Genomic DNA, 72,089 nt, shown 5'->3' with positions numbered 1-72,089 from the left:
GACTCTTGAATCTGTGGTATGCAAATGACACAACCGTGCTCACTGAAAGTGGAAAGGACTTTTAAACAGTGCAGCTCTCAACATGGATCACACTTCAGCATCCAGATAGCAAAGTCCTCTGAAGGTGTTGATAATAAAAAGCTGCATAAGATAAAAAATGACTGTACCCTTCATATATAAAGTAGGTAGCTTCTAATTGCAATTAAAATTTTCTATCCAGACAGTTTTCAACTATGATAATTAAACCCCAAAATTAGAGTTTCAGTTTGATTATTTTCTCAATTAAAATTTGGTAACCATTTGTGCTTTCCATAAAAAAGATTTTGTATTTTTTTTCTTTTCAATCTGCATTTAATTCTTGATCAAATTATACAAAGCTTTGCATCATATAATTGTTTGCATCACATAGTTGTTGTGTGGCTAATGCTGGTAGTTCTGATTTTATATTGCACATCAATTAATATTTTAGGATAAACTGGGAATGTAAGAAAATAAATTTTTTAAAATCATCAAAATAGATAAGCAACCATTGCTCCCTGCTGTTCTTATAGCAACCCTGTAGGACAGGGTAGTACTAACACTGAGTCTTTCTGAGAAGTAACTCCTCAGGAGAGTAGAAAACCTTGTCTTTCTTCCTGGTAGCAACTGATGGTTTCAAACTGCTGACCTTGCAGTTAGTACCCCAATTAGTAATCACTACTTCACCAGGGCTTCTATAAGATCAAAAATAGATCTTAAAAAGTGGGAAATACAAGAATGATAGATATTGAGCAGCTTGAGAATACTGATGTCACACATGGTCCTGTGAAAAACCCAAAGTCAATGCACCCCCCACCCTCGATTATCTAATCTATTTAGAGGTAAATTATAATTTAGAAAATATTCAGAGTTTAAAGAGATAACTAAAAAATGAAAAACTACCTAATACTTTAAAATATTATCATTCACAACCCACTCTCCCTCTACCCTCCCAGTATTGCCCCTAACAGCCTGGTCCTGAAGCTATCATCCACCCTGGCTTCCCTGTGTCTCCAGGTCCTATCTGCACTAGTGTACATCCTCTGCTCTATCCAGACTTGCAAGGTAGAATTCAGGTCATGGTAGTTGGGGAAAGGAAGCATTTAAGAACTGGAGGAAAGCTGTATTCTTCATCGGTGCTACATCGTACCCTGACTGACTCATCTCCTCCCTTAGACCCCTCTGCGAGGGGATCTCCAGCCAGGCCCTATTCTTTCTGATAAGCAGGCCCCTCTGGTTTCCTACAGCACCCATATCTTCAACGACCACTTTATGAGGGAGAGTATCAAGCAGAGCCACATCGTAAGAATGACTTGTTCTCAGAGAGAGGCCTATGGTTACATATTCCAAATTTATATGTAAACCTAAGACTGACATTTATCCCTGGTTCACTTCAAAGGCAATGTTTCCAAATTCTTCAGAAATATTATAAGCAATCTAGATAATACATTTGATAATTCTAATAATAATATCATTAATCTAGTCAATTGTATGGAATTTTAAATATAGTGAGAAAGGAATATATATATTCCTTTATATAAATAATATATATGAGATCTTATAAATATATAAATATTTGCATAAATATATATGCGATTTTTAGACTTAAATACATAGACTGTTCAGTTATACACATTAGAAATTTAAGTGACTGAACACACTGTGTGAGGGATTTGTCCATCTCAGAGAAGGTGTTTGGGTAAGGTAGGAAAAGGCAGCCACCCTGGGGAAAATGCTTAACATTCCTCACATAGATGCCCAATGGGAGAATTCATTTTATATTAGAATGTTGATCATGCATTTGTGACAGAATTTATATTCTAATTTTGCAACAAAAGTCTCATATTATAGGCCACTTGGAGTTTGAGATTTTGGCTTTTCTAAGAGTATACCAGTTTTTCATAGGTCACACCAGAAGGATTCCATTTAGAAACCCCACTAAGTAAACCAGATGTTACCTTAAACATATGTATTCCAGATTAAAGGGATTGAAATACTGCTTTGGACTTAAAGCTGAAACAGCTGAGATTAAGAAGAAGCAGGTGACAGGTATCTCAAGGAAATGAATTCTGCAGTCATTTTATTTTGGTTCAACTCTTGTTTTTGAGGTTGCCCAATGTGTTAGTCTGGGTACTTTAGAGAAACAAATCCACAGAAACTCATATATATATATATATATATATATATATATATATATATATATATATATATATATATATATATATATATATATGAGAGAGAGTTTTTTATGAAGGTTATGTGCACATCAAGAAAACCTCCCCACCCAGTGCTGCCCAAGCCCACAAGTCCAACATTAACCCATATGTCCGACACCAATCCACAAAGTCCTCCTCCATCTCACAAAACACACACTATGATGTCGATTGCAGGAGGACAGCAGAATCAGTGAACTTATAAACATCTCAGCATTGGCAGGGGTCTCCACAGGACTGCTCCAGCACTCAGAGTTGCATCACGGTAGGTTCATGTGTCTTCTCCTTGGGGATGTCTTGCAGGAAGTGAGCCTTGCCAGCTGAAGCAGGGAATTGGCTCAGGCTACTGCACCCTGACAATCGGATTGTGTCCAACAATCACAAAGCAAGAGACCCGAGATCTAGAAAGGCAAGGCTCATGTAGCTATTTATCTCTCCACCCTTCAATTAACCCCACATGTGTTTATTGACTAGGTTGGCACAATAAACTACCTCACCCAATAATTGACAACTTTAAACCAACATGCATTTCCTATTTACTTTGTTTTTTGTTACATGGCTTCACTATACAGACCCAACTTTGCTGTAGTGAATGAGCACTTTTGAAATTGTTGCCATGTGGCAAACCTCATCATTTCCTTAAGGAAAACTTTTAATGAGATTATTGAAAAAAATAGCTGATCAATGGCCTCAGACATGAACAATCATGAACTGATGCTGAAGAAGCAATACTTTGAGGCTAGCTTAGTAGTGACTAACCAACTCCCAGACGCTAACTAACATAATTGTGGAAAACAAACATAATATCTGGGATCCCAAATTGGTACGTGCTGCCTTGATTCTAAGGTGTAGGAGACTGGTCAAAGTGTTTATTGGTGGGTGACTAATTAGTCGCATGTGCCTCTGTTTACCTTGCAGCTAAAAGCATTGTGAGATAACTCAGTGATTTATGACCTTGTTAAGATTCTCTGGAACCCTGCATGCCATTGTGCTTATCTTAGAGTATAGTGCTATTATTAATCAAGTGTTTAGACAGCGGGCCTAGTTAAGTAATGTTTGCATAGATAAGAGGTTCAGAATGTGTTGTAAAGTAAGTGCTTTAATGTTTGTTTTGTAACCATTCCCTTGTAAGAAGAGTATAAAAACCAACCTTTGAAAATACTCAGTACTTCAGTCCCTCAGACTGTTGTCCTCCCAATCCCATACTTCGTACATGTCTCTTTCTTTTCCTTTCATCAGCACGCCTCATTTCAGATGCAGCTTGATGCGGCATAGCTGGGCTCTCACCCGCACTGAGGAATGATCTATAGCAGTGACATGTGTACATCTTGAGCTTCTATTTGGATATGCATTACAGCTAGGTCACCTACAATTCTATTGAGATACAGAACATTTCCATTACTTCAGGAAGGTTTCCCTTTGGGTCTGTTTCCAGTCAATGCCTGCTACTTATCACTCTCTAATGGAAAACCCACATTTCCTTCACTATAGATGAGATTTTCCTGTTCTAAAACATCACATAAATGGAGTCATATGTATGAGGTGTTCAGATTGTTTCAGTCACCAAAATAATGTTTTATTTATTCTTGTTATTGGGAGTCTTAGTAATTTATCTTTTATAAAATGTCTGATCAATAATTTTTCTCATTTTCACTTGGTGGTTGGCATTTTAAGGTCACTAGCAAAGAAAATGATTTACACCCAGAATACAAACCATAACATCAGTAATTCAAACACACCTGTCACTCTATGGGAAAAAAATCTTCTGATGTGAACCTTTAAAAATTATAACACAGAAATCACTCACTTTTACATGAAATACATGAAGGTGCCTTGATGCAATAACAATGAGTTTCACTTTTAATTTTTATTTTATTATTGATTTTTAAAACATATACATATAATTTTATATATAGTAAAGGTGGATTATGATATAAAATATATAGATTATATACCTATGTAAATATCTATAGAACATGTAAATATAAAATGTGTAGGTGAATATCTACAATTACTGGTATATTAATATATACAAAGGAGTCTACTTGGGGCTGTGTGTGAAACCCAAAGCTTCTCTGTGGGGGAAAGATGAAGCTTTCTCTCCTAAAGAGTCACAGTCTCAGCAATCTCATCCAGGTGCTCTGAGGAGGGAGTGTGTCTACAGCAATGGGTGGTTGTGGGGCGACACTAGAGGATTCGCAAAGAGTCAAAATCTGTGGGGTGAAGTGTCTCAGACTGAAAGAAATTGAGAGGTGAGACTGAGATTCTTCTTGGACTGAGGATCTTAGGACTGAGTGACAAATGTCAAATAGGGAGGAAAATTGTGGAGACACACAAATATATATTTACAAGGTGGAGGAACACTTTATACAACCTTGGAAACAGATGAGTCTTGGCAAGTAGCCTGGGAATTTGCATCTTCTTTATACCGTAAAATCTAAAGCAGCAGTGCTGCCTACAACTCCACTATGATTCTCATAATAAACATTTTACAGGTTTTAAAGGTCAGGCAATGTGCACTGTGTGCAAAATTGAAGGTCTCTTCTCTTTTAACCGTCTATAATATTTATCACGCAGCCTCTGTCTCAGACACTCTGGTGACACAGAACTCTTGTTATTCTGTGAATTTCTGCCCCCTTACAGGCAGCTCCACATGTCAGACTGGAAACTCTACGTGGAATCCCAATGGCCTTCCTCTTTTTTCTCAAGAAAGTCTCGTGATAGTCATCAGTCATGGATTCTATTGGTTCATTATACAAGTCTTAAGCCGCACGGAGTTGAAATCCTGGAACTGCCATTGCCACGATTTGCATTCTCTTCAACAAGTTACAAAACTACAATGGGCATTAATTTCCTCATTTGTAAAATAAGACTAGAAGTACATAAGATAGAGATAAAGACATTACAGGATGATTTTTTTAAACCAAATGAAATAATTCATTTCAATAATAACCATGAGATGAATTAGTTGATTAATATATATCAGCTATTAATCCAAGGACATGTGTCTTCTTCTTTCTAAGATATAACCAGGTATGTGATGAGACACTTATCATTCCTTCTGAGCCATTTTAGCTAAAGCATGTGAAATTTCTGAGCCTGTTAAAAAGGATCTTTTCATTAATTTATCAACTAAGATATAATTTCTAGATGTCTTATTATTTTTCACCTTACCTTTAATATTTATCATCCAGGATTTTACTGCATGACATAGAATTATTCCGCAGGGGCATAAAATAATAGGAGACACAATCTTTCTTGAAGTTAAACACTCGGCTACTGTAGAATTCTGTTGTTTTCTGAAACCTGACTTCATATTGGCTTACATGGAATATGAATTATTGATGAAACCTACATGGTGCAAATTGTCAAATGTTCAAGTACTAGCTGACAGGTTTGGAGTTTAATAGGCTCAAGAAAGACAAGCTGAATTATCAATTATGGAAAGTTCAGAATCTTAAAACTTTTAACAAACATTTCTATTTTCCACACATGAGGACATCATGAGTTGGAATAGACAAAGGGCAACTAACCAAACTAACAGATTAAATCATATATTTTCCCATTTTAAGTGCAAAATCCTACCACAAAGACTTACCAGGGATTACCAATGGAAACACAGGTATTAGTATCAAGGTGGATTTTTCTTTCTTGGATGTTTCAGAGAAAAACGAGCATTTTGTAGTCTGTGATATTCTTTTGGGATTAATTTTCATCATTCCCTGATACTCTTTAGGTCCACCTGGTGTGAAGAAAACTAGAATTAAAAACCAGCTTCCTTTTAAAAATACCTCAGAGATTACAGTGTCCAAATATATCACAGAACAAATCTCTGACATTTATTTATTAAATAATAAGCTATTGGCCTTCATAAAGGCATATTGAGATATTCATACAGATCAGATACACAGATGCTGACAGAAAAACAAAATGAGCATGTATGTAACTTGATTTAAGAATAAGTATTTCTTATTTATCCACAAATGGGCTGACTGCATCCCAGGGTCTCAACTACTTGTCACTCCTAGCTTTTCTACATGATCTTTGGTGACACAAAACTTTCTTGTTTCTTAACAAGCTCTCCCCAAAGTGCCTCCGTCATATTCAGGTTTCTGTTATAGTGGTATGTATTTTCAAAAATTATAATAAATCAATCACAATGTCTATTTCAACTACCCCCATTCAGTGGGTAATTGACATTTTTGAATTAGATATAATTAGAAAATGTATTTAAAGTTTCATGTAAAAATAAAGTATATTAATCACCTATATTCAGCATAATACAAGAAATAAAGTTTGACCATGAACATAATATCTGAAAGAATGCACGATTTCAGTAGGAATCATACTCCTTTGTCCTGTGCCATTGGTTCTGCATTAAAGATTAGACTTTCAACATTTTTTTTCTAATTCTCCTTTAAAAGAATTTGTTTTACACCTATTATACCTCAGAATGTCATTTTACACAGACACAGGACTTCTTAAAATGACGAAGCAAAAGCAAAATAATTTATTTTAATAGAAAATCAAATCTTAGTGAATGATGTGGGGTGACGATTGGGGACCCAAGACCCATGTGTAGGCAACTGGATATCCCCTTACAGAAGGGTCGCTGAAAGTAGAAGAGCCAGTCAATGTGCAGTGTAGCAAAGATAAAACATACAACTTTCCTCTAGTTCCCAATGCTTCCTACTCCTGCCTGTCCCCCACCCACACCCACCTTATTGTGATACCAATTCTTCCTTACAAATCCGGCTAGACCAGAGGATATACACTGGCATAGATAGAAACTGGAAACACAGGGAATCCAGGACAGATGAAACCTCCAGGACCAGTGCTGAGAGTGGCGATACAGAGAGGGTAGAGGGTGGGTGGGGTAGAAAGGGGGAACTGATTACAATGATCAACATATAACCTCCTACCTAGGGGATGGGCAAAAGAAAAGTGGGTGAAGGGAGACATCGGACAGTGTAAGATATAACAACAAAGTAATTTATAAATTATCAAGGGTTCAGAGGGAGGCAGGAGTGGGGAGGGAGGGGGAAAATAAGGAGCTGATGCCAAGGACTTAAGAGAGCAAATATTTTGAGAAAAATGAGGGCAACAAATGTACACATGTGCTTTTCAAAATTGATATATATATGGGTTGTGATAAGAGTTGTATGAGCCCCAATGAAATGATTATAATAATAATAGAACTTCATTTCAATTTAAAAGATTTTTATAAACTTACATATAATCATATATGAATCATATAAGAAAAGCATAATAGCATATGAATGAAGAATATCAAGAGGAAGACTCTCAATGAGGTGGATGGAAACAGTGGCTGCAAAAGGCTCAAGAATAGCAACAGTTGTCTTGGAGGAATCCCAAAATTTGACTTCTGATTTTGGTGCAGTACTTTGTACCTCATCTGAACTGGTTGGATGACGTTCACAAAGTTCAGCAGTTGGACCTGGTACTATTTATATGTTTGTTTGTTATGTTTTTTTATGTCTCTCTATATAAGATTAACAGGATAAGCAATCCGAAGGAGAGAGCAATGGGAATAACGGAGCAAGGGAAATGGGAGAGGAGGAGATGAGGAAGGGGAATGGTGAACCAACATGCTAGGGACAGGGAAATAGCAAGGGATCTAAAATCAATGCCTAGGAGGGTGTAGGGTCCTGGGTAATTTTTGATGAATTGAGATGTACCCATGGGGAGCTGCTGAGAGGCTAAGAATGGGTGAACATGATATTGGCAATGGAGAAAAGAAAATCGAAATAAAGGAAACAAGGAAGTAAAAATTATATATATGGGTATAAATATATATTAAAATATCTGTATATGTGTGTATATATAAAGAAAACAGAAGGACTTCAGGCCTCTATTTATATCCTACCTAAGTACAAGAATGGTTATTGTAATAATGTGGCAATGTATTATACCCACCTTCCTGACAAGATTTCTGAAGATATAAGCATATGTGGTGAAGAAAGTTGATGGTGCCTGGATATCAAAAAATATAGCATCTGGGGTCTTAAAGGCTTGAAGCTAAACAAGTGGCCATCTAGTAGGGAAGCAACAAAGCCCACATGGAAGAAACCAGCGTGTGGGATTAATGAGGTGTTGATGGGAATAGATATAAGAAGTTCAAAAACAAGCAATATAATTGATGTGAAGGAGCAGAGGCAAAGTGGAGACCCAATGCCACCTGTAAGACAATTGGGCAGATCCTCACAGAAGGAGAACACAGAGGTACGATATATCCATGGTGCAGTACAGCACTGATAAAACACATAACTCTCCTCTAGCTCTTTAAAATTGCCTCCTCCTACAATTATGGCCTAAGCTTTACCTCACTAATCTTGCTAGATCTTTTTAAGTACATTGGAACAATTAAGGTCTTTTGGTGCATAAAATTTAAGATAGATAAACCCTTCAGAAACAGTAATGGGAGTAATGACTCCCAGAGGCTATGGGATGATGGAGGGGCTGGGAGCGGTGTTGGGGGAAGGTGGGATTTACAAAGGAGTTCAAGAAGAAGGAACATGTATTGAAAATGATTATGGCAGCAATTGTACAACTTTGCTTGGTCTATGGATTGTAATTGTATATATAAGAATTCCTAATAAAGTATTTTTTTAAAAAGGAAAATAGAAGAGTTATCCAATATATAAAAATATAATAACAATTGTGAGGATGGAGCAAGACTGACCAATACTTCATTTAATTATACATTAAATGGGACCTGCCTATGGGGGAGCTGACCAGATGAACTCTCACAACAACAACCTAGGATTGTATTCAATGATGTGCTTGTGTCAACTCATACTTTCTTAAAGAGCTGATTCTTTGTATCTCTTCTCAATTCTATTCAGTTGATAACTTAAAATCGGCCATTTTGTTCTTGTGTTCCCTCTAGTCAATTCAAACTCAGAGTTGTCCTGTGCCTAGAATTTCCCCAAGGAGGTTTCAAGACTGTAAATTATTATGGAAGCAAATTTCTCTGCCTTATTACCAAGAAAAATTTGTGGTGTTGAATCACTGACATTTTAATTAGCAGCCATGTGCTTTAAGCACTGAGTCACCATGCATCTTCAATTAGTCCTATTTGTAACATTTATTTGAGAAAAGTCTGTAAATGATTCAAAGTAGGGTACCCAGCCACTTAGGTAAAATCCAAAAAAGACAGCTCTTTGCATTTTAGTCGTCCATCTCATAGGGACCCTACATGTTGCAAAGTTGAACTGCATGAAAAATAGAACTGTTGTCTCTCATAATTATGGCCTTTCAGAAATAGATTACCAGGCTGTTGTTTTGAGACACCTTTGAGTGGATTTAAGCTGCCAACCTTTCAGCTGGTAGCTACAGAGGTGGACATAAAACAGGAATATAGGTTGACTACTGTGATAATTAGGTTTATTGTGTCAACCTGGCCTATAGGAACATGTGGGATTAGTCAGGTCACTGTTTGATTGGAAGTCAATGAGATAAATAGAACTATAAGGCCCAATCCTGTCTTTCTTGCTCTCTGGTGATCAGAACAGCATGCTAGTTCTTTGCCTCAACCTGTGTGCTACACTACCTATGGCCAAGCCAACCTGTGGATTGTGGATTGTGTTGCTAGAGTTTGAGATTCCTTTGAGATCTGCTTCCCCATGCTGCTGTGGCATACAAACAGTATATACATCACTTGAATTTTCAGGGTTTCTGGCTGGGGATCAGACAGACTGGTAAAGAGTCAGACCAGTGCCAATGAACCACACACCATCTGATCCTGGTAAGTACAGATTAGGTCACTTGGCTGGAGGACTCCTCATGACAGCTGGGATCAAATAGTCTGGAGAGGGAAGTCGGGGGTGCTGTCTGCTGAGTGGTTGCCATGTGGATATAGAGCGAGGAAGGTGGTCCTGACAGAAGGATGAGGCTTATTGATAGGAAGGGCTGCGCAGGAGAGGGGAGAGGGAACTGTCACATTTGGGGAATGTAAGTGCATGTCTGTTGTCTGTTGTGGGGAAGAAAGGGAGGGCTGTTCCCCAGGTGGGAGGAAAAGTGAGTGAGGTTCCTTTTGAAGACATTAGTGTTGAGTGTCTTTAGTGGTGTGCAGCAGCGGAGTAATATTGAACTAGGGCAACTGGGGATACCCCAGGAACCCAGGCTGGATGTTTTGGACTCCTGGGATACTGAATTCTGTATCTTTGGGTACCCAGCATGCTCCAGAAGCTGCATTGCTGAGACCTGTGCAGAAACTCCACTTGGGGAACTGGACTGTATATCAGACTCCTTTGGGACCTGAAGACTTAAGTCAGCAAATAGATGGTGTCTGAGGAAGCAGAAGACAGCCGTATCAAGATTCGTGTACTATTGGTTGGCAGAAAACAAGTCTTTTTTCAAGGCTACATCAATGCCCTGTACGTTATACTAAGATATGCATTATTCTGGAAATCCTGTGACAGACATTCAGTTGGGTTTTGCTTATGATTATTCGTATGAGGGTATAACTCTCTGATCACCATAGGAAGTCACCCCTTTGATGACGTGTTATCTGTTTTTCTGTTTGTTGGTAATTGAAACCCAAGGACGTTGAACCTATAGGTAAAGAAAATAGAACAAGGGTTTGGGGAAGGGGATATTTAGGGTCATGGGGATAATGTCAAGGAGTTCAGGAAGGAAAAGTATTTTTGGTGACTGATTATGGAAGCAATTGTACAATTCTGTTTGATGTGGTTTAATTATAGATGATATAGCACATGTGATTAAACTAAAATGAAAGAGAGAAAACAAAAGCAGAGATCCAGGAATGGGTTTGGGGCTTGCCCTAAATCTTAGCTTAAACTTAAGAACAATATCTATGAACATTCATATCCATCAGGAAACCTGGCGGTACAAATGTTGCCTGTTTTTCCTAACTCAAAATGGGCAGTTTGGATCCAGTATTACCTCCACCAGGAAAAAACCCTGAGTTTTACTGCCATGCAAATTGATAGCCAAGAAAACCTTAGAAAATAGTCGTATTATATCTCATGGAGTTGCTGTGAGTTGAAATTTACACAAAGCCATTCACCAACAATATTCTATAACACTGTGATTGTTTTGATATCAAACATTTGTTGCAGGTTTCCAAAAGTATGCTGGAATATAAAGAATATTGGATACATTTCAGGATTCTCTGATCTCATTTCAGCCTCTTACATATGCTATATTAAAAGTAGTTGTGTTAAGCATGGTTCTCTAGAGAAACAAAGCCAGGACACTTATGACTTTAGATAGATAGATAGATAGATAGATAGATAGATAGATAGATAGATAGATAGATAGATAGATAGATTTATACAACAAGAAGGAATATAAATGCCAATTAGAACAGCGGGTTCAGTTCAAATCACATTGCTTTTGTAGTACATGAGATCACTTACTATGAGTCTGGGCCCAAACGATAAGAACTGAAAAAACAACAGCTCTTGACTTATCAACTGTTTATTATCTGAAATTTCCTACTTATGACAAGAAAGAAAACCTTCTATCCCATTCTGTCACATTGCTTTCTGGGGGTTGTAAAAGCAAATTGTGTGGAGAGGCAACAACACTACCTATACTGATTAAGCTGACTTGTCATATGGGTTCCACCATAGTTCTCAGTTATACATGGATGTCATTGGATTGTTATAGATTGCACTTGACTTGAAGCCGGTTCATCAAGCAATGCTATGACTTGGACATTTTATAATACATTTTATGTTATTTAAATTAAATCTTACATTTTAAAAAAGAAAAAATTCAGGCATATGTCACAGAGCTATCAGCTATACCACCTGAGAAACTTAGGCTTTCCCTGATTATTATGCATTCCATAAATTTTACTATACACATCACATAAAGTTTACTATAGCAAAAACCAACAAACAACCCAAATTACCATCAGTAGAACAATGGATGTAAAAACTTCTGTTACATCCACACCATGGAATATTACGTATCCATAAAGAAATATATGAAACAATGTATGACGTGGAGGGACCTGGAAATCCTTATGCTGAGTGAAGTTATTCAATCATAAAAGGACAAATACTGCATGAGTATTTGCAGTATGGGATAAACATGAAAATAAAGGCTAGCTTCTGCTCCCAGACCATGTAATCTGGTCTACCAAGCAATGCTGTACAGAGATGCCAATGTCCAAAACCATATATCACTCCTTTTGTATGCTCATTTTAAAAACCACTTTGGCAGAGGACACCTCACTGCAGTTGGAGACAATTTATCAAGCTAAGAAGAGAGGGAGATGACCATTCGCTTGCTGGCAGAAAAAAGTGGTCACTCCAAAACAATAGACACTGCTACCAGATGAATAAGAGAACCCTTTTTCATGCCAAGATATGGGGAGAAGAGCATTCCTGTCTGAGAGTAGACATGTACATTTCTGTTAGTAGGAAAACAGTAAGGAGCAACCTCTCACTTGGAAAAAAATGTTTAACAAGTCTTAAAAAGAAGCTAAGGACCACTCGATCACACAGGCTGGTGTGTTCTTCCATGTGGACTTTGTTGTCCCGAAGGGATCAGTTACCAGGCATCAAAGAACAAAAAAATCATATCATTGACTGCACACCTCCATGATAGGATCGCTGAAGACAAATGGGTGCATAAGCAAATGTCGTGAAGAAAGCTGATGGTGCCCGGCTATCAAAAGAGATAGTGTCTGGGGTCTTAAAGGCTTGAAGGTGAACAAGTGGCCATCTAGCTCAGAAGCGAAAAAGCTCACATGGAAGAAGCACACCGGCCAGTGCGATCACGAGGTGCCAAGGGAATAGGTATAAGGCATCATGCAAAAAAAAAAAAAGATATATATGTGTGTGTGTATGCATGTGTATACGTGTGTGTACATATTAAATGAAGGGGGAAGTGCAGAGTGGAGACCCAAGGCCCAAGTGTCGGCCAATGGAGATCCCCTCTTAGAGGGGTTTAGGAGAGGAGATGGGTTAATAATTAGGGTGCGAGGTAGTACCGATGAAGAGTACAGCTTTCCCCAATATCCTGGATGCTTCCTCCCCCCAACTACCATGATCCGAATTCTACCTTGCAGGGCTGGATAGGGCAGAGGCTGTACACTGGTACATATGAGGGCTGGAGACACAGGGAATCCAGGGTGGATGATACCTTCAGGACCAAGGGTATGAGGGGCGATGCTGGGAGAGTGGAGGGTGAGTGGGTTGGAAAGGGGGAACTGATTACAAGGATCCACATGTGACCTCTTCCCTGGGAGAGGGACAGCAGAGAAGGGTGGGGAGGGGAGACTCCGGATAGGGCAAGATATGACAAAATAACGATGTATAAATTACCAAGGGCACATGAGGGAGGGGGGAGATGGGAGGGACGGGGAAAAAAAAGAGGACCTGATGCAAAGGGCTTAAGTGGACAGCAAATGTTTTGAGAATGATTGGGGCAGGGAAGGTATGCATGTGCTTTATACAATTGATGTATGTATATGTAAGGATTGTGATAAGAGTTGTATGAGTCCCTAATAAAATGTAAAAAAAGAAAAGAGGAGAAATAAATGATTAGGGCAAAGAATGTACACATGTGCTTTATACAATTGATGTATGTATATGTATGGATTGTGATAAGAGTTGTATGAGCCCCTAATAAATTGTTTAAAAAAAAAAAGAAGCTAAGGTGAGAATACATCTAGTACTATGTTCCTAATTGGTAACTTTTGTCTTATGTCTATCCAGCCCTTGGTGACTCAGGCCATGTGCTACTGACTTCTGGGGATTTAGACCATGTTTTTTCAAAGTGCACAACATCCTTCATAGATCAGACCAGAAGGACTTGATGTGGAAACACCACTAAATGAACTGGGCTCTTCTTGAAACTTACCTATAGCCCTTGGACTTACGGCTCCAACTCTTAGTGTAAGAGAAGCAGATAAGAGCTTCCCCAAGGGTGTAGAACTGGTGGCTGTTGGACTTTAGTTTATCTTGCCCTGAGGATGCCCAATTAAGGATGGCATGGGACTACCATTGACTTATTATTTTAATGCATTACTTGCTTTATTATTACATATATCAATCTGGTAGGCATACTTCTAACACTGTCAATGAATATTACTGAATGTTTTGCTCTATAACCAAAATTCATTTTTTTGTGCAAATAGTGTCCAGTCACTTAAGAGTTTAATCTATACAAGTTAACAATTTATGTGATGTGATTTTAAGCCAGTCTATACTTGTATATTTTCATTTTCTGAACTGTTTTCCAGTTCTATACCATTGACTAAATTAATGACACTATGAACAGAATTATCTTATACCCCAGAGAGATGATTGATAACCTTCTCTAACATAAATGATGATGATGATGTCTCTAAAAAAATCCTGAAACATATTTCAGCAATAGATAGATGAGTGGATTTTATGTTTACATTTAATTCTAGCCTCTGTCTAAGAACTATTAGTTCTCTGAGATTCTCACCTTCATGAAGATATGGGTGCTATAGCAAAGGGTAGTGAAGAAAGTAGAGGGTGCGCAGCTCTTGGAAAGAACAGTGTCTGAGATCTTAAAGCCTTGTGTTCAAATAAACAGCTATATAAATGAAACATCCACTAAGTCTACCTGGAAGAACCACACTAGGCTGTGTAATCTAAGAACTGCAAATACAAATCTCAAGTGGGGAATGTTGTCAGACCTTAAATTGTACACACCTGGTCTTCAGTTGGCTATGAAGGACAGTGGAACCTCAACATCCATTCACAGTGTCCACACATATATTATGCCTCCAGTCAAATCCCTGTGACCAGAGTAGACGGATGTGAATAGCCTTGTTATCAGACAGGGAACATTATGAAGTTAATGATGATAGGTTGAAATGTAATTGCTTATCATTTTGTCTTCCTTTTGACCTATTTGAAAGTTTTTCTTTTTCGTTTTTTTAGAAAAACAAATAAATGTGAATGGGAAATACACATGGATCAAGTCTCTAGTGAATTCCCTGCAACCACAGACCAGGGATGGGAATAGCCCTGCTATTATTCAGAGTGCAATGGAAAGTGGTGACTGCAGATGTAGTAAGCTTAAAATGCACACCTTATTATTTGATCACATTTGATCCATTGTAAATTGGTTCTAATTATTTTCTACTGCTCTATGTTTTTTCTCTATTTTATTGTTGTTAGTAGCTTCATTGTTGCTTTTGTATGTTTTTTTGTATATGAAATCAATGATAGGTTAACCTATAGAGACGGTAACTGATGTAATGGTTGATTTGGGATAGGGCAGAGGAGGTTGGGGGGTGCAGAGCTAGTAATAATAAGTACATAACAGAAGAAAACATTCTAAAATTGATTGTGGTACTGATTGTACAACTGTTCTTAATATAATTGAACTATTGTATGATATGAGAGATATGTACCAATAAAACTGTTTAAAAAACAAAGAATAATGATTCAATATCATTTACTGGGAGTCTATGAGAGTAGGTAAAACTATTGCTACAAAAATAATTTTAAAAATTTAACCAAGCATGATAGTTACATAATCCATCAATTGGAGAGGTTAAGAGGGAAGGGGTCAAGTCTAGCCTGTCAATTAGGCTGCAGCTTGATGACCTCATTGGGAGGTCCTAGGGAGGTTAATAGCTCACTACAGGCGGGACAGACCCTCACTCCCAGGGAATCATTGCAGCTGACAGGACACATGGAAATATGCTAGTGCCCTGAGGTTGAGGAACCACATGGAGACCCCTGCCAGCACTGCAATGCATACAACATCACTGAATTCACAAGATCTCCCACCCACTGGTCTGTGATCTTCCTGTATTTGGCATCATTGCATGATTCATGAAACTGAAGAGGACTTTATAGATTGGTATCGGATATATGGACTAATATCGGATTTATGGACTTGATCTGGATTGGCTTAAAATGTTTTCTTAATGTACAATTACTGTTTATATAAAGTTCTTTCTTATACGCATATGAGTTTCTGAGTTTTTTTTGCTATTCTACCCAGCTTAACACATTAAGGTGCCTTGGGGTTGGGTAAGAGAAAAATTTAAAAAACATAAAGATGCAGAGTGGCTGCTTGTACCAACTCTGAATCATGTTAGGTTTGCTTCTTTGGCTAGCCAGAGGTCAGCTATGTCCATGCATTTTACTGGGCTGTTTTCTGGAAAGAATATGGGAAGTTAAAGTTTGATTATTTTGTTTGGTTGTTTTGGGTTATTCCTGTTTGAAATGGCAAAAACGAATGTTGTTATTGCATATTTTCAGCCTAGGGATAGAAATCACCCCATGAATTTCTCAGAGCCCATGCTGGTTACAGAAAATGTCTGACTGAGGTCAAAGTGGCTGACCGAAGATCTGGGCCCTGGCTTGATGCATTGCTCTAAGAGGCCTAATCCCATATTTTTGTATCAATAGAATACTTTAGATAAAGAATTAAGATTAGATAGCTAAGGATTGAACTTCACTGTTTGAATTTAGTTTCTGATTTTAACTCGTTCATAGATTTTTTTATGCTTACTGTTGTTTCTCTAGTGGTTCCTATTTCTCAACATATAGGTCTATACATTCTGTAAGTAATATTTCATAAAGAAGTTTTTGCTCTTTGCTTAACACTCTGTCTAAAAGCCACTTTGACATCTTCAAGAACCATAAATTGATATCTTGTCAATGTTTTTTTTTCAAATTTAAGGACAAAATGGCTTGAAGAAATAAAATCAGTGTAAGGGTGGAGGGGATAAAATTTGCCAACAAAAATATCATAGGACAACTCTTTGTTACCCTTACAGAATGAGCAGGTAAATTATTGTAATATAAAAAAATTCTTGACACAAATATCCTGGCCTTTTCCTGCCAATGAAGTTAAATTTTTTTCTTGAAACTTATTCCTAATAAACTCAACCTATGTTATAAGAGGAATCAAGTTTACCCATTTAGAATCTCATAACATATTCACCATAAACCTTCTGGATCCCACTTCTCTGTAACTGGACCCGTAGATACCTACGGAAGCCATTGCTTTGACTGGACTTCATTTTATAAGATACCCTAATAAGTCTAAGGCAAGTGTATTAGCTGTAGAGTATGAAATTGAGGCAAATTTAAAAGAAAATGAATAGCATTCTGGGTTGACCCAATGTTGTTATAGTGGTAGCTTTCTGAATAAGGAAGGATTTCAGGAATAGTGCAGGAACATTAATATTCTTATTACTCTAATTTTAGACCTAGGAAATTAGGAAAAAAATAACACAAGAAGTCCTATGTTAGTTATTTAGATGCATAAATTGCTTACAGCATGCTCTATTTTGCTTTACCATTCAATTGTTGTTAGATATATGGTAAGTAGGTAGGTGACAGATAGATACATACATAGATGACAGATATATAGAAGATAGATGTGTACATATATTTTTATCAGAACTATTTATGAAATATGGTGCTGCTATTTCCCTAAACTTTTCACTGCGTATGTTCCAAGGAGTGCATTTTATTTCATAAGCACAGTTTTACAATCAAGATTAGCATTGAAGTAAAATTATAGCTACATCAACAGTGCACATTCAGATATAAGGAGTTACTTCAGTTTGGATTTTATGACTGCATTTTAGGTTGTTGAGAATCCAATCCAGGATCATAAAGTCAATTTAATTTTCTTATATATTTTCATGTTCCATTGACTTTTCATGACACTTTTCATCTGCAGCAGTTCCACACCCTTTCTTCATCTTCTTCCTCTTGTTCTTCATCTTTGCATTTTTGAGGAAAATGGTTTATTATTTAGAATGGCCATTATTTGACTTTCTTTGATATTTCTTCATGAGATTTAGGTTATTTTGTTTCCTTGCTTTATTAATTTACTATGTTTATGTTTTGAGTACCAAAAAATAATATGGTCTTTCTTTGCTTATCATATCAAGAATTATAGGACACCTCTATATGTTAGTATTAAAGTTGTTTATTTTAAGCATTTCATAGAATATTATTCCAATTTCTTCCTTGAACATTCTGTATTTCTAATTTTAATTCATAGGCAATATGTAGTAAGATAACATCACAAAGATAAATATCTGCTTACTATCAAACCTTTTGATCAATAATTGCTCCTATATTTATGACATGTATGAAACTATGAGAAAATCATTGTTTCACTTTTCAGTTATGTACTTTTAAAAAATCTGTATGAACACATGGAATCTGGATTTATGTTGTTTATGATCTATTATATTTGTTAATAATAACCCAATAACACTTATTTATGTTGATGCTCAAGCTGATCTAAATTTGGTTGGAGGAAGTCTCTTTAAATTTGATGATGGGGATCCGAATTCTACCTTGCAGGACTGGATAGGGCACAGGTTGTACACTGGTGCATATGGGGACTGGAGGCACAGGGAATCCAGGGTGGATGATACCTTCAGGATCAAGGGTGTGAGGGGCGATGCTGGGAGGGTGTAGGGTGAGTGGGTTGGAAATGGGGAACTGATTACAAGGATCCACAAGTGACCTCCTCCCTGGGAGATGGATGGCAGAGAAGCCCCTAATAAAGTATTTTTTTTAAAGGAATTTCCTTATTCTAAAACATTTCCTTTCTGACCAATTTTATATTTCCATTTAATGCCTCCTACAAAGAAAAATCAGAATTCTATTTGGGGCTTTGAGTTTTCCAATTAATTTAAAGCTAATGAACTTTCTAACAATTTTGAAATTTCTAATCCATGAATAGTAATTTCTTTAGATTTGGCCTGTTTCTTTCTGTGATGTTTATCATAAGTATAGAATTCATTGTAAATATTTTATTTTACTGGACACATGATGTTTCATATCTTCTAAAAATGTTTCTCGACATGTGGGTCATGACCACCTTGGGGATCCCACCACCCTTTCACAGGGGTTGCTTGATTCATAACAGTAGAAAAAAAATTATAAAATATCAATGAAAATAATTTTATGGTTGGGGGGGTGACCACAACATGAGGAACTGTATTAATGATTCATGGCATTACGAAGAGTGAGAACCACTGCAGTATAAGGATGCACTTATGATGTTCAAATAGGCAAATATACACAGTTACAACATATACACATGCACACACACACACTCATAAACACGGGGCTTTAATAAAAGAAAAAAATGGCCACAATTCATTAAAAATAATGTCCAACCAACTATAAAATGCACTCATAGCCATTTAATAAATTAAATACATTTTGATGTCTCAATAAAATATTCAGGGAAATGCTAACAAAGACAGCAAACAATTATGAACTCCCTGAACTCACACTGTACACATTTTCTATATCACCTACCTTGGCAAGGTGGCTACTAAAATTTTGGGCTATTCATTCATCATTTCTTATTCTTCAAATATTAGACTAACATAAAAACAATATTAAATTTAAAATATCATCTGTCTGACTACTCTCTGTTTGAAACCAGTGCATCAGTCTTTGTATATCCCACATCTTGTGCATGCCTCTACATTACTTTTTCCCTCTCAGCTATTAAAATCCACAAACTCATTAACCAAGGGTATTGTATTGGATTTACCAGAGATCATGAATCTGTAGCATAATATCTATAATATTGTAGGCATCTGATAACATTTGTTGAAATTAGAAAAGTAAGTAAAAGGTAGGATAAAACAATAGTGATGTCAAAGACAGAACAACTGAGTGTTCAGGCATTATGTGTTTTAACTTCTTCAATAATGGTGGCAATGCATTCAAAAATTTACACTTTTTATATCTCATCAGATTAATAAAGACTATAGGAATAAGAATATATGAAAGACAAATTTAATCTACTTTTTCTCAAAATTATTGAGTTATTAATAACAAAGAAATAAGACATGTTAGCAATTTGTCTTATGAGCACTTAAACAGGTACTCAGAACAAGTACTATGGGTGCATTTAATTTAAATATAAAAGAGGCATAATTCACGAAACTTTTTTTTACCGATTTTAATGGGGGTCTTAGAGTTCTTGTCACAATCCACACCTACAGCCATGCCAAGCACATTTGCATATATGTCGACATCATTATTTTGAAAACATTTTCTTTCTACTTGAGCCCTTAGTATCAGCTCCTCATTTTTTCTTCCCTGCCCCACCCTCTCTCACTCATGAACCCTTGGAAATTTTTTAATTTATTTTTCTCGCATCTTACACAGACTGCTGTCTCCCTTCAACCATGTTTCTGTTGTTTGTCCCCCTGGGATGGGAGGAGGGGGGGAGTTATAAGTGATTATTCCCCATTTCTTCGTGCCACTATCTTCCTACCCTCCTGCTATCACTACTCTCATCATTGGTCCTGAGGGGTTTATCTGTCCTGGATTCTCTGTGTTTTGAACTCTTTCCTGTACCAGTGTACACGATCTGGTCTAGCTGGATTTGTAAGGTAGAATTGGGGTCATGATAGTGGGGGAGGGAGCAATAAAAATTAGAGCAAAGGTGTTTGATTTGTCAGTGTTGTACTGCACACCGACAGGCTTGTCTGTTCTTTGTGACCCTTCTGTGAGGTGCTGTACAAATCTCTACAGATAGGTTTTTGGTCTTCACTTCATCCTGCCACTCATTCACATCGATGTGATTTTCTTGTTCTGGGATTTTGATGTCTGGTACCTGATCCTATAGACACCTCATGACCACACAGGCTGGTGACCTTCTTCCATGTAGGTTTTGTTAATTCTAAGCTAGATGGCTGCCTGTTTACCTTCAAGCAAATAAAACCTTTTGATAGTTGGGCACCATCAGCTTTCTTCACTGCATTTGCTTATGCACCCATTTTTGTGTTCAGCAATCGTGTCAGGAAAGTGAGCATCACAGAATCCCAAGCTATAAGAACAAAATGTTCTTGCATTGAGGGAGATTGATGAATATTTTTGAGGTAGAATTCTTGGAGGAGGAAACATAACCAAGAACTAAAAATGGAAGAGAAGACTGAAAACATGTATGTATTTATTATGTTGATACCTTATTCTACAATGCTCACTTACATCACTCAGGGAGGATCCACAATATATTTGAGGAATAGTCACTAGTTAGGTTGCTCTGGAAATGAGATTTGATGCTGATACACTTAAAGAACTAATTAAATAGTACAGCCAATCATCTCAGATAATGTAGAGGATTTTTATGATTCTATTGACAGATGATTATTATTGCTCAAAAAGTTGTGAACATATAAAGGAGCTTAGATATTAAACACTGAATATTTTCATTACATGACTGCGAATCTGTCTTGTCTTTAAACCATAGACAAGTGGATTAAGAAATGGAGGGACCACCAAGTAAGTGATAGAAAAGAGAATGTGGATATAAGGGGGGATATGAGAACCAAACCTGTGTGTAAAGAAGGAGAAGAAGGCTAGGAGATAGAACTGGAGGAAGACACAAATGTGGGTGATACAAGTATCAAATGCTTTAAACCTAGCTTCCTTCTGGGGCAGACGTAAAACGGTGGTCAATATATGGATGTAGGACAAGGAAATGAATATGATGTCAAATCCTGCAACAGTAAAGGCCACAAATAAACCACAGATTTTGTGGATCCAAATATTTCCTGCAGCAAGCTTCACAATCGCCATATGCTCACAGTAGGAGTGCGAGATGACAGTTGTGTGATAATATTTAAGGCGGCTCTTTATCAGTATTATACAGGGGGTGACAAAGGCAGCAGCCCTGAGAGTGACTGCAGTACCTATTTGGATAACCAGCCGGAAGGTTAAGATGGTGGCATGCCTCAGAGGGTAACAGATGGCTATGTAACGATCAAAAGCCATTGCAAGGAGGATGCCTGACTCAACACCCTGAAAAGTGTGTATAAGCCACATTTGAAGTAAGCAAGCGTCAAAATAAATTTCTGGCATATGAAACCAGAACACTCCAAGCATCTTGGGTATAATGCTCGTAGCAAGTCCAATATCAGTGGTTCCAAGCATGCTGAGGAAGATGTACATAGGCTCGTGGAGGCTGCGTTCTGATTTTATGACGGTCAGCAGCAAGAAGTTTCCAATCATTGCAATGAGATACATGACAAAGAATGGGATCCCAATCCAGCACTGCACAGACTCCAGCCCTGGGATCCCTACTAGAGTCAACACAGAGGGCATGAAGACAGTAAAATTGGAAATGAACATGGTATCATTGGGTCTTCTGATACAGACAAAGACGTGTTTCACTCAGTTCAGCTCTGCCTCTTCAAATTTCACGCTTCGTCATCAATCTGTATATTTAATCAGTCTTATTTTGGTAGATCTCTGTGACCATATTATCCATCTCACAAATATTGTTGATAGGAAAAGTCCAATTCGTATATACACATCACTTCAAAGAAAACACCGAGAAGCACCACATCACAATAATATTCAGTTTACATGGCAAGCAGACTGTATTTATTGTTAGTAAACCACAGGCTTAAGACATCAACTGATGGCTTTTCTGGGGCTTCCCTCTAAGACCTGTTGATCAAAAATTAGATGTTATTATTTTACTTGGGAACTGAATTTAAATCAGTTTGATGAATCTCTGCATTACCTCCATTCCTTCTCTTCTCTAGTCATCTATTGATCCAAATCCTCCTTAACTGAGAAATGTCCATTTGGACCAGTAAATACCCAGAGGCCAACAAATTGATATCCAGAGCAAATGGTATTTATGTAACTATTATGTACGGTGTATTATGTGAATTTGGCTAGACTAATAGAGACTTGAAGAAAAAACAATTCAAGTTTAGGTTATATTGACTTTTTCTTGTCAAAGTTCTCTGCTGTTTTCAGATATTTAGTCGAGTTACTCTTCTTTTTGCTGATAGTCCTAGCAGCTAAAATTCTTACAGTTAGCTGTGAGCTAAAAATAGCAGAGTAACCAGTTGAAATTCAAGATATATTACAGATTTCTGAGAGGAAAGGAACTCCTTGGAGACAAGAGAAGGAGCAGTAGCAATGTAAAGAGATAATGACTCATTCCTAGAACTTAACGACACGAAAACTATAACTACACTTCCTGGCTGCTAGTCAACTCTTCTTCATGGTGACTTCATATAAGCTCCAACAAGTATACATCTTCATGTGTGCAGACAGCTTCCTCTTTCTCTTTCAGAGTAACAATAGGTTTTAGCTGCCAGCCTGAGAGTTTACAGCTCAATGTGTAAACAAAGGATACAGAAAAATGGAAAAATGTGCAACTAAGCCATATAGACACCGACGTCTTCAATGCCATCTGTCCAAAGATTTTTGCCATTTGAGGTCTTTGTTTCTAACAGAAATATAGGTAATTATAAAAATGTGGAACACATTTTGAACTAATACATAAACATCTATTAGAGTTCAATCAATGATTAATAGACTAAGTTACAGGGTTCCTAAATTAAAGGAGAAGTGGGCAGGAAAGAAAAGAGGTGACACTGGAGGGTGCAAGAAATAAATTGAAAGAGTTGATGAGAGTAAATATTAAAATATAATAACTTCCAAGTTTTATTGTCAAATGAACTTTCTATAGCCTTGGCCTATTATACCTTCTTTAAAGGTCTTCTGTAAACAATACCCTAAAAATTGTACATTTTGTCTTTTGTAATTTCTAAAGCCATGTATTATGTGATATTTGTGATTCTGTAAAGAATAGGGTTCTGTTATTTAATTCTTCTCTAGACCCTTTAATAAAATTGTTTTCAAACCATGCAAGTGATCAAAATTCAACAAGTGATCAATGTCAGCTTATTACTTATTGAATGTGCTCAGCATGATCATAATAATTATAACCATTCTGGTTGATGTGATAAATTTCAAGGGGGGAAATGAAGTGAGAAAGGGATGTCTTATCTGAGGAAGATCACACTAAATATCGTGCTGTGCATTTAGTATAGTCAGTACACAACCATCCACGGCCATGGAATTGATTTTGACTCAGAGCAACTCTGACTCAGACAGAGTAGAAGTGTTCCACACCGCTTCCAAGAGTGTTAATCATATGGAAATAGAGAGTCCTGGCTTTCTCCCATGGAATATCAATTCCAATACGTTGCTGCGAGGAGCCCAATGCTTGCCCACAGCCCAACCAAACCAGTGGGCAACCAATCATGTACTCTTATTCTCATTTACTCTCAGTTACAGACAACTGACTCTAATGGTGGTGAGAATTTTCTTCCCCTAAATAAGTCAGAAGTAGTTTACATGTCCTTTGAGACAAGGACTAAACTGTAAGACTTACCTTAATCATATGATACAAATGGTGGGGTGGCATGTGGAATGTAATATCTACCTAAGTGCCAGGTAAGAGGCATAGAGAGAGTGTTGTTACAGAAGCCAGTGACTCCATATCATGGGAGAGCATTTGTTAATTGTAAAATTAAGTCCACAATGGTTGTTTCGAACTCCCTTTGTTCTCACCAGATGCCTGAGGTGTATTTTCCGATCTTCATATACTTTCCAGTCATCACATCATTTTCCTCCTGAAAGTCCAGTCTCAGTTCCTCATATGTTTTGTTCTCTCTTTCTTCCTCCTACTTGTGAATTCTGTAACAGCACACTGGTAAAGCCATGGAATTGAAGAGATTTGGCAGCTCTTAGGATCCTTTTTCAATACACACTGTGATGTATTAGCTGATAGTTTGTCACACTGTGTTTTTATCTCCAGAGTAAGGACACAGCCTTGTTTAAAGATGTCTAACAGAGCACACGGCAGTGTAGTCATCATCCAGCACACTTACAGCAAGGTTTCTGGCATTCAGGGACCCAGGTTTCATTTCCTGAGCTCAAATAGGAGAAGCAAACTGCCAGCCCCTGTTTTAATGTTTCCTAATGGGGGTGTGGAAAGGAGATGGGGTTAAGGACATGGATTGATGGATCTCCCCATCCACTTGACTAAATCCTGAGAGACTCATAAGGTTTAATGGCCGCCCTCTTGGGTTTGTCCACAAAAGTAAATGATCTGAATAATTGTTACCCTTATACAAATTATAGAATCTTCCACATCTTGTCCTACTTTTCTTCTCTAATCCTTTTCTACTGCAAAAAAAGTCTTGCACCCAAGTTTTATTTTGTAAGCCAAGGTACTTTGTTCTTGACCATGTTTGAAAACATGTAAAGTCCATTTAAATCAACTATGTCCCTGTATATCTTCTAATCTAATTAAATAAGTAGTTTAACTTAATTACTTATATTATCACCATAATTTATATTTCAGTTTCTTGTAGTCTCACTCTCCCCATTTTTATTTTCTTTTGGTTATTTGTATAAAGTCAGCAATGTTATCGGTGTGTTCCATACTAGTGTATGTTTCAAAGTCCTTAGCAGACTGACTTATGAGTAGCTTGCTGCACTTATTAATACTCTTCCCTCCAACTTAGCCTCACTCACACCCTACTTTCTATCCAGACTTCTCCTTTCCTTTCAAAATGTACACATTATATATATTTTATATGTGATGAAATCATGTCCAGTGCTTTAAAAATCCATACTCATCATCTATTTTGTTTTATATGAAGTTCTCAGAACATATTAAATTGGATTTCAACAACTTTATTTAAAGTGGTCAGTGCCATTTCATACAATTTTTACATATTGCATCAGTAGACAACATCATGCTGAACTGAGAAAAGGCTAAAGTTTTCAGAGTTTTATTTAATTCTGGAGTCAGTATTCATTAAAGCAGACAAGAAATTAAATGACGTGTTGAATTGGACTAATGTGTTTCCAAAGACCTCTGTCAAGCATTGAAGAACAAAGGTGTCTCTTTAAGGACTGAGGTATGCCTGACCCAGGTCATAATTTCCAATCTCATATGCATGTGAAAATTGAACAGTGAATCTAAACCAAAGAAGAATTGTTATCTTTGATTAAAGACATTGGTGAAGAATTTTGCAAGTAGCAGGGTCTTCCAGGAGAAAAAAACAACAACACTGTTTTGAAAGAAGTACAGGGAGAATTTTATCTAGAAACAAGGATGGTGAGACTTTATCTTTGTACATAAGAAAAGACTAGTCTCTGGAAGAAGACCATGCTTGGAAAAGTTGAAGGTCAGTGAAAGAGGAAGACCCATCATTGACACAGTGTTTGCAACAAAGATCTCACAGCGAACAGCAATTGTGATGAGGTTACAGTACCAGGTAGAGTTTTCTTCTGTTGTACATTGGATTACTATTAGAACTGACGCAACAACACCTCATAACAACCACCAATCTAAGTATAGTCTACAAATAAACATCTGATTATTTCCATCTTATTTGTTCTGTTTCCATTAATCTCATTCCGTTTTCTTGACTCTTTATCTTTGATTTAAGTAATGTTCATCATTTGGTCCATAATTGTTTAAGGGACTACTCTGTTCATTAATAATTTTGATTAATTTATAAATTAATGTACTATTTGACTGGAAGATGACCAGAAAAAATACCTTCAATTCCTAGGTCAAGGTGTGTCTTTAGGCAGTAAGCTCTGGAACGCCTCTAGTGTATAACTTTGCAGTAAGTAACATTTTTTTTTAACTGGAATTTGTTCTATATTCTTCTCCCATTATCTTGGCAACAAACAATTGTTTACCTGGTCAGATTAATCAGTAGAGAGAGACGGTAGGGATAGACAGAAACCATCCAGTTCTTCTGGTCTTAAGTTAGAAGACACAGTGCTTCTTGTGGAATATTAATTATATGGACTAGTTTCTTCTTTGCACTATTGATTTAGTTATCATTTAGAATTTTGCTTCATCAATGTAAAGATTAATAAGTATATCTTAGATGATTACTCCAAGTTAATAAAACCCCACGTGAAACTCACCAACCTAGAAGGTAGAATGCCATCTTTGTGTGTGCCAAATGAATAAGCTGCCACTCAAACTCTGAAATCTTCTCTTTCAACCAGTGAAAATAAGTCCATGAGTATTCAGATATGTTGAAGAGTTTTCCAAAACTGTCCCCCCATGCAACTTGCTATATATATATTAACGTATTGGGAGCACTCATAAATGTGTGCATAAAGATGCTTAAACATGTACATACACATGTACATGTAATTACCCCTAGATACCTCCTTATATGCATCAGCAACAACCTATATAACCACACCTGTATTTTGGTTAATTCATTGTCATTACAAAGCTGTGTAAGTTATAGAATTTATTACAATTGGATTTTTTCCACATGCTTATTTAGTGCCTTTATTTACTTTGATGAAGTTCTGCCAACTTCATCAATCATTGCATTGCTTCTTTCATCACCAAAAGTAATAGGTGTCTACTATCTAAAAAGTGACCCTCTTCTGAGTTTCCCTGCAGTCCCTGGGCACCACCAAACAAATTTGTTTTCTTTGTGTATATACATATTTGTAACTCTTTACAACAGTGACCCAAACAATATGTGTCCTTTTGTGATTGACGTATTTGGCTCAGTATAATGTCTTCGTGATTCAACAATGTTATATATCACAGACTCTGTTATTTTGTAGTATTTGGTTGTATATATGTATGCAACATATTTTCTCTATTTCTAGGGATTTTTGAAAAAGTATCATACACAGGAGTTTACCACTTTACAAACCCACTAGCAATGTATAAGCATTTCAAGCCCCAACATATTGGCAACATTTATTATTACTGATTCTTATCATTGTCAATTTTGCAACGATGATACGGAGTTAATGGGAGATTTGACTTGCATCTCTCTATTATCTAGTGATCTTGAGCATATTTACATCGGCTGCTTGAATGTCTTCTTTTGTGTACTCCAAGGTGTACTTTTTATCTCTCATCAGAGTCATAAAGATATTGGCTTGAGAATATGTTGAAGATTGATTTTACCTATTTTTCAAAATGATTTAGGGTCTAATAACAAAGAAATAAATCATATTAGAAATTTGCCTTCTGAGCACCTAAACAGGTACTCAGAACAGGTAGTTTGGGTGCATTTAATTTAAATGTAAAAGATGCATAATTCAAGAATCTCTTTTTAATGATTTTATTTGGGGAGCTTACAGCTCATATCACAATCCACATATACATCCACATCAAGCGCATTTGTACATATATTGTCATCATCATTTTCCTAACTTTCTCTTTCTAATTGAGCCTTTAGTATCAACTCCTCATCTTTTTTCTGCCTTGCTTGACCCTACCTCCTCATGAACCCTTGATAATTAATCAATTTTAATTTTTTTATTTCTTATCCTGACACCTGTCTGTTTTCACCTACTTTTCTGTTGTTTGTCCCTCTGAGGATGGGTGGTTATATGTGAATATTCTCCATTTCTCCCCCAACACTCTTCAGACCCTCCTGCTATTACTACTCACATTATTGGTCCTGAGCAGTTAATCTGACCTGGATGCTCTGTTTTGTGGGCTCTTATCTGCACCAGTTTTCATGATCTGGCCTAGCTGGATTTGTAAGTTCAAACTGGGGTTATAATAGAGGGGAGTGGGGAGAAGCATAACAAAAAACTAGAGGAAAGTTGTTTTTTTGTCGGTGCTCTACTGCACACTGACTGGTTTGTCTCTTCTTTGTGAACCTTCAATGAGGGGGGTGTTCAAATGCTACAGATGGGCTTTTGGTCTTCATTCCACCCTCCCACTCATTTGCATCAATATGATTTGTTTGTTCTGGAACTTTGATGCCTGACACCTGATCCCATAGACACCAAATTATCGTGCAGGATGGTATGTTTCTTCTATGTAGATTTTGTAGTTTCTCAGTTGGATGGCTGTTTGTTTACCTTTGAGCCTGTAAGACATTTTAATAGCCAGGAACCTGAGCATTCTTCACCACATTTATGTATGCACTGTGTTAGACAGTGTTCTCTAAAGAAACAAAACCAGAATGCTACCATTTTATATATATTTATACAGATAGATCGATATATAACATAAATAATAAATATTTAATTAAATTGTAAAGCAGTACAAATGACTCAGAGCAACTCACTCCTGTGAGATAGTTGTGAGACAGTGGCAGGCCTTCAAGTCTTGAGAGCCGCTGGGTGGTCCTCAGTAGCCCAATTCAGGCTATCTGGGCACAGGCAATAAACAGCAAGGCAGGTCACCAACACTTAGATATCACGGTTCAATAGTCCACAGCTCAAGATATGTAAATTCCAAAGGTGTTTCAAAGCAGGTCTTGAAGGAAACTCCAATTACAGCAACACAGTCCACGGGTTGGGTGTCCCACAGGTAATGTAGCTTACAAAATTGATGCCACGAACATGCAAGGCAGCTGTACATTTGTCTGATGATCAAAGAGCAAGAGACAAGAAAGGTGGGGTTCACAGAGTCATTTATCTCTGCACCCTTCTATTATTCAAACATGTGTTTATGGGCCAAGTTGGCACAATAAACGAACTACATCATGCACCTATTTTGTCTTCAGCAATCGGGAGCATCACAGAATGTAGTTAATAGAATACAATGTTCTGGCACTGAGGGAGCTTCATGAATTTTTTTGAGGAAGAATTCTTGAAAGAGGAAACTTAACCAGGAAGTAAAAATGAAAGAGGAGACAGAAAACATGTGTGTATTTATTATGTTGCTACCTCGTTCTACATTCCTTACTTACATCACTCGGGGAGGATCCACAATATTTTTGAGGAATAGTCACTAGTTATGTTGATCTGGAAATTAGATAAAATGCTGATATATTTCAAGAATTGATTAAATAGAAAACTCCATCATCTCAGATAACGTACAGGATTTTTATGATTCTATTGACAGATGATTATCATTGATCAAAGAAGTTGTGAACATACTAATTACCTTATATATTAAATATTGAACATTTTCACTACATGACTGCGTATCTGTCTTGTCTTTAAACCATAGACAAGTGGATTAAGGAATGGAGGGACCAGCAAGTAAATGCTAGAAAAGAGAATGTGGATATAAGGGGGGATGTGAGAACCAAACCTGTGTGTAAAGAAGGAGAAGAAGGCTAGGAGATAGAACTGGAGGAAGACACAAATGTGGGTGATACAAGTATCAAATGCTTTAAACCTAGCTTCCTTCTGGGGCAGACGTAAAACGGTGGTCAATATCTGGATGTAGGACAAGGAAATGAATATGATGTCAAATCCTCCAACTGTAAAGGCCACAAACAAACCATAAATTTTATGGATCCAAATATTTCCTGCAGCAAGCTTCACAATCGCCATATGCTCACAGTAGGAGTGCGAGATGACAGTTGTGTGATAATATTTAAGGCGGCTCTTTATCAGAATTAGGCAGGGTGTTACAAGGGCAACAGCCCTGAGAGTTACTGCAGTACCTATTTGGATGACCAGCTGGAAGGTTAAGATGGTGGCATGCCTCAGAGGATAACAGATGGCAATGTAACGATCAAAAGCCATAGCAAGCAGAATACCTGACTCAATGCCCTGAAAAGTGTGTATAAGCCACATTTGAAGCAAACAAGAGTCAAAATAAATTTCTGGGATATGAAACCAGAACACCCCAAGCATCTTGGGTATAACGCTCGTAGCAAGTCCAATATCAGTGGTTCCGAGCATGCCTAGAAAGATATACATAGGCTCATGGAGGCTGCGTTCTGATTGTATGATGGTCAGCAGCAAGAAGTTTCCAATCATTGCACTGAGATACATGACAAAGAATGGGATCCCAATCCAGCACTGCGCAGACTCCAGCCCTGAGATCCCTAGTAGTGTCAACACAGAAGGCATGAAGACAGTAAAATTGGAAATGAACATGATATGTTGGGGTTTTATGATACAGATAGAAAAGTATTTCACTCAGTGCAGCTCTGCCTCTTCAAATTTCACTCTTCATCATCGACCTGTATATTTGTTTTTATTTTGGTAGACCTCTGTGATAATATGTTCAATCACAAATATTGTTGATTGGAAATGTATAATCCACTTATACACTTCACTTCAAAGAAAATACCCACAAGCACGACGTCACAATAATAATCAATTTGCATAGCCAGCAACTGTATTTATAATCAGTAAAACCACCTTCTTAAGACGTCACCTGATGGCTTTTCTGTAGCTTCCCTCTAAGACCTGTTGACCAAAAATTAGATGTTTTCTTTGACTTGGAAATTTAATTTTAATCACTTTGATGAATCTCTGCATTAACTACATTTTTGCTCTTCTCTAGGAATCGATTGATCCAAAGCCCTTTAACTGAGAAATGTCAATTTGGACCAGTAAATACCCAGATGCCAACAAATTCATACCCAAAGCAAAAGTTATTTATGTAAGTGTATTATGTAAGGTGTATCACTGGAATTTGACTAGACAGATGGAGACTTGAGAAAACAATAATTCAAGTGTAGGTTATGTTAGTATTTCTGTGTCAAAGCTCTCTGCTGTTTCCAAATATTTATTTGAGTTGCTTTTCCTTTTGCTGATAGTTCTAGCATCTAAAAATCTTACAGTTAGTTGTGAGCTAAAAATGGTAGCATGACCAGTTGAAATTCAAGATATATTTCAGATTTCCTAGAGGAACGAACTCCTAGGAGGCAAGAGAATGAGCAGTAGCGCTGTACAGAGATGAAGACTCATTCCTAGACCACAAACGACACGAAAACAATAACCACACTTCCTGACAGCTAGTCAACTCTTCCGCATGGTGACTTCATATGAGCTCCAACAAGTATAAATCTTCCTGTGTGCACACAGCTTCCTCTTTCTCTTTCAGAGCAACAACAGGTTTTAGCTGCCAGCCTGAGGGTTACAGCTCAATGTGTAAACAAAGGATACAGAAAAATGGAAAAATGAGCAACTAAGCCATATAGACACCCATGTCTTCAATTCCATCCATCCAAAGATTTGGCCATTTGGGATTTGCGGTTCTAACTGAAATATAGGTATTTATAAAAATTTGAAAGAGATTTTAACTCATATATAAACATCTATTAGAATACACCAATGATTAATAGATTAAGTTAAAACTTCCCAACAAAACTAGATGGGAAAGAGAATAAATGACACTGGAGGGTTCAAGGAATGATTCAAAACAGTTGTTGACCGGAGTAATATTAAAATGTAATAACTTCCAAATTTAACTGCTTATAAACTTTCTCAAACTTTGGCCTATTATACCTTCTTTAAAAGGTCTTCTGGGACCAAAACCATAAAACCTGCACATTTTGTCCTTTGTAAGTTCTAAAGCCATGTATTATATGATATTTGTGATTCTGTAAAGAATTGGGTTCTGTTATTTAATTCTGCCCTAGACTCTTTAATAAAATTGTTTTAAAACCATGCAAATTATATAAGTCAGCTAATTACTTATAGAATGTGATCGGGCATGTTCACAATAAAGAAAACTGTTCTGGTTGATGTCGATAAATTTCAAGGGTAAAATAATGTGATAAAGAATATATTATCTGAAGAATTTTACACCAAATGTTGCGAAATGCATTTAGGATAGTCAGTGAGTCCACAAACCTTCCACGGCCATGGAATTGATTTTGACTCATAGCAACTCTGATTCAGACATAAAAGAACTGTTTCATACCTCTTACAAGATTGTTAATCATATGGAAATAGACAGTCCCAGCTTTCTCTAATTGAATATCAATTCCAAAACCTTGCTACAACTTCCCAATGCTTGCCCACAATCCAACCAAACCAGTGGGCAATCAATCATATACTGCTATTCTCATTTACTCTCAGTTACAAATAATTGACACTAATGTGGGTAAATTTTTTTCTTGCTCTAAATAAGTCAGAAGTAGCATACATATCCTTTGAAACAAGAACTGAAATGCGAGACTTACTTTGATGGGGGGGTATCATGTGGAATGTAAATCTACCTGAGTGTCTATTAAGAGGCATAGAGAGAGTGTTCTTTTAGAAGCCAGTGACACCAGGAATGCACTTGATAATTGTAAAATTAAGTCCACAATGGTGGTCACGAGCTCCCTTTGTTCTCACCAGATGCCTGAGATGTATTTTCAGATCTTCATATACTTTCCAGTCATCAAATCATTTTCCTTCTGAAAGTCCAGTCTCAGTTCCACATATGTTTTGTTCTGTCTTTCTTCTTTCTACTTTTGAATTCAGTAACAGCACACTGGTAAAGCCACGGAATGGAAGAGATTTGGCAGCTCTTAGGATCCTTTGTCAATATCACACTGTGATGTAGTAGCCGATAGTTTGTCACACTGTATTTTTATCTCCAGAGTAAGGACACTGCCCTCTTTACAGATGTCTAACGTAGCACACGGCAGTGTAGTCATCATCCAGCACACTTACAGCAAGGCTTCTGGCATTCAGGGACCCAGGTTTCATTTCCTGAGTTCAAATAGGAGAAGCAAACTGCCAGCCCCTGTTTTAATGTTTCCTAATGGGGGTGTGGAAATGAGGAGGGGTTAAGGACATGAATTGATGTTCCCATCCACTGGTCTAAACCCTGAGAGACTCATAAGGTTAATGGCAGCCCTCATGGGTTTATCCACAATACTGAATGCCCTGAATAATTGCTACGTTTATAAAAATCTGCACACCTTGTCCGATTTTTCTTCTCTATTTCTTGTCTCTTGCAAACAAAGTCTTACACTCAAGTTTCATTTTTCAAGCCAAGGTATTTCTTGTTGACCATGTTTGAAAACATGTAAAGTCCATTTAAATCAACTATGTCCCTGTATAATCTCTAATCTAATTAAATAAGTATTTTTAACTTAATTATGTACTCTCTCACCATATTTATATTTCAGATTCTTGCAGCCTCACTCTTCTCATTTTAATGAAATTTTGTTTATTTTATAAAGTCAACAATGGTATCAGTGTGATAAGTACTAGTGTATATTTCAAGAACCTTAGCATACTGAGCTATGGGTAGTTTGCTGAACATCTCAATACTCTTCCTTCCATCTTATAGTTCACACTCTCCCTACCTTTTATCCAGACTTCTCACTTCCTTAGAAAATGTACATGTTATATGTATTTTCTAGGTGAAGGAATCATGAACAGTGCTTTCAAAATTAATATTCCTCATTTTATTGTGTTTTACATGAAGGTCACACAGCATATTAAATTGGATTTCAACAACATTATATAAAGTGGTCTGTGACATTTCTTACTATTTTTATATAAGTAGACAACATCTAGAAGAACTGAGAGAAGACCAAAGTTTTAAGTTTTATATAATTCTGAAGTCAGTATTCATTAAAGCAGAGAAAAAATTAAATGACATATTTCATTGGACAATTGTACTACTAAAGAACTCTTTAAAGTATTGAGGGAGAAAATTGTCACTTTAAGGACTAAGGTATGCCTGACCCAGGTCATAGTATATTCAATCTCATATGCATGTAAAAATTTAAAAGTGAATAAGAAGACCAAAGAAGAATGGATACATTTCAATGAAGATGTTGGTGAAGAATGTTGCAAGTACCAGGGTCTTTCAGGAGAACAAACAAAACTGTTTTGAAAAAAGTGCAGCTGGAATGTTACCTAGAAACAAGGATGGTGAGTCTTTATCTTTGTACATAAGAAAAGATTTATCCTCAGAAAAAAAGACACCATGCTTAGTACAGCTGAAGGTCAGTGAAAAAGGAAGACCCATCATGAGATGATTGACATAGTGGCTGCATCAATGATCACACAGCGAACAGCAATTGTGATGAGGTTACAGGACCAGATAGTGTTTTCTACTATTGTACATAGGATTACTATTAATCAGAACTGACACAACACCACCTCGTAACAACCACCAAACTAAGTATAATCTATAAATAATAATCTGATTATTTCCATCACATTTGTTCTGATTCCACTAACCTAGTTCTGCTTTTTCTATGACATTTTTTAATCTCTGATTTAGGTGATGTTCATCAATTTGTCCCATGTCCTTAATTGTTTAAAGGACTACTCTGTTCATTAATAATTTTGATTAATTTATAAATCAATGTACTATTTGACTGGAAGATGACTGGAAAAAATAACTTCAGTTCCTAGGTCAAGGTGTGTCTTTAGGCAGTAAACTCTGGAATTCCTCTAGTGTATAACTTTGCAGTAGGTGACATTTTTTTTAATGGAATTTATTCTATATTCTTCTCTCATTATCTTGGCAACCATCTATTGTTTACCCGGTCAGAATAGTCAGTTGAGAGAGAGAATGGGTAGACAGAAACCATCAGTTCATTTGGTCTTATGTTAGAAGAGACTGTGTTTCCTGTGGAATATTACTCATGTGAACTAGATTCTTCTTTGAACTTTTGATTTAGTTATTCTTTAAAGTTCTGCTTCATGAGTGTAAAAATTAATAGGCATATCTTAGATGATCACTCCAAGTTTATAAATCCCCACATGATACTCACCAAACTAGAAGGTAGAATGTCATCTTTGTGTGTGCCAACTGAATAAGATGTCATTCAAAACTGTGATCTCTTCTCTTTCAACCAGTGAAAATAAGTCCATGAGTATTCAGATATGTTGAAAAGTTTTCCAAAAGTGTTTCCCCATGCAACTTGCTATATATATATTAACTTATTAGCAGCACTCATAAATGTTTGTATAAATATGCTTAAACAAACACTTAAACATGTATCTTTGTTTACCGCCAAATATTTCCTTATATGCATCAATAACAACCTATATAATCACACGTATATTTTGATTAATTTATTGACATTGTAAAGCTGTTTATACTATAGAATTCTTCACAATTGTCTTTTTTCACATGCACATTTTAGTAATTTTATTTACTTTCATCAAGTTGTACTAACTTCACCCATCATTGCATTGCCTCTTTCTCCACCAAAAGCAAAGCAATAAGTGCCTACTATCTAGAAAGTGACTCTCTTCTCCATTTCCCTGCAGTCCCTGGAAACCATCAAAGAAATTTGTTTTTTTTGTGTGTGTATACATATTCGTAACTCTTTACAATAGTGACCCAAAACATATGTGTCCTGTGGTTGACATATTTGACTCAGCATGATGTCCTCAGGATTCCAAAAAATGATATGTCACAGACTGTTATATTCTGTAGTATACAATTGTATATATGTATGTAAGATATTTCTACTATTTCTAGGTATTTTTTTAAAAAGTATCATATGTAGTAGTTATACCATTTTCAATTGCATTAGCTATGTATACGCATTTCAAGGCCCAACATATTGGCAGCATTTCTAATTAGTAATTCTTATCATTGTCACTTTTGCAATGATGATATGGATGGTATTTAATGATCATAAGCATATTTACGTGTATGTCTTGGTGCTTGAATATCCTCTTTGCTATACTATAGTCATTTTTGATTGGTTTTTGGCTTTTTTGTTGACTTGTTGACATTTCATATTTATATTAAAAATTAGACCATTGCCAACTATTATCTATCATTGAGTCATACTGTGGTGTCTTGTGTTTCTCTGTGATTCTAGAAGTTATATCATTGGTTTTTCAAATACCAGCAGACCCACTTAAAAGGTCTAGTAGTTAATCTCATCACTACTGGAAGCCAGATTTGTCCCCTATTTTCTGTTTATACATCCCCACCCTCCACCCATCTAGCATAGCCATGCACCAGAATAACTTCATCCCCATCCACAGGAGGATTCAGAAACCCCTAATATGGATTGCATTCCTTCTCTAATTCAAAACTTCCAATCAGAACAAGGTACAGGATCCCTCCAGTATAAATTTTAAAAATGCTCTCCCAAAGGTTTATGTATGTGCGAATTCCCTTTGTTCCTTCTTCCGTTCTCTTCTCTTCTAGCTCTCTCCATGGCTGGCTCTCTCACGGCCTGTTCTTCTACTCTGGCACTCCAGTGCTCTTCTCTTTCAACTCTCTCTTTCACTTGGCTAGTTCTCTGACTTCATACAAAGGACTGGATTTAACATTCCCCCAACCTAACTCCTTTCATCTCATGTCCTGTGATCTCTTATTATGTATAAATCTCAGATTCTTTCATTGAAGAATCTTACTCCATCTATCATCTCTGAAAAAAAAACAAAAACAAACTAACACCACACAGAGTGAACGGGTTTCAAGAGAGCTTCCAAACAAAGAAAAACGTACTAAGAAGAAATAGGCTACCCACCTCTGAGGAATTAGCCACTGAAACCTTTATAAATAGCACTGAGAAATGTCTACATACTGAAAATCTAATGAAGAAAACATAGCATTGTTAGAAATAGTACCAGAAAATAAGCCTAGGAGGTTGGAACTTACTTACAAAGCAGAGCTGCCTTCTTATAGTAGAGCCAATCATAGCAAAATGTGTGGAGCTAACCCTGTGGCAGTAAAGTCTTCTGGACCATCATGTACTGGTGGAGTAGAACTAAAAATGAGTAGAAACAGTTGCAAACATTAATGAATAATTGAAACTTGGACTATATCAAGTACGAATCTAGGAAATTGGAAGTTGTCAAAAATAAAACAGAATGAAGAACAATCAATATTCTAGACAGTACTGAGCTGCAGTGTACTGGTATTGGTTTTGGACATTTCAAGTCTGAAATTTGTATAACTTACTAAACCAGGAAAGAGAGATGAAAGAGGAATGTCCTCAAAATCATAATCAAGAAGACAGGTGGGAAATAATGGTTACCCGAAGGACTCACCCATCTGTAGCGCCTGCTGCCTGACCTGAAAATTGGGGTGTATGGTGAAGGGAACAGGGAGGTGGAGTCCTGAAATCAGAGCTAAGGTACCAGGGTCTCAGCTGAACCCCTTTTTTTGGTGTGGGATTTCCACTCAAAGCAAACCAACAACGCTTTAAAGTACTCTAAAGGGGACAGAATCCCAGACAGGAGGAGAACTCCTCACCAGAGGTCTCCCCTTGGGTGGCTGTCTTGAGCTGACAGACTGGGGAGTGGTGGTGGTGGGTAGCCATAATTTAGAGTAGAAGAAAAAGCAGATTTCTACCTTAGATAGATTGCAGTGTGGGAGAAAACAGGCGGAAAGTCGGGAGTCCAGGGAGCTAATTTAGTTCCAATAGGCCGTGAAGAAAACAACCCCAAAGATAAGCTGAATCTCCCCCTCTGGGGGTCAGTCTGACAGCCCCCAAATCAGAGCATATCACAAGCATAATAAAAAGGGTTAAGGATATATAAGTGGTTTAAAATCCAAACCCCAGTTGATTACTCAGCTCCAAGGAAAAACTAGGTGGTGGGAGGGAGGGGAGTTTAACATAAGTCAGCCTAAGAAGAAACCCAGCTAAGGAATGCCTGAACTCAGCTACAGGATCTGGTGGCTTTTTGCATGACAAAGACCCAGTTTAGCAAGTGTCAGTCTCAAAGAGCAGGAGCTACAGCCCAGAGACTTTGGAAGACAATTTAATTTGACCTTATTATAGCTGGCCAGGCAGATAAAGGAATGGAAAATAAAATCCTCTGTTCTAGTAGGCACCAGCAGACTAGATAGGACAATAAGCCAACATCCCCTCTCTGAGACTCTACACATAGGTGGGGAGGCCCTGCCTGCCCTGGGGCCCTAGGTGGGACTGTGGGAACACTCCAGCCTCCAGCCCTGCTGCAGTGCACAAGGAAGGCATACCAATGTGCTCCAACACTCAACTGAAGCCTGGCCACGGGTGTGATCTTGCGTTTGAAGTAATCCCACACAACGTCTGTGGAACACTACATCAAAGAGTACACCACCCTGCTACTTTAAGGAAGAGTTGGAACTTCTCCAGCCTCACAGACAGGTGATCAAGTCTCAGTTATTTCTTTACCTAATACTCTATTTCTTCTCACTCAATTCACTAGTCCTTCTATCTTTCCCACCACAGTCCATTTCAATGAGCTCAGGTTTGTGTTGGATTTTTGTTCCTCTCATTCTTCTTTATCCCTCCTTATTTTCTTTTTCCCTCTTTCTCCTTTTCTCTTCCACTCTTTCCTATCATATGCCACTACTGGCTTCCAGGTCACCACCCTCTGCTTAGGTCAAATTAACCAAAATGGCAGGAGGAACTCCGTGGGAGTGCTGTACACCACACAAGGCAGCTGGGACAAACATCTACACCACGCTGCACTGCTGAGGAAACCTCCATTGGATCTCTAAAGCAATATCATCAACTAGGGCAATTTCGACCAGCACCACTGCATTAAAAGGGCACACCAACCTGCCACTGTGGGGCAGGGTCTAAACCCATCTGACTCCACAATCAAGCAATCAGGGATCAGCTATCTCTTTATTCCTTATTTCCTTCTTCTCTCTCTCTATCTCTATCTCTCCTACTTCTTTACCATCACAGCCGATATTCATGAACACAGTTGGGGTTTTTCCCCTTCTTTCACTTAATGCTCTTTTTCTTTCTTTCCTCTTTCTTTCTTTGTTATCTTTCATTCTCTTTCTGCTTGTATGATTCTCTCTTGTCCCTCTCATTCCTTTCACATGCCACTGCTGGTTCCCAGACCCCTACAATGTTGCTAGGGAAATTCTGTTCTCCCAGTGCGCAGCATGACCCCTAAGACAGTGCAGCACACAGGATGAGTCAGTATTACACATAGCACAGCATGGGATGAGCTATTTCTTTTTCTACTTTTAAAAATTCTCTCTCTATCCTTCCTTTTCTTTTCATTTCTTTCTTTGTTTGTGTTCATCTTGCATCTTTCTTCTTTTCTCCTCTTCCTCCAGCTCTTCTCTATTTTCTACCACTGTCTAAGCAGTTCATTTCACTCTCCTTGGTAGTTTCTTTTTCTTACTTTTTTTCATTTTTGTTTACTGTGTGCATTTTAATTTTGTGTGTGGGAGTGGGTGTCAGTTTGCTTGGCATTATTTCTCCAGTCTGTGTCTTCCTTTCTCTTTTTCATCCCCTTCCACTTCCTTTCCTGTCACAAGTCACTAACAGCCTCCAGGTCACTCGCCTCTGCGTAGGGCAACTCTGAAGGTCCAACTGGGGGATCTTCAACCCGCATTTATTGTCTTGGCATGTAGTAGGGGAATTCTCCCTGGTTCTCTTCCACACAACAAATAGCAGCGTGTTCTCCCCTAGAAAATGTCGGGGCATCCCCAGCCTAAATTCTGGGGCCCTACAAGTGATTAGGGGAAACACCTGACAACCACTGGTGGGGCTCCATGTTACTGTGGGAAAATCCAAGAAGGGTATTACCACAGGCACTCCTCAGCACTCCAGTTATAAAGGAAAAGACCACAGGCTAGCCAAGATGCTCTAAGAACTGTGAAGCCTACTTAGAGATTGGCCAGAGAAGCGACTTCCAGAAGAAACTTCCAGAGCTTAATAAATGAAAATCAGGTAACCATTGAAGAGGCTGAGAGAACACCAGTCAGACTCAAACCCAAGAAGAGATCACGAAGACCAATAATTGTCAAATTATCCAACTATGAGGAAAAGGAGATCATAAAGGCAGCTAGGGAAAACCAAAGAGTCAGGTATAAAGGTACCCCAATAAGAGTATGTTCAGATCTATCAGCGGAAATAATGAAGAAGAGGAGGGTATGGATTAACATATTCCAAATATTGAAGGAAAACAACGCAAATTCAATAATACTTTAACCAGCCAAATGGTCCATTAAGATAGATGGAGAAGAGGCTTCCCAGACTAGGGAAACCTCAAAGAATACATAAAAAGAAACCCAGCCCTACAAAAGATCCTTGCTGATCCAGTAAGGGCAGAACATCAACACTCACCAAGGGCAATTACTCATCACATCGAATAACTGCACCCATTGAGCAACAAAGAGGAAAGAGCCCCAGGAATAACATCAGTTCAATTGTGGAAAGAATGAAAACATAAACCACATGCACACACAATGCACAAGATAGGTAGATAGGAAAATGTCCAACATAAAAGGTACAAGATGACCCCACAGAGTCCACAGAAGTATAAAATAACACTGAAATCAATGGCCTGAACTCAGACATTGAAAGGCAGAGGCTAAGAGACTGGGTCAAAAACATAACCTTTCAATCTGCTGCCTCCAGGAGACTCATCTCAAGGTTACAGAAAAAAGAGGTTGAGAATTAAAGGCTGAAGAAAAATATACCAAGCAAATGGTAAAGCGAAAAAAGCTGGGGTGGCAATCTTAATATCTGATCAAATTGACCTCATGATACGGGCCATAACAATAGACAAGGGGGACACTATATAATGTTCAAGGGAACAATAGACCAAGAAGCAGTGAGCATAATAAACATATATGCACCTAATGAGAGACCTGTGAAATGTGTAAATCAAACACTCCAAAAGTTGAAAAAAGAGATCACAGGCTCAGCATTTATAATTGGTGGCTTTAATACACCACTCTCTGAAAAAGGAAGATCATTTGGAAAGAAACTGAACAAGGAGACTACAGATCTAAATAGCACAATTTGACAACTTGACTTGATATATATTTGGAGAGCTTTCCACCCACATGCAAAAAAATTCCATTCTTTTCAAGCTCATGTGGCATATATTAGACCACATTCTGGGACACATGTCAAACTTGAGTAAATTCAAGCACATAGAGGTTATACAGACATCTCTCCCTGATCATTGCGACATAAAGCTGGAAATTAACAGGACAGTGAAGAAAACAAGGGGACACAATTGGAGGATGAAAAACTTCCTATTGCAAAAGGAATGAGTATTGACCCAGATCAGAGATGAAATCTAAAAGTTTCTAGAATTGTCAACCTTTTATTTTGCTAGACACATATATATCAACTAAAAGTTACTGATGATGTCCAAGTAGACAAACACACACACACACACACACACACACACACACAAGTGGCTTCAATAAGAGAAAAATCCACAACAATTCAGTATTGCATTTAGAATAAACCTCAGCTAACTTTTAAAATGACTCATGTTCACTTTGATCACTACATATTTCCTTATTTCACAAAATTCTTTATTCAAACGCTATTAAATCAACAAAAAGGTGTGGATTTCCCGTAACTTACACTCTGGGCTCTACATCATCTCAATCTTCCTTGGAATGGTAGGTCCTTAGATCTTAGGCTGCTCATTCCTATCCCCCCAATTTAGACAGATTGGAAAACAAAACTAAACAAAACAAAATCAGCAATCCTGACTACTCTCAATTAGATAAACAGTGCTTCCGTCCCTATACATTTACATGCCTGTAAATTTTTTCCTTCTTGTCTCAGGATTTAAAAGACATAGATCCATTAAACTAACTGAATTTATTAAAAATCATTATTCTCCAACACAATGTTTATAATATTGTAGCCCCCTGATAACATTTGAAGAATTAGACACATAAGTAAATGGTAGAGGTAGTAGAAATGATTCTGATTGAACGATAGCATAACTGAATGTGCATGCACTATGTGCTTTACTTCCTCTAATAACTCTGGGAATGTATTTAATAGTGTAGACGTTTTCTCTCATCAGGTATATAAAGGATTTGGGGATGGTTTAAGACCCATTTTATCTTTTTTTATTTTTCAAAATGAATGCGATACTACTGAAAAAGAAAAAGTGCTAGGTAGCAACTTGTATTTTAGAATACATGAACATTCCAGAGCAAGGAGTTTTGGATGCATTAAATTTAAATGTAAAGAAGGCATAATTCATAAATCCTTCTCAGGATGAATTATTGGAGGAAGAATGTTAACCAGGAACTAGAAATTAAAGGAGTGAAAAGATTTGCATATTTATTATGTTTCTTGCTCTTTCTACCATCCTTACTTTAAAGGATCCACAACATCGTTGAGTTTTAGATGTTCTAAGCTACAAGGATGTGAAAACCAGTTTCCATGGAGATACATTTTAAGAAGCAGTTAAATGGAAATTCCAAGCATTGCAGATAATCAAGGTATTTGTGATGTTTTTAGAGAGATAATTATTATTGCACAAAAAAGTCATGAATATATTAGCTGGCTTGCTTGTTAAAAGTGGAACATTTTCACAACATGACTGCGCATCTGCTTGTTCTTTAACCCATAGACAAGTGGATTAAGAAATGGAGGGACCAGCAAGTAAATGCTAGAAAAGAGAATGTGGATATAAGGGGGGATATGAGAATCAAACCTATGTGTACAGAAAGAGAAGAAGGCTAGGAGATAGAACTGGAGGAAGACACAAATGTGGGTGACACAAGTATCAAATGCTTTAAACCTCGCTTCCTTCTGGGGCAGACGTAAAATAGTGGTCAATATCTGGATGTAGGACAAGGAAATGAATATGACGTCAAATCCTCCAGCTGTAAAGGCCACAAATAAACCATAGATATTGTTGACCCAAATATTTCCTGCAGCAAGCTTCACAATCGCCATATGCTCACAGTAGGAGTGCGAGATGACAGTTGTGTGATAATATTTAAGGCGGCTCTTTATCAGTATTATGCAGGGGGTGATAAGGGCAGCAGCCCTGAGAGTTACTGCAGTACCTATTTGGATGACCAGCCGGAAGTTTAAGATGGTGACATGCCTCAGAGGGTAACAGATGGCAATGTAACGATCGAAAGCCATAGCAAGCAGGATGCCTGACTCAATTATCTGAAAAGTGTGTATAAACCACATTTGAAGCAAACAAGAATCAAAATAAATTTCTGGCATGTGAAAACAGAACACGCCAAGCATCTTGGGTATAATGCTCATAGCAAGTCCAATATCAGTGGTTCCAAGCATGCTGAGGAAGATGTACATAGGCTCGTGGAGGCTGCGTTCTGATTTTATGACGGTCAGCAGCAAGAAGTTTCCAATCATTGCAATGAGATACATGACAAAGAATGGGATCCCAATCCAGCACTGCTCAGACTCCAGCCCTGGGATCCCTACTAGAGTCAACACAGAGGGCATGAAAACAGTAAAATTGGAAATGAACATGGTATCATTGGGTCTTCTGATACAGACAAAGACGTGTTTCACTCAGTTCAGCTCTGCCTCTTCAAATTTCACGCTTCGTCATCAATCTGTATATTTAATCAGTCTTATTTTGGTAGATCTCTGTGACCATATTATCTATCTCACAAATATTGATGATAGGAAAAGTCCAATTCATATATACACATCACTTCAAAGAAAACACCGAGAAGCACCACATCACAATAATATTCAGTTTACATGGCAAGCAGATTGTATTTATTGCTAGTAAACCACAGGCTTAAGACATCAACTGCTGGTTTTTCTGCGACTTCCCTCTAAGACCTGTTGATCAAAAATTAGATGTTATTATTTTACTTGGGAACTGAATTTAAATCAGTTTGATGAATCTCTGCATTACCTCCATTCCTTATCTTCTCTAGTCATCTATTGATCCAAATCCTCTTTAACTGAGAAATGTCCATTTGGACCAGTAAATACCCAGATGCCAACAAATTGATATCCAGAGCAAAAGGTATTCATGTAACTATATTATGTAAGGTGTATTATGTGAATATGGCTAGACTAATAGAGACTTGAAGAAAAAACAATTCAAGTTTAGGTTATATTGACTTTTTCTTGTCAAAGTTCTCTGCTGTTTTCAGATATTTAGTCCAGTTACTCTTCCTTTTGCTGATAGTTCTAACAGCTAAAATACTTACAGTTAGCTGTGAGCTAAAAATAGCAGAGTAACCAGTTGAAATTCAAGCTATATTGCAGATTTCTGAGAGGAAAGGAACTCCTTGGAGAAAAGAGAAGGAGATGTAGCATTGTACGGCAATAAAGACTCGTTCCTAGATCACAAACAACACATAAACAATAACCAAACTTACTGACAGCTAGTCAACTCTTCCGCATGGTGACTTCATATGAGCTCTAACAAGTATAAATCTTCATGTGTGCAGACAGCTTCCTCTTTCTCTTTCAGAGCAACAATTCGTTTTAGCTGCCAGCCTGAGAGTTTACAGCTCAATGTGTGAACAAAGGATACAGAAAAATGGAAAAATGAGCAACTAAGTCATATAAACACCCACATCTTCAATGCCATCTGTTCAAAGATTTTGCCATTTGAGGTCTTTGTTTCTAATAGAAATATAGGTAATTATAAAAATGTGGAACACATTTTGAACTAATACATAAACATATGTTAGAGTTCAATCAATGATTAATAGACTAAGTAACAGGTTTCCTAAATTAAAGAAGAACTATGCAGGAAAGAGAAGAGGTGACACTGGAGGGTGCATGAAATAGATTGAAACAATTGTTGATGAGAGTAAATATTAAAATGTAATAATTTCCCAGTTTAATTGACTAATGAACTTTCTATAGCCTTGGCCTATTATACCTTCTTTAAAGGTCTTCTGTAACCAATAGCCTAAAAATTGTACATTTTGTCTTTTGTAATTTCTAAAGCTATGAATTATGTGATATTTGTGATTCTGTAAAGAATAGGGTTCTGTTATTTAATTCTTCTCTAGACCCTTTAATAAAATTGTTTTCAAACCATGCATGACCAAATTCAACAAGTGATCAATGTCAGCTTATTACTTATTGAATGTGCTCAGGCATGATCATAATAAATATAACCATTCTGGTTGATGTGATAAATTTCAAGGGGGTAAATGAAGTCAGAAAGGGATGTCTTATCTGAGGAAGATCACACTAAATATCGTGCTGTGCATTTAGTATAGTCAGTACACAACCATCCACGGCCATGGAATTGATTTTGACTCAGAGCAACTCTGACTCAAACAGAGTAGAAGTGTTCCACACCGCTTCCAAGAGTGTTAATCATATGGAAATAGACAGTCCTGGCTTTCTCCCATGGAATATCAATTCCAATACGTTGCTGCGAGGAGCCCAATGCATGCCCACAGCCCAATCAAACCAGTGGGCAACCAATCAGGTACTGTTATTCTCATTTACTCTCAGTTACAGAAACTGACTCTAATGGTGGTGAGAATTGTTCTTCCCCTGAATAAGTCAGAAGTACTTTACATGTCCTTTGAGACAAGGACTAAAATGTAAGACTTACCTTAATCATATGATACAAATGGTGGGGTGGCATGTGGAATGTTATATCTACCTAAGTGCCAGGTAAGAGGCATAGAGAGAGTGTTGTTACAGAAGCCAGTGACTCCATATCATGGGAGAGCATTTGTTAATTGTAAAATTGGTCCACAATGGTTGTCTCAATCTCCCTTTTTTCTCAACAGATGCCTGAGGTGTATTTTCTGATCTTCATATACTTTCCAGTCATCAAATCATTTTCCTCCTGAAATTCCAGTCTCAGTTCCTCATCTTTTGTTCTGTCTTTCTTCTTGCTACTTGTGAATTCTGTAACAGCACACTGGTAAAGCCACGGAATGGAAGAGATTTGGCAGCTCTTAGGATCCTTTTTCAATACACACTGTGATGTATTAGCTGATAGTTTGTCACACTGTGTTTTTATCTCCAGAGTAAGGACACAGCCTTGTTTAAAGATGTCTAACAGAGCACAAGGCAGTGTAGTCATCATCCAGCACACTTACAGCAAGGTTTCTGGCATTCAGGGACACAGGTTTCATTTCCTGAGCTCAAATAGGAGAAGCAAACTGCCAGTGCCTGTTTTAATATTTCCTAATGGGGGTGTGGAAAGGAGGAGGGTTTAAAGACACGGATTGATGGATTTCCCCATCCACCTGACTAAACCCTGAGAGGCTCATAAGGTTTAATGGTAGCCCTCATGGATTTATCCACACAACTGAATGCACTGAATAATTGCTACACTTCTAGAAATCTCCATGCCTTGTCCTGTTTTTCTTCTCCATTTCTTTTCTACTGCAAATTAAATCTTACACCCAAGTTTTATATTTTAGCCAAGGTACTTACTTGTGGACCAAGTTTGAAAACATGCAACGCCTATATAAATATGCCCTGTATAATTTCTAATCTACTTAAATAAGTTTTATAACTTAATTACTTGCCTATCATCATAATTGATAGTTCAGTTTCCTCCAGCCTCACTCTTCCAATTTTAATTTTCTCTTGATTATTTATATAAAGTCAACAATATTGTTGTTGGGATCAGTATTAGTTTATATTGCTTTGGGTAGGTTGATGCATCTCTTAATACTCTTCCCTCTAACTTACCGTTCTCTGCCTCCCTACCTTCTATCCAGACTTCTCCTTTCCTTTCAAAATGTACATGTGATATATATCTTATATGTGATGAAATCATGCCCAGTGCTTTAAACAATACTATTCCTCATTTTATCGTGTTTTACATGAAGCTCACAAAGCATAGTAGATTGGATTTAAACTATTTTATATAAATTTTATACAATTTTTACATATTGCATCAGTAGACAACATCATGATGAACTGAGAAAAGGTCAAAGTTTTCAGAGCTGTATTTAATTCTGGAGTCACTATTCCTTAAAGCAGACAAGAAATTAAATGACATTTTGCATTGGGCAAATGTGTTACCAAAGACCTCTGTCAAGCATTGAAGAACAAAGGTGTCACTTTAAGGACTAAGGTATGCCTGCCCCAGGTCATAGTATTTCCAATCTCATATGCATGTGAAAATCGAACAGTGAATACGAACCAAAGACTAATTGTTATCTTTGATTGAAGATGCTAGTTAAGAATTTTGCAAGTACCAGGGTCTTCTAGAGGAACAAACAAAACTGTTTTGAAAGAAGTACAACGAGAATTTTATCTAGAAGCCTAAGATGGTGAGACTTTATCTTTGTACATAAGAAAGGACTAACCCCTGGAAAAAGACACCATGCTTGGTACAGCTGAAGGTCAGTGAAAGAGGAAGACCCATCATGAGATGATTGACATAGTGGCTGCAACAAAGATCTCACAACGAACAGCAATCATGATGAGGTTACAGGACCAGGTGGTGTTTTCTTCTGTTGTACATGCGATTACTATGAGGCATAGTGGATTCAGCATCACCTAATAGCACCCTAAATGTAATCTACAAATTTAAATCCGATTATTTCCATCCTATTTGTTGTTTCCATTAATCTAGTTTCGTTCCTTCCTTGACTTCTTATCTTTGATTTGGAGAAATGTTCACCATATACTTAAGTGTTTAAAGGACTATTCTGTTCATGAATAATACTGATTAATTTAGAAATTAATATACTCTTTGGCTGGAACATGACCGGAAAAAAAATAGCTTCAGTTCAAGTTCATCATGTATCTTTAGTCAGTAAACACTGTAATTCCTCAGGTCTGTATCTATGAAGTAGGTGAATTTTTTTTAAAAAATTAGAGTTTTTTTCTACATTTTTCTCCCCTTATCTTGGGAACCATCTATTGTTTACCTGGTCAGAGCAGTTAGTAGGTGTAGAAAGAAACTATCCGTTCATTTGGTGTTATGTTGAAGGGACTGTGTTGTGGAATATTAATCCTGTGGACTAGTTTCTTCTTTGAACTTTTGATTTATTTGCCTTTTAAAATTTTGCTTCGTGAGTTTAAAGATTAATAGTTATATCTTAGATCATCACTCCAAGTTTACAAACCCCACATGATACTCACCAAAATAGAAGCTAGAATGTCATCTATGTGTGTACCAGTTGATTAAGCTATCACTCAAAACTATGACCTCTTCTCCTCTGACCAGTATAAAAAAGTTCATGAGTTACTTAGAGATGTTGAAGAGTTTTCCATAACTGTTCCCACTTGCAACTTGGTATATATAGTAATTTATTGGCAGCACTTATACATGCATGTATAAACATGCTTAAACATGCATTTAGACGTGTGCATGAATTTGTTCCCATATACCTCCTTTCATGCATCAATGACAACCGATATAACCACACCCATTATTTGGTTAATTCATTGTCACTGCAAAGCTGTGTATGCTATAGAATTTATCACATTTTTTTCCACAAGCACATTTTAGCGACTTTATTTACTTTCATCAAGTTGTGCCAACTTCACCCATCATTGCATTGCCTCTTTGATCACCAAAATTAATATGTCTACTATCTAGAAAGTGTTTCTCTTCTCCATTCCCTCCAGTCCCTGGAAACCACCAAATAACTTTGTTTTCTTTGTGCATATACATATTCATAAGTCTTTACAATCGTGACCCAAACAATATCTGTCCTTTTTTGATTGACTTATTTGGCTCAGCATAATGTCCTCGAGATTCAACAATGTGACAAGTTACAGAATATTTGTTATATTTTGTAGTTGTACAGTATTTAATTCTACATATGTATGTATTTAAGATGTTTATTCAATTTCTAGGGTTTTTTGAAAACGTATCATACATAGTAGTTACACCACTTTACAATCCCATTAGCAGTGAATAAACATTTCAAGCCCCAACATATTGGCACCAATTGTCATTATTGATTATTATCATTGTCACTTTTGCAATGATGATATGGAATTTAAGGATCTTGAGCATGTTTACATGCTTGAATGTCCTCTTTGGTGTGTTCTGGCCACTTTAAATTGTTTTTTGGCTGTCTTGTTGTTGGGTTCCATAGTTTATTAGTTGAGGACTTCCAGTAATGTAGTCTAACATAATGTAATCAAATGCATGATGGGATCTGAGAGCACCCATGCAGTTGTGTGAAGATTAAGGTGAAGTGCTATCCCCTTATCGGGTCACAGTCTTAATATAATTAGGAAAAAAATTCATCAGAGATGTGACTTACTCTTTTAGCAGTCACTGTGGGAATGCTTATCTCTTGATGTTGGCCTCTGTCTATACAGTATTTGTCTCCTCAATTTCCAGTTCTTTGGACTTGAGTCCTATTGCCTGATGACTTGGGGAGGTATCAGAGGCCTGTCATACTGCCTACTGACCTTGAATTCATTTGACTCTACAGCCTCCATTCTGACCTGTTGACCTTCGATTCAACGACCACTGTCTCCACCAGCCTGAGGTTTGTTTGTTTCCTGATTGTGTTCTGTATGTTTAGGATATGAAATCCAGGATAGGTAAATCTATAGAGATAGTAAATGTACTAATACTTATGGGGCATAACAGGGAGGTAATGAGGCAATGAGAGCTAACAAAAATAACTACAAGAAAGACTGGATTGTGGTGGTGATTGCACAACTCTTCTTACTCTAGTTGAACTATTGATATGTGAAGTATATGCCAATAAAATATATATTTATCTATAAAGATGTAAATATATAAATCTCTTTCACTATGTGTGTATGTGTATATGTGTATGTACATATATATATGTATCTATACATATATATATATATACATACACACACATGCATATGTACCCTGGTGGTGTAGTGGTTTGGCATTTGGCTGCACTCTTCCTGGGCAGCACTTTGAAATCACCAGCAGCTCTGCCAGAGGAAAAAAGCCTGGGCTTTCTATTCCTATAAACAATTACAGTCGAAGAAAAGCCAGGGTGGATCAGTGTGAGTCAGCATTGACATTCTGATAGTGAGTGATATATGTGTATATGGAGGGAGTGAGCTATTCCTTCAGAAAGTTATAAAGACTGTTTACTGGGGATTACAAATAGGTCAACATGATAATTTTTTCAAAGGATCCCATATAATCATTGTGGTTTGTTATGAAGATGTTTTAAGAAAATAGAAAACTGCATCGATGAGAAAAATTGCAGCACATGGCACTGGGGGGTGGGTGTGTTCTCTTTTCCCTTTTCCCTTCCTGGCACTGCATCTGTGCATTCTTCAAAGGCAGCAAGAGCTAGTCTACAAGAATTTGGTTGGAAAATGTTGTCGCATCGACCCTGCAGTCCTCCTCTTCACCTTTCAGATTTTGTTTTTGTTCTTCAAACTTAAAGAACATTTCAAATGAGTATAATTTGACCCTCTAACTGCAGATGTCCACACTGCCCACACTACCTTTTTGCGCAGTGTGAACTGAAGGAAACAGAATTCTTTAGGAAGGTTTGGAGAGGTGGTTCTCAACCTCCCTCACGCTGCGACACTTTCATACACTTCCTCATGTTGTGGTGACCCCAACCATAAAATTATTTTGCTACTTCATCGCTGTAATTTAGCTAGTTATGTTACTACTTCATCATTGTAAGTTATCTAGTTATGATTTCGGTGACTCCGGTGAAAGGATCTCTTAACCCCCAGAGATATCAGAACCCACAGGTTGAGAACCACTGGTGTAGAGATAGAAATGCTTCCTTTGTCAGGCATCAAAATACGGAGCAAAAAATCATATTCATGTGAGAGGGGGAGTGCAGAGTGGAGACTCAAATCCATTTGTAGACAATTTGACAGCCCCTTACAGAAGGGTCACAAGGAAAAGATGAGCTAGTCAGGGTGCAGTATAACATACAACTTTCTTCTAGTTCTTAGTGCTTCCCACAGCCTCCCCCCAACTCTCATGATCTCAATTATACCTTACATATCTAGCTGGATCAGAGCATGTACACCGGTACAGATAAGAGCTAGAAACCTGGAATCCAGGAGAGATAAACCCCCTCAGAACCAGTAATGAAAATAACGATACCAGGAGGGGAGGAGGAAGGTGGGGTAAAAGGGGGGCACTGATCACAGTGATCTACATATAACCCCCTCCCAGGAGGACGGTCAACAGAAAAGTGGGTAAATATAGACATTGGTCAGTGTGAGACATGAAAAAGTAATAATAGTTCATAAATTATCAAGTGTTCATGAGGGAGGGATGGATGGAAGGAGGGAGGGAGAGAGGGAGAGAGGGAGGGAAAAGTGAGAAGCTGACACCAAGGGTTTAGTTGAAAGAAAATGTTTTGAGAATGATGATGGCAACACATGTACTAAGGTGCTTGACACAATGGATGGATGGATTTTGAAAAGAGCTGTAAGAGACTCCAATAAAATTTTAAAAATAAGAAATGCTGCCTTTGAAACTGTGTAGCATACATGGAAGATGTGGTGAGAAATAACAGCTTCCCATTATGACAATGTCTAATGAGGGTTTCTATCATTTAGCGGTAATCCATTTTTACTTACTTTCCTATATTCATTTTATCTATATTCAGAAGAAGAGACTTCAGTTCTTGACTAGTTGATATTTATTTGCTCTTAATCAGTGGATCTTGGGACTTAGCAATATTGTAAGGGGTGAACATAAAGAATGAGTAGAAAGAGTACCATAGAAAGAAACACATTGTCCATGTTTTTATGTCAACAAACTAAAGGTGATCAGATATTTTGAGGTACAAGGAAAAACAAGAGTTAGTGTTTTATATAAGAAAAATAAAAAAGATGTTCTTTAAGGAGAAAATAGCAAGCACAACACTGATATAAACTGAAAAGTATCCTTTAAGGTTCTTTTTTATCTCAATAATAGAATATTATTTTAACTTTCTCCCCAAGAAAAGGGAATTTGAAGTTGTACAGAAAAAGGATTATTGGAGAAACTTGAAATTTTATACTAGGGATGAACTATAAATTAAAAAGAAAATGTTAGCAGGCGTAATTCCAATTTGTGTTATAACAAGTGTTAAAGCGAAGTATTTTGTCATCCTGGGAAAAACAGGTACATAAAAACATAGATAGTACAAGTTTTGGGAGAAAGTCATTGGACAAACAAATTTGAAAGGCAGCTTCCAAAGTCAAAGTAAAGCAGAATGTAAAATACAAATTGTATTTTTATTGTTTAAATTTAAAATATATGATTGTATCTAGTGCACTGAGAGAATATTTTCCTAGGGTTCACTACTGGCCTATGATGTTTGAAACATCAGAGTTGAAGTTCTATTCTAACCTACAAAAGCCGAAGTATACTTTCAGCTTCTCAGAGTCTTTATAGATTAATATAAACCTTAAGATAGGATGTAACTTTCTTTTCATAGATTCCTAGTGGACTGGGAGCATGAAAGAGTATTTCTTAAGTAAGAAAGAAAAGAAGCATAGATAACACTTAGAGTAAGTCCCTAAAAATGTGAGAAAACTCATATTCAACAGCGCATCCTTCAACAGACAGACATAAATGCCTACACACTAATTGTTAGTAGGTTTTATTTGCATGTTGAACCAAGTGTGCGTTTGTATGTACTCACGTTGACAAGGAGGAAATGAAGAAGCATGAGAATGAGATAAGGCATTGAGATGCAGAAAAACACGGGCCGTGAACCACTCTGGGAGCCATTCTGCATCCATGTAAATGTTACACAAAATACCCTTCAAAGGGACATTAGCCTCCATAACTTTACAAATGTCCATCAATCTAGGTTTTTAAAAAGAAGAGCACACCGGCACTGAAGCACCAGCTTTCATAGGGCTGCTCTCCAGCGTCATGATCAAACTCAATGTCACAATCTTCATGCCCCCACTGCTGACACTGATCGGTATCCCTGGCTTGGAAGCTGTGCAGTTCTGGATTGGAATTCCCTTCTGTGCATGTACATCCTCGCCCTCTTTGGCAATTCCCTGCTTGTTGTCATTATCAAATCTGAACGAAGCTTCCATGAGCCCATGTATCTCTTCCTGGCAATGCTTGGAGCAACTGACATTGCTCTCAGCACGTGTATCTTACCCAAAATGCTAGGAATATTTTGGTTCCATTTAGCAGAGATATACTTTGAAGTCTGTCTCCTGTAAATGTGGCTCATCCACACATTCCAGTGTATTGAGTCGGGCATTCTGCTGGCCATGGCCCTGGACCGCTATGTGGCAATCTGTGATCCTCTGAGACATGCAACCATTTTTACTCATCAGCGTCTTACTCAGATTGGAGCCGGAGTGACTCTCAGAGCTGCCCTCCTTGTAGCTCCGAGTCTCATCCTCATCAAATGCCGGCTCAGGTTCTACCGCACCACTGTGGTCTCTCACTCCTACTGTGAGCACATGGCCATCGTGAAGTTAGCAGCAGAAGATGTCCGAATCAACAAGATCTATGGTCTCTTTGTGGCTTTTAGTATTCTAGGAGTTGACATCATCTTCATCACACTCTCCTACATCCGCATATTTGTAACAGTCTTCAACTTGCCTCAAAAGGAAGCAAGATCCAAAGCCTTCAACACCTGCATCACTCACATCTGTGTCTTCCTGGAGTTTTACCTCTTGGCTTTCTTCTCCTTCTTTACGCATAGGTTTGGGTTCCACATTCCATCCTACATTCACATTCTTCTGTCCAATCTGTATCTGCTTGTCCCACCTTTGCTCAACCCTCTAGTTTATGGGGTAAAGACCAAGCAGATTCCGTATCGAGTGTCCAGAATGTTCTCCTCCAGGGACCCGTCTTGATTCTCAGTTACCATGTTTCATTTTAAATGGCAAAAGTCAACTCGGAGAAATACTGGTTTTGAGGAGATTCTGTAATTTGACTTGTTTACAGTGTGCTGAAATAGAACATTGTAGATTCACATAGAAACAACTTTTAAGGTTCTCATTCCTTAAAAGAACATTTTCACTTTTAATTTGTGGAGAATTATTTAAGAAGAGTTAATCACATTTTATTAGTGGTTTACATAAAAAGATTTAATAAATATTTCTCAAAAGACCTTTTATCTTTTAGTGAGGGAAATTCCTTAAAAGCACGTCTACAGGCAATAACTTAGCATTAGTTTAAAATTATTATAAGCATGAAAGTATTTCAGTACAAAAATCAAAGAACCAGTACCTGACTCTATTGATTTGCCAGTCCTGGTTTTCATATAAATAAAAATATACACAGATACGTAAGAAACAATGAAAAACAAAACAAAAAAATCAAAAAAACCTTCACTTGTAAAGGTAACAGAAAATAATAAAAACTAGAACAAAATTAGGAGAACAAATTATAAGGCGTTAGAATTTAACCTAACTACATCCACATTACTCTCTTTTTCAATGCACTCTATGTGATCGCAAGGCTATTTAAATGTCAGTCCTCAAAGTTTTCGCTGTCAACTCTAGTCTTCCACAGACTGGATGCTCAGAATTTATGTTCTAAATGGTTATGATTTTCTGGGGGTTAGGATAGGGTAGGCTAATGGAAATAGGAACTTATGATGACGACCAAAAAGCAGAAAATGGTCCAATATTGATTGTGGTCATATTGCACAGCTGTAATACATTTAAACTATTGAATTGTGTGATATGTGCATTGTTGTCAATAAAACTGTACAAACATTTTATAAAAATCAATGAACCATCAGCTTTCTTCACCACATTTACTTGTTCACCCACTTTGGCTCCAGCCGTTGTGTCCGGAGAGTGAGCATCATAGAGTTCCAATTTAATAAAAGAAGGTATTCATGCATTGAGGGAGTGTTTGAGTAGAGGCCCAAGGTCCTTCTGCCACCTTAACACTTGACCTATAAATATAGACACATAAATATATTTCCCCATCCTCCTATATATATTTGCATGTACATGTCTTTGTCTAGACCTCCATGAATGCCCTTTGACTCCTCGGGTCTTAAAGCCTTGAAGATAAACAAGCGGCCATCTAGCTCAGAAGCAACAAAGTCCACATGGAAGAACACACCAGCCTGTGTGATCGAGTGGTCCCAAAGGGATCAGTTACCAGGCATCAAAGAACAAAAAATCATATCATTGACTGCACACCTCCATGATAGGATCGCTGAAGATAAATGGGTGCATAAGCAAATGTGGTGAAGAAAGCTGATGGTGCCCGGCTATCAAAAGAGATAGTGTCTGGGGTCTTAAAGGCTTGAAGGTGAACAAGCGGCCATCAAGCTCAGAAGCAAAAAGCCCACATGGAAGAAGCACACCGGCCAGTGCGATCACGAGGTGCCAAGGCACCAGGTATAAGGCATCATGCAAAAAAAAAAAAAAAGATATATATGTGTGTGTATGTATGTGTATATATGTGTATATGTATATGTATATATATACCATATTAAATGAAGGGAGAAGTGCAGAGTGGAGACCCAAGGCCCAAGTGTTGGCCAATGGAGATCCCCTCATAGAGGCATTTAGGAGAGGAGATGGGTTAATTAGGGTATGAGGTAGTACCGATGAAGAACACAGCTTTCCCCCAGATCCTGGATGCTTCCTCCCCCCAACTACCATGATCCGCATTCTACCTTGCAGGCCTGGATAGGACAGAGGCTGTACACTGGTACATATGAGGGCTGGAGGTACAGGGAATCAAGGGTGGATGATACCTTCAGGACCAAGGGTGTGAGGCATGATGCTGGGAGAGTGGAGGGTGAGTGGGTTGGAAAGGGGGAACTGATTACAAGGATCCACATGTGACCTCTTCCCTGGGAGAGGGACAGCAGAGAAGGGGGGAAGGGAGACTCCGGATAGGGCAAGATATGACAAAATAACGAGGTATAAATTACCAAGGGCACATGAGGGAGGGGGGAAAGAGGAGGGAGGGAAAAAAAAAAGGAGGACCTGATGCAAAGGGCTTAAGTGGAGAGCAAATGCCTTGAGAATGATTGGGGCAGGGAATGTATGGATGTGCTTTATACAATTGATGTATGTATATGTATGAACTGTGATAAGAATTGTATGAGCCCCTAATAAATTGTTAAAATTAAAAAAAAATCAATGAACCTATGATTTTACTATAAGATTCAACTCTATAATTTTATTTAAGTTTTTTCCAATAATTTTTTGGTGGTTCATACAATTCTTATCACTGTCCATATATAAATCCATTGTGCCAAGCACTTATGGACATTTGTTGCCATCATCATTCTCAACACTTTTCCCTTCTACTTGAGCCCTTAATGTCGGCTGCTCATTTTCTTTCTCCCTCATTCCCACTCCTCCTACCTCATGAACCCTTCATAATTCATAAATAATTATTATTTTGTCAAATGTTACACTGTCTGACGTCTTCACCACCCCCCACCCACTTCTCTGCTGCCCATCCCCCAGGTAGGAGGCTATACCTAGATTCGTGTAATCAGTTCCCCCTTTCTACCCATATTCCCTCCACCCTCCAGGCATCACCACTTGTCCTGAAGGAGTCATCTGTCCTGGATTCCCTGTGTTTCCAGTTGCTATCTGTACCAATGTACATCCTCTGGTCTAGTCAGATTTGTAAGGTAGAATTGGAATCATGATAGTGGAGGGTAGGAAGCATTTAAGAACTAGAGGAAAGTTAAATATTTCAACATTGCTACCCTGTACCCTGACTGGCTCATCTCCTCCTCACCACCCTTCAGTAATGGGATGTCAGGTTGGCTACCGATGGTATTTTGGGTCTCCACTCTGCATTCACCTACATTTACAATGATATGATCTTTTGTTACTTGATGCTTGATACCTGATCCCTTTGACAATTCTTGGTCACACAGGCTGATGTGTTTCTTCCATGTGGGCTTTGTTGCTTCTGAGCTATATGGCCACTTGTTTATCTTTAAGCTGTTAAGACCCCAGACACTATATCTATTGACCGCCTGGCACCTTCAGCTTTCTTTACCACATTTGCTTTTGCACACGTTTGTCTTCTTTGATAGTATCAGGAAGGTGGGCACCTATTAACATGATTTGTAGTGTTTTGATATTTGATAACTGGTCCCTTCTACACCTTGTGGTAAGTTTTTAACTAATGTCCTTTTCTATATCTTAATCTCATCCAAGACATTGAATCCAATGTGTTCCTGAGCTTTTCCCTGTTTCTGGTGAACCTGACAATCTTGCGAAACAGCATGCGGTGTATTGTAGCATAGCCTTCTATTGTATTACTGTTTCCTGTTTTGTCATACTGAGATCCAGCTTATAAGAATTAGCCGCTATTTTGATCACATCATACCACAGGTATAGACTATCATCATGATTTATCATTGGCTGTGTTTTTGTAATATGTCTAAGGTAGTGTTTATCAAGTTTATTTACTGACAGGATATTCCTTTGAAATAAAATACCATTTGAACCTGCACTCTTTAGAAGACAAGAATAGAGACCATATTTAAGCAGTGGGGTTTTCTGTCTCTTCTCTGAGGTAGAAGTATCTGCAGATAGTATTTGAACTTCTTTGATGTAAGAGATTTGTTTATTCTCCTCTTTTTATTAATTCATACAGTCTTTTATTTACAACACTATGAACTTATGAACTTTATGCATTAAAACCTGTGAGAACTAAAATGTGACATGAATGTATTGTTTTTCCTGGTTTCTAAGGTTCCCACCATTTAACAGGGATCCCAGTTGGTGTAGTGGTTATTGGTTGGGCTGTAATCTGAAAGGTCAGTAGTTTGAAATGACTCGCTTCTCCAAGAGAGAACGATGGGGCTTTCTACTCCCATGAAGACTTACAGAATCAGAAGCCTGTGGGACAGCTCTATCCTGCCTTATAGGGTCACCATGAGTCAACATAAAGTAGATGTCAATGAGAAGTTTCCCACCTCGTAATAGTGTACAGTCTTACCACTTCTCTCTCCCTCATTTTAGTGGAAACATTTTGTATTGTCTTTCTCTCATGGATACCTGTGTACAGTCCACTCAATTCAGATATGTCTAGGTCAGTATCACATCTCATCCTTACTTTACCCTTGAACTGAACTTGTTTTATACATTTAAAAATTAAGTTTGTTATGATTGTGAAAATTTCAACATCTTGTGTGAGCATATTTTATTTAAAGTGTCAATAGAAAGCTGATCTAAATCGTAAGATATAATGATGTTCCCCGGGAAAAGTGTTAGTAAAGGGAAAGATTTTAAGCATAGAGGGCAGTACAAAACAATGGAAAATAAATAGCAAGAGAAGAAAAACGGAATCTATAAAATCATGATGTCGTGACAACAAAAGAAAACCAAATGAAACACTTCATAGGTCCTTCTATTGGGCTATCAATACTTTACCAGCAAACTGTACAAAGACATTACTAGAAAGCAAATCAACAATACCTCTCATGACCAAAAATACAAAAATAATTAGCAATATATTCACGAATTACAAGAAAAAAGTGAATTAAATGACAGATTACCATTAGAAAACTTAAAAAGACAGCCAAAAGGAAAGAACTGGATCTGACCTTGATCTCCTTGGAAATTCAAAGGCAGTGCAATGGCAATGGGGAAAACACTAAACAGTCTTGAATAAGGTAAACTTGGCTCCAAGTGATTAAAAATGGGGCAATACTTATAACAACTAGGTAAAACTCTATTTATTAATATAAAACCTAGACTTATAGTTGATCGACTATGCAGAATACGAATGTGTCAGACCTATGCAAAAACTATAGCACATATCAAGTTTTGGGCCTTGCAGCAGTAGAAATTTTACAAGAACATAGCCACACCCATTCAATTATGCATTGCAAGTGTTCTTATACTATGGTGGCAAAATAATAGAGTTTATTTCACAAAATTTAAAATATTTACAACCAGTCCATTTACAATAAAATCTTTGCCACCCATGGTTTAGACCTACACTTAATAAATAGAGTTTTGAACAGAGTATTTGTACGTAGAATAGAAGTAGTTTTGTTCACTCCATGAATAATGAGGTCAAAGCCCCACTCTTTCAACCTCTGCCGCTGGTGCCACCTACCGGAAAGCAATGAAATGGGAGAGGAGCCTACACTGCCTGTTACCAGTCGTGCCTCCATGGACCTGCGCCTTTCTGAAGATTCTTAAAGATGTTGTATGAGCCCCAATAAAATGATTTATTAAAAAGGGGGAGCAGTCACAGTTTCACTCTAAATTTAGGCAAATATATAAATGAAGACAGTTTTACAATATTAATAGGAAACTATATAATTTTTAAAATGGAGAGCATTCAGAGAATAAAGAAATACTGTATAAGACAAAAAAAAAAAGGATGTTCCCCTGCGCCAAGCTCGCCTGCACCCCCGCTCTGATCCGAGCTGGATCCAGTGTTGCATAGAGATCAATTTCTGCATCAGCCTTATATCAACCAGAGGATAAAAATGGAGAGGGCTCAGCAGTGTTTACTGGGGCCCAGGCTGGTGTTTCTCCACTGATCCGAAGGGAGTTTCAGACCAGCACAAGCAGCAGAGACATTGATACTGCTACCAAATGTATTGGTGCAGGTGCTGCAACAGTAGGAGTGGCTGGTTCTGGTGCTGGCATTGGAACCGTCATCGGAGCCTCATCATTGGTTATGCCAGAAACCCTTCGCTGAAGCAGCAGCTGTTCTCATATGCTATCCTGGAATTTGCCTTCTCTGAAGCTGTGGGCTCTTTGGTTTGATGGTTGCTTTCTTGATTTTGTTTGCCATGTAACAAAAATGAATGGCTAGAGATGTTGGCATTCATACTAATTATGGAATGGATGTAATTCTATCTAACTAACTCCAAAAACTGTAGTGTTGGTGTCATAGAAATATATGTTCTTCCCAAAGTCATTTCATTTAAGATGAAAACTTTTTAAAAATTAGGTCAATATTCTTAATGAAATAAAAAATTAATTCTTTTGTGTAATATAAGAGTGTTTTAGATTCGAGATAAGGAGTAGAAAAACATGATTTGATATTGACTTCAAAGTGGTTACTAAGCACATTGCTAAGTAGGATTTTCAGATCCTTCGTGTTTGACTAAAATTAGGAAAGCATAGCCATAATGTTACCAGGATTCATTCATAGGATAATCCTCTAAGAAAATGAGAAATATCCTTGTTTTGAGTTATGCCAGATTATAATAGACTGTATTAGATTAAAAATGTTTAAGGGAGGCTCAAGAAATGTACCAATGAAAAAGAAGATAAGATGTAAGGTAAAAAAAAGTGAAATATTTAGAATTACTTACATGTTTCCATTTTCATAAAGTAAATAATAGTTTAATATTTATGTTCAGGTGGGCAACATAGTATGATACTTAAAACAATGTAATCTAAAGCTTTAGTCCTTGCATGGAAGTCTTGTTCTGTCACAGTCTTACTGAATTTCTTGAGAAAACTTACACAAACAATGTGTGCCTCTGTTTTCTAAGGGGCATAATAATTATAATATTAGCAGATGTGAAAGTCACATTTTGCAGGTTAATCCTTTCATGATTTGTGGGACATATCACATCCACAAAAAAGTTGTCAAAATCTTGCTTGGATCTACACTGCAGGATGATGGAAACAGCAATCAAGAAATCAAATGACACATTACAGTGGGTAAACCTTCTGCACAAGACTCTTCAAAGGGTTGAAGGACAAGGCTGTCACTTCAAGGCTAATTATGGTGCTGGTGAGTATTATTAAAAGTAACACTGACTGCTAACATGAACAAAGCTATCCTAGAAGAGTATAGCCAGAAATTTCCTAGGAAAGGGGGAATGCAAAACTTTGTTTCCCATATTTTGGACATGTTATCAGGAGAGACCGGTCCCTGGAAAAGGGCATCATGCGTGGCAACGTGGAAGGGCAGCAGAAAAGAGGAAGACCCTCCAGGAGATGGATCAACACAGTGGCTGCAACAATAGGCTGAACGCTCACAAAGCCTGGGAGAATGGCACAATCGAAGCAGTGTTTCACTTTGGTGGGCATGGAGTCATTGAGACTGAACTGACTAGCTGGTTCCTGACGACAATATTTTTAGTCTCTCAGATTTCTTGCAAACTGTAATCATGATTGTAAGTGCTGCTACTTGATTTCTTGACAATTAATTGAATCTGAAGATATGGACCTCAGTCTACCAAACCTACTATTAGATCCCTTGTTGAACTTATGTGTGGCATATAGTTGTTTCAGAATCTACAGTAACTCTTTTTGTTGTTTGTTTTGTAGCTTGATATCAGTCTATCTTCTGTTACTGAAAATACATGGTAACAACAGTAACAGCAAAGCAGAAAATAAATCTGTCATGAAAGGGTTAGATGAGTGAATATGTGTAAAGGGCTTGGAAAAAGGCCAGGAGTGGAGTAATCATTATCAGAATTCTAATTTGTTATTATTACTTAGATAATGAAAAAGTAATTATAAAATCATGATAGTTTTACTCAAAGGATGTTTACATTGTGTTTTAAGAGAGTTTAATTTGTTTGTTTTTTTGGTTGTTTTATTCATATATATATTTAAATCATTTTATAGGGGGCTCCTATAATTCTTCCTACAATTCATATATACCTCCATTGTGTAAAGCACATTTATATATTTGTTTCCATCATCATTCTCAAAACATTTGCTTTCTACTTGAGCCCTTAATATCAGCTCCTCATTTCCCCCCTCCCTTCCAGCTCCCCCCTCCATAATGAACCCTTGATCATTTATAAATTATTATTATTTTGTCATATCTTACACAGTCCGACATCTCGCCACTTTTCTTTTGTCCCATCCCCCAGGGAGGAGATTATATGTAGATCCTTGTAATTGGTTCCCCCTTTCTACTCCATCTTCCCACCACCCTCCAGGTATTGTCATTCTCACCACTGGTTCTGAAGGGATCATCTGTCCTGGATTTCCCGTGTTTCCAGTTCCTTTCTGTACCAGTGTACATTCTCTGGTCTAGTCAGATTTGTAAGGTAAAATTGGGATCATAATAGTGGGGGGAGGAAGCATTTAAGAATGAAAGGAAAGTTATATTTTTCATCGTTGCTTCCCTGCACCCTGACTGGCCCATCTCCTCCCCATGACCCTTCAGTAAGGGGTGTCCAGTTGCCTACAGATGGGCTTCGGGGCTCCACCCTGCACTTAATCCTCATTTATAATTATATGATTTTTTTTTGTTCTTTGATGCCTGATACCTGCTCCCTTTGACACATTGTGCTAACACAGGCTGGTGTGCTTTTCCATGTGGGCTTTGTTCTTTCTGAACTAGATGGCAGCTTTCTTTAGCTTTAAGACTTTAGGACCCCAGATGCTGTATATTTTGATATTCGGGCACCATCAGTTTTCTTCACCACATTTGCTTATGCAAACATTTGTCTTCAGTGATATATTGGGAATGTGGGCACCCAATGATACGATTTTTTTGTTGTTGTTTGATATCTGATGCCTGGTCCCTTCAACACCTCATGGTCACACAGGCTGGTGTGCTTCTTCCATGTGGACTTTGATGTTTCTGAGATAGAGGGTTGCTTGTTTACCTGCAAGCCTTTAAGACCCCAGACACTATATCTTTTGATAGCTGAGCACCATCAGCTTTCTTCATGACATTTGCTTATGCACACATTTGTCTTTAGCAATCGTGTTGGGAAGATGTACATCATGGAATGACAATTTGGTAGAACAAAGTGTTCTTTCATTGAGTAAGTACTTGAGTGGATGTCCAATGTCCATCTGCTGCCTTAATACTAAACCCATAAATATATGCACATAGATCTGTCTCCCCACACTCTTATGTAAATTCATTTACATAATGTGCATTCTAGTCTTTAGAACTCTATAAATACCCTTTGTCTCCTAGTTCTTTCCTCTATTTCCTTTTACTTTCCTCTTGTTCCACTACCATGCTCAGCCTTCATTTGTGTTTCAGTAATTTCTCTCGGTTACCTTGACTTGATGAATGCCTACCAGGCCTCTCACACTCTCTTTGCCACTAATTTTGGATCACTTGTTGCAACACCACCTCTTTACCTCCACCTCCCCTTCTCCCATGTCTTATGGGAACCACCAGTCTCATTGTTTTCTTCTTCAGACTTTGCATCCAGACTATCTTGTTTAGGTGGGAATATTATGCAACAAAAAACAAAGCATAGCAAGGCAAAGCAGCAAAAGAGAACCCAATAATGACAACAAAAAAGAAAACCATTGGCTCATAAAAGAATAAATTAATTTAACAAAAAAGAAAAATATATATATTTAATTTAAAAAGAAAAAAACCTGTAAATAGATCAAGGTCTGATTTTTGACCTCTAGGCGTATCCTCTAGTCAAGTCCAATGGGGTGCCACACTCTAGCCCCACAGTCTATCCTTTGCACTCCCTTGGGAGCCTCCTCCTCTGCTCCCCGCATTGCTCAGCCGCACACGTTTAGTGTTTTGCCTCGGTGTCGAAGGGTCAGTCTAGGTCAATCCCCACATTGAGTCTCCAGTGTTGTCCTCTGAAGAGCCATGGGTCGGCAAGGGACTTCGTGTCTCAAAGTGGGATTAGCCATATGGTCCACTCTGTGCATCGGCTGCTAGGATTGGGGGTATCATCCTCCAGGACTGAAAGGCCAGAATGTGCTCCACTCTCTCTCCCTCCCCATTCATTTGCTCTGTGGGCTCTGATCAGACATGTCCCTCTCCCCTAGCTGCAGCTTCAGTGCCGTCCTCTCAAGTAAATTCTCTCAGGGGCAGGAGCAGTTGTCCACGTAGCTGGTATGGGGGCTGAGCCCACAGGCCCCTCCACTGGCCCCCCACTCCTTGCCAGCATGCTGCATTCACATCCCAGAACACTGGGTTTACGTCTGGTCCCTCTTTCTCTGTGGTGACAAAAATAATACTCTCCCATTGGTGGGTCAGTGACCTATTCCCCCACAACACATTTCTTTTATTTTCCCTTTTGTCCCCGCCTCATTTTTAGTTGGCTACCATATGTACCCCAGTATTTGGTCTGGCCCCTGCCATACTACCTGGACCTCATCCTTGGAGTGTTTGTATGCAGTAGCTTTTTCCCTGTGCCCCTTTTTGCATTTTTCTTTTCTCTTTATAAAATTACCTCAGCAGACTCATGTTGTATTTCTCCTCTTGTGCTTGCCTTACTTCTGGGTATATGCCCAGTAAGGGGATTGCTGGGTCTTATGGTAGCTCAATTTCCATCTTCTTTTGAAATCGCCAAATCAGTTCCATAGTAGCTGTACATAACTATAGGTCCAGCAACAGTGGATGAAATTTCCTAACTCAACACAGTACTTCCAACACTTGTTGCTTTCTAATTTTTTAATTGGATTATCTTTGAGGGTGTTGGTATCTCATAGTTGTTTTAATTTGCATTTCTCTTATGGCTAATGATTGGGAACATTTTCTCATATGTTTATGGGCCATTTGGATTTCAGACTGTGAAACTTGCTGTTCAGGCACCTTCCCCAGCTTCTCAGTGGGCAGTTAGTTTTTCTCGTATTGTAAGCTTGCAAAGTATTGTAGATTTTAGTAATAAGGATTTTCTATAATGTGTTATTGCTGAAGATGTTTTCCCAGTCGGTGGGCTCTCTTATTACTCTCTTGGTAAATATTTTCAATGTACACAGGTGACTTATCTTCAGTATATCCCACTTGTAGTTGTATCCATCCCTATTCCGGGAGCCTATGTCAATGTTCTCAGGTTTGTTCCAATTAGCTCATTAAGGGCCCTAATTGTCTGGGGTTTTATCTCAAGGTCTATGATCAACCTTGAGTTTATTCTTGTGCATCGAGGGAGGTAAGGGTCTGCTTCATTTTTCTGCAGGAAGATATCCATTTTTTGCAGTACCATTTATTTAAGAAGCCATCTGCTTCCCATTTAATATCTTTTAGGCCCTTATCAAATATCAGTTGCCTGTGTGCTGTGGTTTTTTGTTTCTGGGTCTTCAGCTCTTTTCCATTGGTCTATATATCTGTCATACCAGTTACACTATTTTGACTACTGTGGCCGTATAGTACATGCTAAAGTCAGGAAGAGCAAGCCCTCCCGCTTTGTCATTCTGCTTATTCTGGGCTTCTTCCCTCTACATATGAAGTTGGTCATCTGTTTTCCAATTCTCTGAAGATGAATGGTGGTATTCGTGTTGGGACAGCATTGAACTTATATAGTGCCTTGGGCAGAACTGACATCTTAATATATTGAGTCTGCCAATCCTCAAATATGGGATGTTCTTCCATTTGTTGAGGTCACTCTTAGTTTCTTGTAGTAGTGTTTCATAATTTTCCTCATACAAACCATTTGTTTTCTTAGTCAGGTATATCCCTAGATATTTCAATTTGTGCTTGCCTATTGTAAAGAGTACTAAATTTTTAATCGTCTCTTCTGTGAACCTGTCTGATGGGCAGAGCAGTCCGATCGACTTCTGTTTGTTGACCTTGAATCCTGCCACTCTGCCGTATTCCTCTACTGCTTCTAACACTCCACTTATGGAGTTTAGGGGCTCTTTGATGTATAGAATCATATTATCTGTGAATAATGACACTTTCACCTCTTCCTTTCCCAAAGGAATACTTTTGATGTCTTTTCTTTGTCTTATGTTGTTAGCTAGGACCTCCAGTATGATGTTAAATGGGATTGGGAACAAGAGACATCTTGTCCCATTTTTCAGTGGAATTGTTTTCATCTTTTCTCCATTAACTACCATGTTAGCTCTGGTTTTTTATATATGGCTTGTATAATATTGAGGAATTTTCCTTCTATTCCTGTTTTCTTGATGTCTTAAGCAGGAATGCCTGTTGAATATTGTCAAATGTGTTTTCCGCATCTATCAATATTATCAGATAGTTAGTTTAACATTTTTCCTGCCAATATGGCAAGTAATACTGATGGTCTTTCATATGTTGAACCATCACTGCCTCCCTGGTATGAATCCCACTTGGTCATGGTGAATTATTTTTTTAACATGCTTTTGTATTCTATTGGCCAGTATTTTGTTAAGGACTTTTGCATCAATGTTCATTAGGGCTATTGGTCTTTATTTTTCAATTCTTGTGGCATCTTTGCCTGATTTAGGTATCAGAGTTATACTAGTTTCATAGAAAGAGATTGGGAATTTTCCATTTTTTCTATGTTCTGGAAGAGTTTGTGTAGGATTGGTTCTTCCCTGAATGTTTGGTAGAGTTCTCCTGTGAAGCCATCTGGCCAGAGGAATTTTTTGTTGGTTATCCCTTGATAACCTTGTCTATTTCTTCCATTTCTCTGGTTCTGTTGAAGTTCTTTACATCCATCTGAGATAGTTTAGGGAGGGATTGTGTTTCCAAATATTTGTTCATGTCTTCCAGATAGTTGAATTTTCTAGAGTGAAGACCTTCATAGTACTGTGTAATTATCCTTTTGGTTTCATTAGGGTTCGCTGTAATATCCAATTTTATTCTTCATCCTTGCAATTGTCCTTTTTCCTTCCTTTCTTTGGTTAGGTTTGCCAGTGGTCTATCAATTCTGTAATTCTTTCAAAGAACCAACATTTAGCAGCATTAATTTTTTCCATAGTTTTCTTGTTTTCCATCTCCTATGTCTCAGCTCTGAATTTTATTATATCTATCCTCTTGCTATTAGTAGGGTTGTTCTGTTTACTCTACTCTAATTGGTGTATATTTTGTGCCAGCATATCATTCATGGGTCTCTCTTCTTTTTTGATCTGTACATTTATTGCTAACAGCCTTCCTCTGATAAATGCCTTTTTTATATCACAAAGGTTTTGGTATTTCGTCTTCTCATTCTCATTGGTTTCTAGAAAATTCCTGATTTCATCTCTGATCTGGGTCAATACCCACTATTTTGCAATAGTAAATTCTTCATCCTTCAATTGTTTGCCTTTGCTTTCTTCACTATCCTTCTGTTAGTTTACAGCCTTATGGTACAGTGATCTGACAGAGACGTCTGTATAATTTCTATGTGCTTGAATTTACTCAAGTTCGACTTGTGTCCTAGAATGTGGTCTATTTTCAAATATGTGCCATGTGGGCTTGAAAAGAAAGTGAATATTTTAGCATGTGGGTGGAAAGTTCTGAAAATATCTATCAAGTCAACTTGTCCAATTGTGCTGTTTAGATCTGTAGCCCTCTTGTTGAGTTTCTTTACCAATGATCTGTATTCTTCAGAGAATGGTGTATTAAAGTCACGAACTATAATTGTTGAGGTTCTGGTTTCCTTTTTCATCTTTGGTGTGTTTGATTCTCCAATTTTCCAAGTCTCTCGCTGGGGACATATATATTTATTATGCTCACTGGGTCTTGGTCTCCTGTTCCCTTGAGCATTTTATAGTGCCCCTCCTTGTCTCTTGTTATGGCCTATATCTTGAGATCAATTTTGTCAAATATTAAGATCACTACCCCTGATTTATTTGCATTGCAATTTACTTGGTATGTTTTTCTCCAGCCTTTAATTCTCAACCTGCTTTCGTCTGCAAACTTGAGATGTGTCTCTTGTAGGCAGCAGATCAATGGGCTATTTTTTTGTGACCCAGTCTGTTACCCTTTGCCTTTTAGTACCTGATTTAAGGCGATTGATATTCAGTATTATTACATGCATCTGTGGACTCTGTGATGTCATCTTGTACCTTCTGTGTTGTGTGTTTTCCTACCTCCCTGTTTTATCCGTTTCTGTGTGTGTGGTTCATGTTTGCCTTCTTTCCACTATTGAGCCAATGAACCCCTGGAAGCTGTTTTCTCTTTGTCGCCCTATGGAGAGAATTATTCTATGTGATGGTCTCTTATTTTCCCTCAGTGAGTGTTGATCTTCTGCCTATACTGCATCGGCAAGGATCTTTTGTAGTGCTCGGTTTCTTTTTATGTATTCTTTGAGTTTGTCCTTGTCTTGGAAGACTATTACTTCTACATCTATCTTAATAGATAATTTGGTCAGGTAAAACATTCTGGGATTTGCATTGTTTACATCAAATTTGTGGAATAGGTTACACCATTCCCTCCTCTTCTTCATCATTTCGATGATAGGTCTAAACTTACTCCTATTTGGATATCTTTATACATGACTGTTTGCTTTTCCACAGCTGCTTTTATGATCTCCTTTTCCTCATAGTTGAATAATTTGAAAATTATGTGTCTTTGTGACTTCTTCTTGGGATTCAGTCTGGCTGGTGTTCTTTCAGCCTCCTGAATGCTTTCCTGGCTTTCATTTATTAAGCTCTGGAAGTTTTCCTCTAAGAATTCCCATGCTATTTTCATTTTTTACTTATTTGTTGTCTTTTGTTCCGGTAGGCCAATTATTCTAATATTGTTCCTCTTCACAGCATCAGACATTGCTCTCAAGTTTTCTTCAGCTTCTCTGATTGTCTTATTTGACTCCTTTTCCCAGTAGCTGAGGTCTGCTTGGCTACACTCTAGCTCACTGGTGTGATTATCTGCCTCCTCAAGTCTGTTGGCAAAGTCTGTCAATCTGCCACTTGATTTTGTTATTTCAGCCCTTACATCTTGTATTTCCCTTTGGTGCATTGCCTTTATCTCCTCTATCATTTCATCCTTTTTCTTCGTTGCTTCCTTCATATCCTGAATGACTCCAAGCAGCATTCTGTAAATTTCTTTTTGTGGCAGGTCAATATCTGCTTCTTCTGTGCACATAATTAGGTTCATGACTTCTTGTAGCATTGTCTTCTGTTTCTCCTGATTTTTTGATGAGGCTGTTAGGACTGGTTGCTATTTTGGTGTTGTTTTAGAGGAGCCTGGAGCCATCTTTCAGAGTCAAAGAGCACCCAGCTCTCTCTTGGGGGACTCATATGATTGCTTCTACAAACTACCTGCCGGTAGCTGTATTGAGGGATCAGGCTATTGCTACATATCCTGTGGTTTCACTCTAACCCTAGCCGTCCAGTCTTCCATGATTTGGGATGTGAGTTGGATAATCCTCTCATGTGATTCTCTTTGGGTTTTGGATCCACAAGGGTATTGCTTCACTGGCTGATCTATAAGTAGGCCTCACAGTGCTTGGAGCACCTCAGGAGGCATTTTGTGTTTACCTCTGAAAATAGAGTGCTTAGGAGATCATGTGGGTATACCCTCATTGGTATAGAGCTTTGGAGCTAGCAGGATGAAATACTGTAGACAAAGAGATCACCTTGGAGGGTGGAGGGGGGGGGATGTTCCCGCAGTAGCATGGATATCCACCAGTGGTGGGCAGGAATTTCTTAGGGTTTATGCTGGAGTTCCTCCCACTGCTTCGGGGGAGAAACCTACGCTGCTTTGTGTATGGAAGGGGACCGGTGTGATCTCCCCAGCTGCATGCAAAGCCAACAAAATGCAGATTTGAGCTATCCAGTTGGATCTTCAGAGTTGCCCTAGGTGGAGGGGAGGGGCTTGGAAGCTGCCAGTGACTTGTGAAAGGAAAGAGAGTGAAAGGAGAATAAAAAGAGAGAAAGAATAAAACAATGACAGGGGCAGCAATGCCAAGTAAACTAAAACCCACTCATATACACACACAACTAAAATGTACAGACTAAACAAAAATGAAACAGTAAAAATAAGAAAGAAAAGAAAGCAACCAAAAAAGGTGAAGTGAAGCTGCTGATACTGTGGCAGGAAAGAGAGGAGAAAATAATGAAAAGTGAAAGAACAAAAGAAAGAATGAGTGAAAAAGAAGATAAAAGAAAGCGAATTATAGAAAATTAAGAAAATAGATAAAGAGATAGCTGAGCCCTGTGCCATGGTGTGTGTAGCACTGCCTTGTACTGTGTGCATCATTGTCTTAGGGGGCAGGCTGTTGTTCTCCTCACTGGGTGGGCAGAGCTGCCCTAGGCAGAAGGTAGGGAAGGAAATAGAGGAAGAGGAGAGAATCATAAAAGCAGAGAGAGAATAGAAGAGAACAAAGAAAGAGAGAAGAAACATAGAAAAATAATAGAAAGAGAAAGAAGAGGAAAAAACTGTGCTCACTAAGAGTGGCTCTGATGCTACAGGGGGAAGAACGAGAGGAGGAAATAAAGAATAGATAGCTGATCCCTGATTGTCTGACTGTGTGGCCAAAGGGTGGTTTACCATGTCAATGATGTTGTCCATTAGTCTAAATTATAATTGTATTTTATTTACATTTAATTGTAATTCATACTGAAGGCCAGTCTTTGCCTTCATTTTATGCAAGCTAGGTGTGATGTGCATACCATAAGTGGTTAATAAGCCTGTTCCAACACTGATGCTGCTTTATTTTTTATGTAATCCAACTTCTTTGATTATTTGTTCAGCACACAGATTGCAGAAGTATGGGGAAAGGATACAACCCTGACACATATTGCTCCACAGTTTAAACCACTTACTTTTCGCTCAGTCTAATAAACCGCTGCTTCTTAATTTATACATAGGTTCCTCATGAGCACAATGAAATGGTCTGGACTTCTAATTATTCTCAATGTTTTCTAGTTTGTTATTATCTACGCAATCAAATGCCTTTCAAAATCAAGAAAACACAAACATCTGTCTGTTATTCTCTCCTTTCAGCCAAAATTCATCTAATGGCAGCAAGAATATCCTACTACAATGCCCTCTTCTGAACCTGGCATGAATTTTTGGCATACTTGACAAGAATCACACGTAGTCATCATGTATTATATTTTGAAAATATTTTGTATCCTATTTGTTAGAATTTTATTGAGAAGGTTTGCATCTATGCTAATAAGGGAAGTTAGAGTTATGGTTTATGTAGTGTCTTTGCATGGTTTTAGTGTCAAGGCTATTTTTGCATTGCATGATGAATTTGAGATTAGTCCATTCTTTCATATGTTCTGAAATAGTTTGAGTAGAATTGATGACAGCTTTTCTCTGAAAGTTTGATTTAACTTCCAGGTGAAGCTAGGTGTTTTTGTTGTTGTTAATAAAAGGTGATTTTGTTTTTATTACCTGTAAAACTTCTTCTCTTATTATGGATATGTTCAAGCTTTCTACCTCATTTTTGTGTAGTGTAGGTAGATCATGTGTTTCTAGAAAATTATTTTTTCTGATTTTTCACATATCTTATAATACAATTCTACCTGCTATTGCTATTATCATTTTTGTTTCAATTGTGGTTGTTTTTTTAATCTCACTTCAGGGTGGACAGAGGAGGGAAAATAAGGAACTGATATAAAAGGTTCAATTAGAAAAAAAAGTGCTTTTAAAATGATGGAGGCAACATGTGTACAAATGTGTTTGACACAATTGATGGATGGATGGATTGTGATAAAAAATGAAAGAACTCCTAATAAAATGAATTAAAAACTCCTTCCTTGTCTCTCATGAAGGTTTTCTCCTTGAAGTGTATTTTACCAGAAATTAGTATCCCGACTCATGCTCTTTTTATTACCACGTGCTTGATATACATTCTTTTATTCTTTGGTGCTTGCCTTATTTTTATCTTTTTACCTTAGCCATGTCTCTTGCAACCTGCGTGCTGTTACATCATGTGTCTTATCCATTTTTCCAATCTCTGCCTATTGATTGATGTGTTCAACCCACTTATACTCAGTATAATTATCAATAATTATGAATTTAGTGTTTTTAATGTTTTAATATTTATTTGTTTTGATTTTATATGTGTGGATGGAGAATCATCTGTCCTGTTTATTCATTGTTGATTTAATTTGTTTACAAATTGTGACATCTACTAAATTATATATTGAAATTATGGCAAACTTGACTGTTCAAGATCCTGCATTCTACATATCATTCTATATATTATTTATATATATCATCTGACCAAATTTGTTCTCATCTAACCTCTCTGGTTTATACTGTCAGCAGTTGGTGAGCTAACAGCCTGCTC

At 37.7% G+C, this 72,089-nt stretch overlaps 3 protein-coding genes and 2 pseudogenes across 3 annotated transcripts; 2 read left to right on the top strand and 3 right to left on the bottom strand.

Annotated features, from left to right (window-relative positions):
• Positions 1 to 21,415: 21,415 nt before the first annotated feature.
• On the bottom strand, positions 21,416 to 22,354 carry LOC142445877 (olfactory receptor 52A1-like). The gene has a single exon (XM_075547751.1). It carries the CDS (start codon positions 22,352 to 22,354, stop codon positions 21,416 to 21,418), a length of 939 nt encoding a protein of 312 aa, XP_075403866.1.
• A 7,599-nt stretch (positions 22,355 to 29,953) lies between these two features.
• Positions 29,954 to 30,892, bottom strand: LOC142445876 (olfactory receptor 52A1-like). The gene has a single exon (XM_075547750.1). It carries the CDS (start codon positions 30,890 to 30,892, stop codon positions 29,954 to 29,956), a length of 939 nt encoding a protein of 312 aa, XP_075403865.1.
• Positions 30,893 to 42,966: 12,074 nt separating this feature from the next.
• LOC142445875 (olfactory receptor 52A1-like) lies at positions 42,967 to 43,905 on the bottom strand. The gene has a single exon (XM_075547749.1). It carries the CDS (start codon positions 43,903 to 43,905, stop codon positions 42,967 to 42,969), a length of 939 nt encoding a protein of 312 aa, XP_075403864.1.
• A 9,286-nt stretch (positions 43,906 to 53,191) lies between these two features.
• On the top strand, positions 53,192 to 54,141 carry LOC142446817 (olfactory receptor 52A5-like; annotated as a pseudogene).
• Positions 54,142 to 59,623: 5,482 nt separating this feature from the next.
• Positions 59,624 to 60,047, top strand: LOC142446816 (ATP synthase F(0) complex subunit C3, mitochondrial pseudogene; annotated as a pseudogene).
• Positions 60,048 to 72,089: the final 12,042 nt, after the last annotated feature.

Source organism: Tenrec ecaudatus, chromosome 4 (genome assembly GCF_050624435.1).
Source record: "Tenrec ecaudatus isolate mTenEca1 chromosome 4, mTenEca1.hap1, whole genome shotgun sequence".
Taxonomy (NCBI): domain Eukaryota; kingdom Metazoa; phylum Chordata; class Mammalia; order Afrosoricida; family Tenrecidae; genus Tenrec; species Tenrec ecaudatus.
Note: the sequence above shows the minus strand (reverse complement) of the source record. Positions and strands in the feature narration are given on the sequence as shown.

What these genes read in the sequence shown, in the direction of transcription:
- LOC142445877 (XM_075547751.1), bottom strand. Translation starts at nt 22,354, where the DNA reads ATGTTCATTTCCAATTTTACTGTCTTCATGCCCTCTGTGTTGACTCTA.
- LOC142445876 (XM_075547750.1), bottom strand. Translation starts at nt 30,892, where the DNA reads ATGTTCATTTCCAATTTTACTGTCTTCATGCCTTCTGTGTTGACACTA.
- LOC142445875 (XM_075547749.1), bottom strand. Translation starts at nt 43,905, where the DNA reads ATGTTCATTTCCAATTTTACTGTTTTCATGCCCTCTGTGTTGACTCTA.